This window comes from Bos mutus, chromosome 3, assembly GCF_027580195.1.
Source record: "Bos mutus isolate GX-2022 chromosome 3, NWIPB_WYAK_1.1, whole genome shotgun sequence".
Classification (NCBI taxonomy): Eukaryota; Metazoa; Chordata; class Mammalia; order Artiodactyla; family Bovidae; genus Bos; species Bos mutus.
In genome coordinates this window covers 12,686,410-12,758,498 of record NC_091619.1, presented here as the reverse complement: position 1 = coordinate 12,758,498, position 72,089 = coordinate 12,686,410, and the positions used below count along the sequence as shown (strand labels likewise).

Below are 72,089 nucleotides of genomic sequence, written 5' to 3'. Positions count from 1 at the left end.
ATTCTGTTCATTGACACTGGAGAAAAAAAAGAAAATTCTTTTATTGTTGTTGGTCTGAAATTAGCTTCCTGCGGCTTTTAAAAGTTAATTCATTTAAAATTAAATTTCTGTCCTCAGGACACAGAAAAAAGGTCAGTGTTTCTTTCATATTTTAGCCTTGAAATATTTGAAGACAGTGGTAAGAGTCTCCTTTTGTTTTCCCTCCGTGTTCCAGATGTCTTCAGGCCTTTGGTTGGTTTATCAGATGCTCTAGCTCCCACATTACACCTCACTGTTTACTACTTCACATTGTAGGTGCCTGTGTAATTATTGCTAGCTTCTGGGAATCATTGACTCGTCTGCAATGAGATGCTGTCAAGAACATAATGTTTGTTTCTGAAACAAAATGAAAATGGGAGTTAATTCTTTCTGTTTACATCAACTACTAATGCAACTGCATTGAATGCCATGATTATAATATTGAAACTGAGTCCATTTCATTCCCATTGTCGACACCGTTTTACAACCACACTCTCTTCATTACTACATACTTGTCCTGTGGGCATAGAACTCTATTTCAACTCTATTCAGCAATCGGTTTAGTTCAGTTCAGTTCAGTCACTCAGTCATGTCCGACTCTTTGCGACCCCATGAATTCCAGCACGCCAGGCCTCCCTGTCCATCACCAACTCCCGGAGTTCACCCAGACTCACGTCCATCGAGTCAGTGATGCCATCCAGCCATCTCATCCTCTGTCATCCCCTTCTCCTCCTGCCCCCAATCCCTCCCAGCATCAGTACTAATCCTAATTGCATTCTTTACACGATTTAGATTCTCTGGTCCTCTGATCATATCTCATACTTTTTGTTGTTGTTCAGTCTCACAGTCATGTAAGACTCTTTGCAACCCCATGTCCTGCAGCATGCCAGGCTTCTCTGTCCCTCGCCATCTCCCAAAGTTTGCCCTGCATAAACTCTACTTCTAATTGAAAACAATTTGAACATTCAAATTCCTACCTTGGTTCAGACTGTCTTCTCTGCTTAAAATGTCTTTTGTTTTTCTTTCTTATCCCTTCAATCTATCTTAACACTATAGTTTGACTCAAAGTTCAAAGTCCTATTGTGATTTTATTGATCAGGAAATATCTTGGTCATTATTCAAGTATCTCAACATGTGAAGAACACTCTTAATATGCTTGACAAAAGCTTAATGAAAAATAAATAAGCAAAACACAAAAATATGCACAGTGGCAATGCAGAAAAGTGTAGTATTTTTTAAAGCAAATTATTATTTCTCTCACTACATTATAATTATACCATAACAATCCCATTGTTGAACTTCCCAGGTGGCGCTAGTGGTAAACAACCCAACTGTCAATCCAAGAGAGACAGGTTTGATCCCTGGGCTGGGAAGTTTCCCTGGAGGAGAGCACTGCAACCCACTCCAGAGTTCTGCCTGGAGAATCCCATGGACAGAGGAGCCTGGCGGGCTTCAGTCCATACCCTCTCACAGAGTCAGACACCACTAAAGTGACTTAACACACATGCACCCAGTCACTTTATCATAAGCCATAATTGAGAACAAGCTTAAGTCTCTGCATTGCCACTCAGAGGACATCTGCCTACTGATCTGGAAATAATTTTAGACTTTGAACAATCAATAAATGCCTTCTATTGCATAGGTTGACAAGGTGTGATCTGCAAACCAAATCTGTCCTACTGTCTTTTATAAATAAAATTTTATTGGAACAGAGTCATGCCTATTGATTTATATATTGCCTACAGGTGAATCCATGCTGCGAGATACAAAAGTGCATAGCTGAAATTGAGACTATGTGGCCCACAAAGGCTAAAGTATTTACTGTACAGCTTTTTCCAGAAAAAAGTGCTGCTCCCTGTTCTATTAAACTGTTACTGGAGTTGAGATGTTTATATGTTAAGATATGGCAGCTTCTTAAATAATAAATATACTATACTTCCCATAAACCTAGACTATAAACTGAAAAATAGAATACCAGTTTTTTTTTTTGCAATTTCAATAATAAATGTAAGAATAAAAAAGAATTGTGCTCATATTTGTAATAGTAATGCAAGTTGTATTATCTTAAGAAAACCAATGGTTTTTACAGAAAATGAAACTCACAACACAATGTTAAAGAAAGGGTAAAAAACACTATAATATGATTCATATTGTATAAGTTTTACATCCAAACACATCAATATGTCCCTCAGATACAGAGAAAGTGAAAGTCGCTCAGTTGTGTCAGACTTGTGGACTGTACAGTCCATGGACTTCTTTGGACCCCTTTCCCTTCTCCATGGCCTGTACAGTCCAAGGTCTTCCAGAGTGGACCATGGACTCCAGGCCAGAATAATGGAGTGGGTAGCCTTTCCTCCTGGAAATTCAAAACAAAATCAAACCCAGGTCTCTCTTCCCAAGTTGATTTTGCTCTTGTTTTTTTCTTTTTATTTTGATTACTATAGTGCCCTCATGCCTCAAAGATCAATGGACTAGAGTCCAAATCAAATTGTTCTTCCAAACTGCAGGTCTAAGAGCTATATCATGGTTCATTCAAGAGCTGAGCCACAAGGGAAGCCCAAGAATACTGAAGTGGGTAGCCTATCCCTTCTCCAGGGGATCTGCCTGACCAGGAATTGAACCGGGGTGTCCTGAATTGCAAGAGGATTCTTTACCAACTGAGCTATGAGGGAAGCCCACAGATACAGGGGGACAACCAGAAATTCAACAAAAATTAAGAATCTTTGGATTGTTACCCAATAGTTGATTTTGCTTTTGTATATTTCTGCATTTTGCAAGTATTTAAAGACAAAAATATAGTGTCTAGTTCAACATTTTTAAAAGATCAATGGACTAGAGTGCATGATGAAATTGTTCCCCAAACTTTGGGAAAAAATGCATATGCAACCAAAGTATCACAAGGACATTATTTCATCTAATTGCCCCATTTGTGGTCTCAAGGCAATAGCTAAATAATATTCTCTAAGGTTAACCTCCTTAGGGTTTTGGTGGCATATATATGTTACAGTTTGATGTTAGGGTTCAGCTTTTTTGGTTTCCTTTTTTGGTGTCCTTTTCTCAGTCCTTTTCAAGTCTGAATATATTTTTAATACATTATAAGAGAAATTCATTTTCTGAAATATTCATTGCAATATACTCTAGATTCCTGTTAACTATTTTTCAGACTTATTACTATATTAAAAAAAATGACTTCTCAGCATAAATTTTCCTGGAATCCATTGAACTTAGAAAAGAAGCTTTATTAAATGAGCCAGTCAAATTCTTCTACACTCAGGTGAGTTGATTTTTATTTCACTTTAAAAGGAATATAATATGTTCCTAATATACTCCATTAATCTTTGCAGGAGGCAAACAAGCACGTGTATATATCTAACTGCCAGGTTACCTGTTTAGTTGACTAGAAGTCTTTGATTATTTATCTTTCACCACATTTATTATTGTTCACCACACTACATCACAAGGAAATTTTTTTGTTTTTTTCTGGATCACAATATTTTCATTCCCTTTATACATATAAACTTTAATAATAAACAAGAACTATAAGTTGTCATTTGTGCTTATATAGATTATATCCTGGAATAATGCTCTAAGAAACAAATTGAGGCTGAGATTTTATAATTTTATAGTTTTTAAAATGCCTGTTACAGGACTGAGTACATAGTAGGTCTGCAATGGGAAAATTATTCCAGGGTAATTGCATAGAAAAGAAGATAAATACTATGCACAGCACCTGTACTCACAGCTGAGCATGGCTGACACTTCTTGGGCTACAAGGGTGATTGGGAACATTGGCCCCAAGCCTGTTGACAAGTACAGAGTGTGGGAGGTGGAGTGAAAAGCTACAGGTGTGGAGAAGCAGTGTGGGGAAGAAGGAACCAGTGTGCATCAGAAATTGTATCCATCTTTGGTGAAGATTTCCCTTTCAACCCTGGACTATTCAAACTTTGTTACCACAGACATAGGGAACAAATCCTGACTTTTTTAAAAAGTGTTTTCAGTTAGAGAATATGTGCTCTATGATTTGTATGTTAAATTGAAACATACTTTCAGGGAATCAGGAATTAATCACATGTTTAAGAATGTAAAGGAATAACTGAAGAAAAAGAGTGGGGGAATATGTGAATGACATAGTTATACATGTACAGGAAATCTTGAAGTGTTATATGTGTTCTTGGAGTATAAATTTATAAAACCTGAGTGAAAATAACAGAGTGTTTAATTTCAACTCCTAATGAGATATAGAATTTTTAGAGAATTCTATGTGGAATGAACTTCCCTTTATACTGAGTGCCATTTCAGGTTTTGGTAAGAATTTAGGAAGTAGCTTTGAAAAGAATGAATTTTAATGTCAGAAAAAGACAGTAGAGGCATTTTGGAGGGAAAGAGGCTAATTAAAAAATAATAATAATTCAATGCACTCTTTTTCCCCATAAGTACTCTCATTCTATGCCTAGGTCAGGAAGATCCCCTGGAGGAGGGCATGACAACCCTTCCAGTGTTCTTGCCCAGAGAATCTCATGGACAGAGGAACCTGGCAGGCTACAGTCCATGGAGTCACAAAAATGTCCGACAATACTGAGGGAATAACATTACATTTCATTCAAATTTTGCTTCAGATTTCTCTGAATCAACTTTTATATTTTGTCCACAGGAACCAAGAAAACCAGAGTGCTGAAGTCACTTTCATTCTCTTGGGCTTCTCAGAATATCCCGAACTCCAGATACCCCTTGTCCTGTTATTCTTAACCATCTACTCCATCACTGTGCTGGGGAACCTGGGCATGATCCTAATTATCAAGATAAATCCCAAACTCCACACCCCTGTGTACTACTTCCTCAGACATTTGTCCTTTGTTGATCTCTGTTACTCAACAGTAGTTACACCCAAGCTACTAGAAAACTTGATTGTGGAAGACAGAACCATCTCCTTCACAGGATGCATCATGCAATTCTTCTTTGCCTGCATATTTGTGGTGACAGAGACATTCCTGTTGGCAGTGATGGCATATGACCGATTTGTGGCCATTTGCAACCCTCTTCTCTATACAGTTGTCATGTCCCAGAAGCTTTGTTCCTTATTGGTGGGTGCATCATACTCTTGGGGTACAGTCTGTTCCCTGACTCTTACCCACTTTTTATCTGAATTGTCCTTTAGAGGAAATAATATCATAAATAACTTTGTCTGTGAGCACGCGGCCATTGTTGCTGTTTCCTGCTCTGACCCCTACATTAGCCAGGAGATCATTTTAGTCTCTGCCACGTTTAATGAAATAAGCAGCCTGATGATTATTCTCACCTCCTATGTTTTCATTTTTATCACTGTCCTGAAGATGCCTTCAACTGGGGGGCGCCACAAAGCCTTCTCCACCTGTGCCTCCCACCTGACCACCATTACCGTCTTCCACGGGACCATCCTTTTCCTCTACTGTGTTCCTAACTCCAGGAGTTCATGGCTCATGGTCAAGGTGGCCTCTGTCTTTTACACAGTGGTCATCCCCATGCTGAACCCAGTGATCTACAGCCTCGGGAACAAAGATGTGAAAGAGACTGCTAGGAAGCTAGTCAATACCAAATTATTATGTCAATGAATGTAAAATGGCTTAGGTTTGCTTTTTCATTTACAAGAGCACTGTGGAGAACTGTCCAAGTTTTGTAGCATTTTTAATAGCATTTCAAATTCCAATTTTTAGGAAGGAAAACAGTGCACACATTTAATATAATTCCCTTGTTGATACATCGTTCAACCACTTTAGTAAACTGTAGAGACTTAGCAATAAAATAATAAATAACACCTGATTAAAGCCTAGACTATTTAAGTCTGTAGTTAAAGTGTTTGTCATGTAAAGATTTCTGAGTAAAGACACACTACCATTTGGCTGTTCAGGTGAGTCTTCTTTTTTTCTTTTCTTTAAGTCATTATAAGTCATCAAAGAATGGATTTGAGTTGTCACGAAAGTTTATAGTTAACCATGAGGGAGTTACATGAGTTGAATCTCAGTAACTAAGAGTTATTCAACACTAAGACACTAAAGTTAAAAGACATTCCTGTGCTTAGTTGCTCAGTTATGTCTGACTGTTTACAATTCTATGGGCTTTAGCCTGCCAGGTTCCTGTGTCCATGGAAAGAATACTGGAGGGGGTAGCCATTCTCTTCTCCAGGGGATCTGCATGACCAGTAATCAAACGTATGTCTCCTGCATTGCAGGCAGATTCTTTACCATCTAAGGTACCAGGGAAGCCTAAATTTAAAGGATATATTTATTTAACACCACATAGAAAGAATTTGTGGAGAAGGCAATGGCACCCCACTCCAGTACTCTTGCCTGGTAAATCCCAAGGATGGAGGAGCCTGGAGGGCTGCAGTCCATGGGGTCGCTAAGAGTCGGACACGACTCAGTGACTTCACTTTCACTTTTCACTTTCATGCATTGGAGAAGGAAATGGCAACCCACTCCAGTGTTCTTGCCTGGAGAATCCCAGGGACAGGGAAGCCTGGTGGGCTGCTGTCTATGGGGTTGCACAGAGTCGGACACGACTAAAGCAACTTAGCAGCAGTAGCAGCAGCAGCAAGGTACCAGGGAAGCCTGAATTTAAAGGATATGTTTATTTAACACCATATAGAAAGAATCGGTACATTATAAGTGCAAAGTAGTCATGTCTCTGCCCCCCACGAAGTCCTGAATATGATTTGGTAAAATTCTACTTGTTAATATAAAATTTATTTGTTCTTTGTACATAAATCATCAAAATAAAATTAAGAAATACACACTTCAGAAATAGTTCCAGCTAAATCTAAAATCGTCTTTCATATCAGTCAGTCAAATTACATATAAAATAGCTATTGATGTACAATGATAACAGAGAATTTCATTGGTAAGTAAAATTAATGGTGGATTGAATGGGGGCCCTGCTAATATCAATTAGAGCATCTGGGTTAACCTGATTTAATTTTGCCCAACTAACAAACTCATATACTTCCCTGGTGGCTCAGATGATAAAGAATCTGCTTGCAATGCAGGAGACCTTGGTTCTATCCCCGGGTGGGGAAGATTCCCTGGAGAAAGGGAGGGCAACCCATTCCAGTATCCTTGCCTGGAGAATCCCATGACAGAGGAGCCTGGCGGGCTTCAGTCCATGGAGTTACAAAGATTCAGACACGACTGAGCAACTAACACACTTCACAGTAAACTCACATCCAGTCTAAGGAGTGAATTCTATGTGCTGTGGTGCTTCCCAGGTGGCACTAGTGGTAAAGAACCTGACTACCAGTGCAGGAGATGTAGGAGACATGGGTTCAGTCCCTGAGTTGGGAGGATCCTCTGGAGGAGGGCATGGCAACCCATTCCAGTATTCTTGCCTGGAGAATTCCATAGACAGTGAAGCCTGGTGGGCTACAGTCCATAGAGTGGCAAGGAATCAAACACCACTGAAGCGACTTAGCATGCACACACCTTGATATCAGGTGTACCCAGACCCTCCTCCCTAAATAGACTCTACTATCACGTAAGATATATATTATCTGCCAGAAATTGGGGGGAAAGCCTAACACCTCTATGTGAAAAACTATTTTTTTCCCTGCTAAGCATTTTGTCTAATAGTAATTCTATGTTCATCCTTGTGAGAAGAACCACCAAACTTATTCTACAGTGTCTGTAGATATTTTAGATTTTTCTTGTAATAATATATAACTCTTCTGGTTGGAAGATATCCTTGCTAATCATTGCTATTATATACTTTTATTATAGCAAATCCAGTGGATATAAATTGATATCTCATCATGACATTGATTTGCATTTTCCTAATAACTAAATATGTTGAGAATATTTTCACATGCTTGTTGGACATTTGTAAATTTTGTGTTGTATCTGATTTGACTTTTTGTCTTTATTGTTTCTTTTCTGTACCTTTTCTTTTCACTTTATTGATAATGTTTTTAATATACAAATATTTTAAATTTTGAGGAAGTTCAATTTAGCAATTTATTTATTTATTTATTGTCACTTATGTTTTTGTTTCCCTATAAGAATCTACTGCCAAATTCAAGGGCATGAAATGTAAGGCCTGTGTTTTTCTTGTAAGAGTTTTATAGTTTATGCTCTTTCATTCAGGACCTTGTTCACTTTCTGAGTTAATTGTTGTATATAATATGAGGCAAGTGTCCAATCCCATAATTTTACTTGTGAACACCCAGTTGTCCTGGCATCACTTATTTGAAGAAGAATCTATTCTTTCTCCAATGAATATTAAGAGAATCATAACCTCAAAAGCACCATGATGATGGTGAGGTACAAGTTGAGAGAAATCAGAGCCCGTATAGGGCACAGCTGCCCAGTCAAAATGTATTTTGAATCTTCCACTAGTGAGAAATAAGCTTGTTGTTATTGTTGTTCAGTCACTAAGTTGTGCCCGAGTCTTTGCCGCCCCAGGGACTGCAGCACGCCAGGCTTCCCTGCCCTTCACTGTCTCCTGGAGTTTGCTCACACTCATGTCCATTGAGTCGGTGATGCCGTCTGACCATCTCATCCTCTGCTGCCCTCCTCTCCACTAGCCTTCAGTCATTCCCAGCATCAGGGTCTTTTCCCGTGAGTCAGCTCTTCATGTCAGGCGGCCAAAGCACTGGACCTTCAGCTTCAGCATCAGTCCTTCCAGTGAATATTCAGGGTTGATTTCCTTCAGGATTGACTGGTTGGATTTTGCTGTCCGAAGGACTCTCAGGAGTCTTCCCCAGCACCACAATTTGAAAGAACAATTCTTCGGCACTTTGTCTTCTTTATGGTCCAGCTCTCACATCCCCCCTGACTACTGGGAACACCATGGCTTTGACTATATGGACTTCTGTTAGCAAAGTGATGTCTCTGGTTTTGAATATGCTGCCTAGTTTTGTCATAACTTTCTTTCCATGGACCAAGTGCATTTTAATTTCATGGGTGTTGAGTTTTAAGCCAACATTTTCACTCTCCTCTTTCACCTTCATCAAGAGGCTTTTGAGTTCCTCTTCACTTTCTGCCATAAGGGTGGTGTCATCTGCATATCTGAGGTTATTGATATTTCTCCCAGCAGTCTTGATTCCAGCTTGTACTTCTTCCAGCCCAGCGTTTCTCAGGATGTACTCTGCATAGAAGTTAAATAAGCAGGGTGACAGTATACAGCCTTGACATACTCCTTTTCCTATTTGGAACCAGTCTGTTTTTCCATGTCCAGTTCTAACTCTTGCTTCCTGACCTATATACAAGTTTCTCAAGAGGCAGGTCAAGTGGTCTGGTATTCCCATCTCTTTCAGAATTTTCCACAGTTTATTGTGATCCACACAGTCAAAGGCTTTGGCATAGTCAATAAAGCAGAAATAGATGTTTTTCTGGAACTCTCTTGATTTTTCGATGATCCAGTGGATATTGGCAATTTGGTCTTTGGTTCCTCTGCCTTTTCTAAAACCAGCTTGAACATTTGGAAGTTCACGGTTCATGTATTGCTGAAGCCTGGCTTGGAGAATTTTGAGCATTACTTTACTAGTGTGTGAGATGAGTGCAATTGTGCAGTAGTTTGAGCATTCTTTGGCATTGCCTTTCTTTGGGATTGGAATAAAAACTGACCTTCTCCAGTCCTGTGGCCACTGCTGAGTTTTCCAAATGTGCTATAATATTGAGTGCAGCACTTTCACAGCATCATCTTTCAGCATTTGAAATAGCTCAACTGGAATTCCATCACCTCCACTAGCTTTATTCATAGTGATGCTTTCTAAGGCCCACTGGACTTCACATTCCAGGATGTCTGGCTCTAGGTGAGTGATTACACCATCGTGATTATCTGGGTCATGAAGATCTTTTTTGTACAGTTCTTCTGTGTATTCTTGCCATCTCTTCTTAATATCTTCTGCTTCTGTTAGGTCCATACCATTTCTGTCCTTTATCAAGCCCATCTTTGCATGAAATGTTCCCTTGGTATCTCTAATTTTCTTGAACAGATCTCTAGTCTTTCCCATTCTGTTGTTTTCCTCTGTTTCTTTGCATTGATCGCTGAGGAAGGCTTTCTTATCTCTTCTTGCTGTTCTTTGGAACTCTGCATTCAGATGCTTATATCTTTCCTTTTCTCCTTTGCTTTTCGCTTCTCTTTTTTTCACAACTATTTGTAAGGCCTCCCCAAATAGCCATTTTGCTTTTTTGCATTTCTTTTCCATGGGAATGGTCTTGATCCCTGTCTCCTGTGCAATGTCACGAACCTCTGTCCATAGTTCATCAGGCACTCTATCTACCAGATCTAGGCCCTTAAATCTAGTTCTCACTTCCACTGTATATCATAAGGGATTTGATTTAGGTCATACCTGAATTGTCTAGTGGTTTTCCTACTTTCTTCAATTTAAGTCTGAATTTGGCAATAAGGAGTTCATGATCTGAGCCACAATCAGCTCCTGGTCTTGTTTTTGTTGACTGTATAGAGCTTCTCCATCTTTCACTGCAAAGAATATAATCAATCTGATCTTGATGTTGACCATCTGGTGATGTCCTTGTGTAGAGTCTTTGCTTGTGTTGTTGGAAGAGGGTGTTTGCTACGACCAGTACATTTTCTTGGCAAAACTCTTTGCCCTGCTTCATTCCGTCTTCCAAGGCCAAATTTGCCTGTTACTCCAGGTGTTTCTTGGTTTCCTACTTTTGCATTCCAGTCCCCTATAGTGAAAAGGACATCTTTTTTGTGTGTTAGTTCTAAAAGGTCTTGTAGGTCTTCATAGAACCGTTCAACTTCAGCTTCTTCAGCGTTACTTGAGGCATAGACTTGGATTACTGTGATATTGAATTTTTTTTTCAGTATGAAAAATAAGAGACAAGAACTCCTGAAATGGTACTCAGTTCAATGAAGCCAAAAACAAGGAATAATGCCAACTCATTGACCTATATATCAGAGCAGGAAAGGAGGAAAAGTGGAGGTAAATCATAGAAGAAATGGTTAATCTCCTTTGACCCATAGAAACATAAGCAGAATGCTAATGTCGTGTGTATCAGTGCATCTGCTATCCCCACCAGGTAAACCCCAGCCATGAGCAGGGGGCACACCCCACTGGACATGCTGACCACATAGAGCAAGGGGCTGCTGATGGCCTTGTACTGGTCATAGACCATATTGCTAGCAGGAGACACTCAGAATCTGCAAAGATACAGAACACCAAGAATTGCAGAGCACAGCCATGGAGAGAGATTGACTTGTTCTTGGCAAATAGGCCCACCAGCATCTTAGGGCTGATGGCTGTCGAATAGCAGAGGTCACAGAAGGAGAGGCGGCTGAGGAAAAAGCACATGGGTGTGTGCAGCTGGGGATCCATCCTAATCAGGGTTATCATTCCAAGGTTTCAGAAGACTGATGGGATAAACAAGGAGAAACATGGTAAATAGGATCGCTTTGTTCTCAGTGTTCTCAGTAATTCCCAAGAAAATGAATTCAGTCATGGAGGAGTAATTGTCTCTGTTCATCCTTCTTTGTTCTTGTCTGTAGTCTTAGAAAAATATTTAAAAAATAAATAACAAAGAAACATGGATAGGTAACACTTCAGCACATCTTCAAAATATCATAAAGCAGAACACATTTCTTTCTATAACTGTGTTTTTGTGTTCAGAAAAGCATCCAGTCATGTGCCCACTCTTTAAAGAGGCAAAGCTATCTATTGGGGCTTCTCTGTTGGTTCAGACAATAAAGAATCTGCCTGCAACATGGGAGACCCAGGTTTGATCCCAAAGTCAGGAAGATCTCTTGGAGAAGGGAATCACTACTCACTCTAGTATTCTTGCCTGAAGAATTCCATGGACAGAGGAGCCTGATGGGCTACAGTCCTTGGGGTCACAAAGAGTCCAGCATGACTGAGTGACTAACACTTCTTCAGCTATTTATTACCCAATAACAAAAATCACCTAGAATAGACTGCTGAGAAACTGAACTGTCATTTATGAGGCATGTTAATCCTACAAGGTTATGTCGAAGTCTGACTTTTTTTATCTCAATGGATGCATTTGAATTAATTTACCTCTCTTTTCCTCTTCAAAATAATATGAACAAGACTCTAATGTATTAGAGATGTTGAGCTGTAGACAGGGTTAAGGATTCTCTACACCTGAAAGTATTTACATGGAAACAAAATGGGATTACAGCTTTAATGCTTCTCACTACATGATTGTTTTAAGAATATTTGTATTAATTCCTGAAATAATGACCATGTCACTGACTAATAATAATGATCACTATTTTGTTACTGGTTTTATGTTGTGTTTAATAGTTAGTGAGACATGTAAGTATTATCAACCTTTATTCCTAGTAATTTGTTATTGATTTGTCACAATACTCATTACGCCTTTGCAGAGATAGTTGTCAAAAATCAAGTCGCTTGATGAGTGAAAGAAAAGGTCTAAAAGGAATTGAAAACAATAGAACACATTTACATCTGTTTGAATTTTAAATGGGCTCTAATATTATAAAATGGAAATGAGATGAGAGACAATAAGTTCTTCTGAGAGACACATACCCTCTCTTATGTATGTGTCTTTGTGTGTGTGTCGTGTTTGCTATGCCTATTGTTTTTTTTTAATTGGAGTAAAATTGCTTTACAGTGTTGTGTTGGTTTCTGCCATGCAGTAAAGCAACTCAGCCACAATTATAAATATTTTACCTCCCTCTTGACTTATATATGTTTTTGATGTATATGAGAATAGAATGCATTTAATGAACTTCTTCCTTAAGCCTAAATATGACATTTTTTCACATGAGAATTAATTTGCAAGTTTTTATTTTTACTGTAGTAGTTGTATTATTTTTTAAACAAAATGAAACAAACCTTCAATTCATGTATACAATTATCCAATGAAAAAGGAGTAAAAGATTTTTGTGAGCCAACAAGAAAATAAAATCATTAAGAAGTTATACTGTGGTTATTAACAAGTTCAGGAAGATAGTTCCCAATCAGAGAAATCAATATCGTTTCTGGCAAATAAATGCAGAGTTAATTTAATTGAGTAAGTAGGCATAAACGTTTCACTTACAAATACATTTTTTCTTTCTCAAAAAGTTATTTCCTCTTATATTCTTTAAGATAGGACCTGGAAACCTACCTGAAATGAGCAGGTCTTGGGTAGCTAAATGATAATAAGCAGATGGTCTTTTATTTTACTGGGTATATGGAGACTTAAATCCCTGAGTTACTGCCCCTAGGTTTTGATGTTAGCACACATTTCATTAATTATGTTTCTGCTTCTGTGTATTCAGAAACAACTTTGCAAAGGCTGAGTTTTGAAGCTTCACTATTGCTGCCAAATTGATCTATGGTAGAAGAAAGTAGGAATTTGTTTGTATGGAGTGTTTTGCAGTTACCCTGAAACTATCTCCTCCTTGCCCAGTCAAAGAGGAAACCTAATGAAACTCAAAAAGATCCTCCCTCCATCATTTTCAGCTCCTTTGGATTGGTCATTGTGTCTTTGAAACAGTCTCCTTCACTACATTATTTAGGAATATTGCTACATTTTAACCATATTTTCTTTTTTTATTGAAATATGAGACATACACCATAAAATTGATCTTTCTTATGTAAGTATGCAGTTCTTGTTTTTATTGTTTTTTTTATTGTTCTTTCAAGATTGTACAATTATCTCCAGTATCTAAATCCAGAACATTTTCATCACTTCAATAAGAAGCCCTCACCTGCTACCTGTCAGTTCTCCTTCCTTAGCCCTTAGCAACCACTAATTCTATGTGGTTTCCTATTATGGATGTCTCATACAAACAGAATCATGTGGTACCTTTTTTTTCTAATATGTTTTGTTCATTTGTTTATTTTATTTTCCTTTCAGCCTTCTTTCCTCGAAGATAATGTTTTCAAGTTGCACCCATGTTGCTCCACTTATCAGTATTTTGTTTCATCATTTTGGGACAATAATATTTCATTTTAAAGATACAATACACTTTGTAGATCCCCTCTTCAGTTAAGTGACTATCAGGTTTTTTCTACTTTTTATCTATTATAAATAATGATGCTATAACATTAGTAACAATGCTACCTTTCAAGGTAGCTTTCATCACCACACATTGTCTTATTCTCATCCTACCACATTTTTTACAGGCATTTCATTGACTTTATGATTCCCTCACATTTCCTAAATAATGTCCTTTTTTTCTTTCTGAATTATATTTTATTTATATAAGAATATTCATATTACATTTAAGACCTCAGGAATAAAATCAATGATTTTTTTCATTTCCTGAAATTTCTAGTGCAAGAATTTGAAAAGGTAATACTATCTAAATATTTATTTACTACTAAGTATAGTACTAATACTTCTGTCTATTAAGGTGGAGGCAGAGGAACAAAAAATAAGAAGGTAACTGTGTTTAGAATTTTCTACTGATAAAGTTCATATATGCAAAGATGACTCATTTAAAATTTTTTACATGAATGATTTTTCAAAATAAATAGAGTTCATAATTTTTATTAAAAGTTATTTGTTTGCTACTATCCACATTCATTCTATGAGACAGAAGTCTCAATATTACATCCTCCCAAATTCTCCCTTTTAGACAGCAACAGAACTCTTTCAGTCAGTCATTTCAGTCACTCAATCATGTCTGACTCTATGCTACCCCATGGACTGCAGCATGCCAAGCTACCCTGTCCATCACCAACTCCGGGAGTTTACTCAAACTCATGTCCATTGAGTCAGTGACTTTGGTGCCCAAGAAAATAAAGCCTGTCACTGTTTCCATTGATTCCCCATCTATTTGCCATAATGTGATGGGACCGGATGATGTCATCTACTCAATGGACATGAGTTTGAGTAAGCTTTGGGAGTTTGAGATGGGCAGGGAAGCCTGGCATCATGCAGTCCATGGGGCTACAACGAGTCAGACATGACTAAGCATCTGAACTGAACTGAACTGACTTGGTGATGCCATCCAACCATCTCATTCTCTGTCATCCCCTTCTCCTCTGGCTTTCAATCATTCCCAGCATCAGCGTCTTTTCCAATGACAATCATAGTCACTGGACACTCATTTTCCAATGAGTCATAGTCCTGGTATCTTTGGAAGTAGCCCAATCATACCAGATAAGAAGATTTTAGAGCAAATTTTGAGTATAAAGTCGCTTGGGCTGCAATGAGAGCAAAGCAGTCAATCCTAAAGGAAATCACTCCTGAATATTCATCGGAAGGACTGATGCTGAAGATGAAACTCCAATACTTTGGCCACCTGAGGCAAAGACCTGGCTCTTTAGAAAAAAACCCTGATGCTGAGAAAGGTTGAATGCAGGATGAGAAGGGGTGACAGAGAATGAGATGGTTGGATGGTGACCCAATGGACATGAGTTTGTGCAAGCTCTGAGACATAGTGAAGAACAAGGAGGCCTGGCATGCTGCAGTCCATGGGGTCGCAAAGAGTTGGACATGACTAAGGGACTGAACAACAACAAATCCTCCATTGTAAACATGTACTGCATCTTCTTTATCCATTCATCTGTTAACAGACATTTCAGTTCAGTACAGTTCAGTCGCTCAGCCATGTCCTACTCTTTGTGACCCCATGAATTGCAGCACACCAGGCCTTCCTGTCCATCACCAACTCCCAGAGTTCACCCAAACTCATGTCCATCGAGCCGGTGATACCATCCGGCCATCTCATCCTCTGTCGTCCCCTTCTCCACCTGCGCCCAATCCCTCCCAGTATCAGAGTCTCTTCCAATGAGTCAACTCTTAGCATGAGGTGGCCAAAGTACTGGAGTTTCAGCTTTAGCATCAGTCCTTCCAAAGAACACCCAGGACTGATCTCCTTTAGAATGGACTGGTTGGATCTCCTTGCAGGCCAAGGGACTCTCAAGAGTCTTCTCCAAACCACAGTTCAAAAGCACCAATTCTTCGGCACTCAGCTTTCTTCACAGTCCAAATTTCAAATCCATACATGACCACTGGAAAAACCATAGCTTTGACTAGATGGACCTTTGTTGGCAAAGTAATGTCTCTGCTTTTGAATATGTTATCGAGGTTGGTCATAACTTTCCTTCCAAGGAGTAAGCATCTTTTAATTTCATGGCTGCAATCACCATCTGCAGTGAACTTGGAGCCCCAAAAAATAAAGTCTGACACTGTTTCCACTGTTTCCCTATCTATTTCCTATGAAGTGATGGGACCAGATGCCATGATCTTTGCTTTCTGAATGTTGAGCTTTAAGCCAACTTTTTCACTCTCCTCTTTCACTTTCATCAAGAGGCATTTTAGTTCCTCTTCACTTTCTGCCATTAGGGTGGTGTCATCTGCATGTCTGAGGTTATTGATATTTCTCCCAGAATCTTGATTACAGCTTGTGCTTCTTCCAGCCCAGCATTTCTCATGATGTACTCTGCATAGAAGTTAAATAAGCAGGGTGACAATATACAGCCTTGATGTACTCCTTTTCCTATTTGGAAGCAGTCTGTTGTTCCATGTCCAGTTCTAACTGTTGCTTCCTGACCTGCATATAGATTTCTCAAGAGGCAGGTCAGGTGGTCTGGTATTCCCATCTCTTTCAGAATTTTCCACAGTTTATTGTGATCCACACAGTCAAAGGCTTTGGCATAGTAATTTAGGTTACTTCTATGTCTTGGCTATTGTAAACAGCACTGCAGTGAACATTGGGGTACACATATTCTTTCAATCTACAGTTTTCTCTGGATATATTCCCTGTATTGGGATGGTTGGATCATGTGCTATAACTCCATTTTTAAGTTTTTAAGAGACCTTCATTCGTACTCTCCTTCATAGTGGCTGTACCAATTTACATTCCTACAACAGTGTCGGAGGTTTTTCTATTTTCCACGCCCTCTCCTGACCTGCCTCTTGCGAAATCTGTATGCAGGTCAAGAAGCAACTGGACATGGAACAACATACTGGTTCCAATTAGGAAAAAGAGCATGTCAAAGCTGTATATTGTCACCGTGCTTATTCAACGTATATGCAGAGTATATCATGCAAAATGCTGGGATGGATGAAACACAGGCGGGAGTCAAGATTTCCGGGAAAAATAATAATAACCTCAGATATGCAGATGACACCACCTTTATAGCAGAAAGTGAAGAACAACTAAAAAGCCTCTTGATGAAAGTGAAAGAGGAGAGTGAAAAAGTTGGCTTAAAGCTCAACATTCAGGAAACAAAGATCATGGCATCCAGTCCCATCACTTCATGGCAAATAGATGGAGTAACAGTGGAAACAGTGGCTGACTTTATTTTTTTAGGCTCCAAAATCACTGCAGATGGTGACTGCAGCCATGAAATTAAGAGACTTACTCCTTGGAAGAAAACTTATGACCAACGTAGACAACGTATTAAAAAGCAGAGACATTACTTTGCCAACAAAGGTCTGTCAAGGCTATGTTTTTTCCAGTAGTCATGTATGGATTTGAGAGTTGGACTAGAAAGAAAGATGGAAGAATTGATGCTCTTGAACTGTGGTGTTGGAGAAGACTCTTGAGAGTCCCTTGGACTGCAAGGAGATCCAATCAGTCCATCCTAAAGGAGATCAGTCCTGGGTGTTCATTGGAAGGACTGATACCAAAGCTGAAACTCCAATACTATGGACACCTGATGTGAAGAGCTGACTCATTTTAAAAGACACTCATGCTGGGAAAGATTGAAGGCCGGAGGAGAAGGGGATGACAATGAGAAAGGATAGGATGGTTGGATGGCATCACTGACTCAATGGACACGAGTTTGAGTAAGCTCTGGGAGTTGGTGATGGACACGGAGGCCGGGGTGCTGCAGTCCATGGAGTCACAAAGAGTTGGACATGACTAAGTGACTGAACTGAAATGAACTGACACCCTCTCCAGCATTTATTGTTTGTAGGCTTTTTGATGATGGCCATTTTAACCAGTATGAGATAATATCTCTTTGTGGTTTTAATTTGCTTTTCTTTAATGATTCACATGTTGAGAATCTTATCATGTGCCTCTTGGCCATCTGTATGTTTTGTTTGGAGAAATGTCTATTCAGATTTTCTGTACATGTTTTTGTTTGGGTTGTTTGTTTTGTATACTGAGCTACATTGCTGCTGCTGCTGCTGCTAAGTCGCTTCAGTCGTGTCCGACTCTGTGCGACCCCAAAGACGGCAGCCCACCAGGCTTCCCGTCCCTGGGATTCTCCAGGCAAGAACACTGGAGTGGGTTGCCATTTCCTTCTCCAATGCATGAAAGTGAAAAGTGAAAGTGAAGTCGCTCGGTCGTGTCTGACTCTAGCGACCCCATCGACTGCAGCCTACCAGGCTCCTCCGTCCATGGGATTTTCCAGGCAAAAGTACTGGAGTCGGGTGCCATTTGCTCACTTCGTTTACAAATATTGTCTCCCATTCTATGGGTTGTCCTTTCATTGTGTTTATGGTATCCTTTGCTGTGCAGAAGTTTTTGGGGTTTTTTTTGTTTAATTAAGTCCATTGGTTTATTTTTGTTTTTATTTCTGTTGCCTTAGGAGGTGGACACACACACAAAAAAAATACTGCTGCGATGAATGTCAAAGACTGTTATGTTTATGTTTTCCTCTAAGAGTTTTGTAATACCTCATCTTATATTTATGTCTTTAATCCATTTTGCATTTATTTTTGTATACAGTGTTAGAGAATATTCTAATTTCATTCATTTACATGAGCTGTACTATTTTCCCAGCACCACTTACTGAAGAGACTGCTTTTTCTCTTTTGATAATCTTGCTTCCGCTGGATGTATAGTCTTCAATTTTTACTTCAGAGTGATTTTGAGGCTTGTTAGGAATTACTTGACTGTGTAGTTAATTAATGCTTGCTATAAGCTCTAGCTTATAGTTAATAATATACAAAATGCAGTGTGTATCATAGAATATAAAGGACCTAAATTCTCAAAGGTCTCTCAGTACATATACGATAAATCTTAGTGTAATTGAAATAATATTTGAATGAAAGAATTAATCATAATATTTGACAAAATTGCAAAATTCTGGAAGTATTCAGCAAAGAGGAAGTGCTATATATTAGTTGTATATACACAATGAAACATGCTGTGTTTTGAAACAGTAGTATTTTAAAGATTACACTTTATTACAAATATGTATTTATTCCTTTAAAGTATTTTAAACAATTTCATTTCCCTTGGATCATGAATATAATTTTACAAAAACAACAGACATATGTATGTGTGTCTATATATTTATAGTACACCCTTTAAAGTCACCTTTCATTTTCCAGTTTTTCAGGGCCTGTTTCACATCTTTGTTCTGTAGGCTATATAACAGAGGATTTAACATAGGAATCACAAGGGTGTAGAACAATTAGGTCATTTTGTCTTGATCTGGAGAGTAGGAAGTGTTTGGCCTGAAATACAAGAAACGTACAGTTCCCTAGAAAATTGTCACAACATTTAAATGAGAGGTGCAGGTGGAGAAAGCTTTGAACTTACCCTCAGTAGAGTGGATCTTCAAGATTCATAGGATGCTATAACAATAAGAGAAAATGACTCCTGAAATGGTACTCAGCTCAATAAAACCAAAAATAGTGAATAACGCCAATTCATTTATCTGTATATCAGAGCAGGAAAGGATGAAAAGTGGAGGTAAGTCACAGAAGAAATGGTTAGTCTCATTTGACCCACAGAAACATAGCAGAATGCTAATGTCGTGTGTGCGGGGCTTCCCTTGTGGCTCAGCTGGTAAAGAATCCATCTGCAATGCAGGAGACCTGGGTTCGATCCCTGAGTTGGGAAGATCCCTGGAGAAGGGAAAGGTTACCCACTCCAGTATTCTGGCCTGGAGAATTCCGTGGACTAGTCCGTGGGTCACAAAGAGTCGGACACGACTGAGCGACTTTCACTTTCACAATGTCGTGTGTATCAGAGCATCTGTCATCCCCACCAGGTAAACCCCAGCCACAAGCAGGGAGCACACCCTGCTGGACATGCTGACCACATAGAGCAAGGGGCTGCTGATGGCCTTGTACCAATCATAGGCCATCACGGCCAGCAGGAGACACTCAGAGTCAGCAAAGGTACAGAAGACCAAGAATTGCATAGCAACAGCCATAGAAGGGGTTTGATTTTTTTCTTGGCAAAAAGGTTCAGGAGCATCTTGGGGTGAATTGCAGTGGAATAGCAGAGGACACAGAAGGAGAGGTGACTGAGGAAAAAGTACACGGGTAGTGAAGCTGCAGATCCATCTTAATCAGGAATATCATCCCAAGATTTGCCAAGTGGCCAATGAGATAAACAATTAGAACCATGATAAATATGGTCACTTTGTCCTCAGTGTTATCAATAATTCCCAAGAAAATGAATCCAGTCACGGAGGATCAATTCCCTCCATCCATTTTTCTTTGTTCTTGTCTAAGCTTTTAGAAAATGATCAAGAAAAGAACACATGGATGTGTAACACTTCTGCACATCTGCAATATATCATAATTGCAGATAGAACACAATTCTATCTGCAATTGTCTTTATATTCAGAAAATTATACATTCACACACCCACTCTTTAAAAAGGCATAACTGTTATTACTCAATAAAAACAAATACCTGGTATAGAACGTTGTGAAACTGAACCAAATCTAAATGTAATTTGTGAGGCATGTTACTTTCTACAAGCTTGTCTCTGAGCCTTCCTTTCTTTACTTCAGAAAATACATTTGATGAATTTATCTGTCTTCTCCTCTTCAAAATAATGCGGGTGAGACTCTAATGTTAGAGATACCTGACTGTAAGAGTTAGGACTAAGCATTTTCTGTGAATATTCATGTGGATACAAACCAAGATAACAATTTTAATATTTCTCAAAACCATGACTGTTTTAAGAGTATCTGTGTCAGTTCCAGAAATAATGAGCATATCATAGATTGATCATAATAAAATAATTATGTTTCTGGTTTTGGTTTATGTTATGTTCAATCTTTGGTGAGACATTAAGCAAGTATTATGGAGAAGGCAATGGCACCCCACTCCAGTATTCTTGCCTGGAAAATCCCATGGATGGAGGAGCCTGGAATGCTGCAGTCCATGGGGTCACTAAGAGTCAGACACAACTGAGTGACTTCACTTTAAGCAAGTACCCAGCTGTGGATGTGACTGGTGATAGAAGTAAGATCTGATGCTGTAAAGAGCAATATTGCATAGGAACCTGGACTGTCAGGTCCATGAATCAAGGCAAATTGGAAGTGGTCAAACAAGAGATGGCAAGAGTGAATGTCGACATTCTAGGAATCAGTGAACTGAAATGGACTGGTATGGGTGAATTTAACTCAGATGACCATTATATCTACTACTGCGGGCAGGAATCCCTCAGAAGAAATGGAGTGGCCATCATGGTCAACAAAAGAGTCTGAAATGCAGTATTTGAATGCAATCTCAAAAATGACAGAATGATCTCTGGTCGTTTCCAAGGCAAACCATTCAATATCACAGTAATCCAAGTCTATGCTCCAATCAGTAATGCTGAAGAAGCTGAAGTTGAACAGTTCTATGAAGACCTACAAGACCTTTTAGAACTAATACCCAAAAAAGATGTCCTTTTCATTATAGGGGACTGGAATGCAAAAGTAGGAAGTCAAGAAACACCTGGAGTAACAGGCAAATTTGGCCTTGGAATATGGAATGAAGCAGGGCAAAGACTAATAGAGTTTTGCCAAGAAAATGCACTGGTCATAACAAACACCCTCTTCCAACAACACAAGAGAAAACTCTATACATGGACATCACCAGATGGTCAACACCGAAATCAGATTGATTATATTATTTGCAGCAAAGATGGAGAAGCTCTATACAGTCAGCAAAAACAAGACCAGGAGCTGACTGTGGCTCAGATCATGAACTCCTTATTGCCAAATCCAGACTTAAATTGAAGAAAGTAGGGAAAACAACGAGACCATTCAGGTATGACCTAAATCAAATCCCTTATGATTATACAGTGGAAGTGAGAACTAGATTTAAGGGCCTAGATCTGATAGATAGAGTGCCTGATGAACTAAGGAATGAGGTTTGTGACATTGTACAGGAGACAGGGATCAAGACCATCCCCATGGAAAAGAAATACAAAAAAGCAAAATGGCTGTTTGAAGAGGCCTTAGCTGTGAAAAGAGAAGCGAAAAGCAAAGGAGAAAAGGAAAGATATAAGCATCTGAATGCAGAGTTCCAAAGAATACTAAGAAGAGATAAGAAAGCCTTCTTCAGCAATCAATGCAAAGAAATAGAGAACAACAGAATGGGAAAGACTAGAGATCTCTTCAAGAAAATTAGAGATACCAAGGGAATATTTCATGCAAAGATGGACTCGATAAAGGACAGAAATGGTATGGACCTAACAGAAGCAGAAGATATTAAGAAGAGATGGCAAGAATACACAGAAGAACTGTACAAAAAAGATCTTCATGACCCAGATAATTACGATGGTGTGATCACTGACCTAGAGTCAGACATCCTGGAATGTGAAGTCAAGTGGGCCTTAGAAAGCATCACTATGAGTAAAGCTAGTGGAGGTGATGGAATTCCAGTTGAGCTATTTCAAATCCTGAAAGACGATGCTGTTAAAGTGCTGCACTCAATATGCCAGCAAATTTGGAAAACTCAGCAGTGGCCACAGGACTGGAAAAGGTCAGTTTTCATTCCAATCCCAAAGAAAGGCAATGTCAAAGAATGCTCAAACTACCGCACAATTGCACTCATCTCACACACTAGTAAAGTAATGCTCAAAATTCTCCAAGCCAGGCTTCAGCAATACGTGAACCATGAACTTCCTGATGTTCAAGCTGGTTTTAGAAAAGGCAGAGGAACCAGAGATCAAAATGCCAACATCTGCTGGATCATGGAAAAAGCAAGAGAGTTCCAGAAAAACATCTATTTCTGCTTTATTTACTATGCCAAAGCCTTTGACTGTGTGGATCACAATAAACTGTGGAAAATTCTGAAAGAGATAAGAATACAAGACCACCTGATCTGCCTCTTGAGAAATGTGTATGCAGGTCAGGAAGCAACAGTTAGAACTGGACATGGAACAACAGACTGGTTCCAATTAGGAAAAGGAGTACATCAAGGCTGTATATTGTCACCCTGCTTATTTAACTTATATGCAGAGTACATCATGAGAAACATTGGGCTGGAAGAAGCACAGGCTGGAATCAAGATTGCCGGGAGAAATATCAATAACCTCAGATATGCAGATGACACCACCTTTATTGCAGAAAGTAAAGAGGAACTAAAAAGCCTCTTGGTGAAAGTGAAAGTGGAGAGTGAAAAAATTGGTTTAAAGCTCAACATTCAGAAAACAAAGATCATGGCATCCAGTCCCATCACTTCATGGGAAACACATGGGGAAACAGTGGAAACAGTGTCAGACTTTTTTGGGGGGGGCTCCAAAATCACTGCAGATGGTGACTGCAGCCATGAAATTAATACACTTACTCTTTGGAAGGAAAGTTATGACCAACCTAGATAGCATATTCAAAAGCAGAGACATTACTTTGCCAACAAAGGTCCATCTAGTCAAGACTATGGTTTTTCCAGTAGTCATGTATGGATGTGAGAGCTGGACTGTGAAGAAAGCTGAGCATGGAAGAATTGATGCTTTTGAACGTGGTGTTGGAGAAGACTCTTGAGACCCCCTTGGACTGCAAGGAGATCTAACCAGTCCATTCTAAAGGAGATCAGTCTTGGGTGTTCACTGGAAGGACTGATGCTAATTCTGAAACTCCAATACTTTGGCCACCTCATGTGAAGAGTTGACTCATTGGAAAAGACTGGTGCTGGGAAGGATTAGGGGCAGAGGGGACGATAGAAGATGAGATGGCTGGAGGGCATCACCAACTCAATGTACATGAGTTTGAGTGAACTCCGGGAATTAGTGATGGACAGGGAGGCCTGGCGTGCTGTGATTCATGGGGTCGCAAAGAGTCGGATATGACTGAGCAACTGAACTGAACTGAACTGATGATGGTATTAATCTTTTTTACATGCAACAAATGAAAAAGGCTATAACTATGGCCCACATTCGCCTTTTACTAAAGAGCTTCTAAATGTTCTGGCATCTTCTATTGGAAACTTTATTCTCTATGATTGGCGAGTTTTAACAAAACTCGCTTTAAACCAGGAGAATATCTTCAATGGACAATGTGGTTTCATGATATAACCAGAGTTTATGCTAACAAGAATGCTCGAGCTGGCACTCCCCAAAACCAAATTACTTTTGAAATGTTAACTGACGCCAGACAATTTGATACCATAGAAGCTCAAATACAATGCCCTCCCTTGTTGCATGAACAATTAAAAACAGTGGCCCTTGAACCTTGGGATCGAATTACCCCTCAAGAAGAGCCTACAGGTAGCTACACTAAAATATTACAAAGACCTAATGAAAATTATGCTGATTTTTTAGCTGGATTAGAAACTGCTATTTCCCATACTGTAATCTGAGAAGAAACCAAAAAACAGCTAGAGAAATTACTTGCTTATGAAAGTGCAAATCAAGAATGTCAAAAAGCTATTGCTCCAATTCATGAGACTGGGACTATTATTGATTATTTGAAGGCTTGTGGCAATCTAGGATCAGAAACTCAAAAGATGCAAATGCTAGCTGAGACAATGACTGCTGTCTTCAGAAAGGGAAATAAAGGATGCTTTACATGTGGAGATAAAAACCATTTAAAAAGGGACTGCGCTAAGAAGGCTAATAAAAAACCTACAAAAATCTACCCTCACTGCCATAGAGGAATGCATTGGGCCAAAGATGTAAATCTAAATTTGGTATTTAAAGAAAACCTATTCCAGAAAACTCCAAGCCGGGGAGCCCCCAGGTCCCCTTCAACAAAAACCAGGGGCAAATTCCATCTTTTCCCTCAAATCCTCAACATCCGGCAGTGCTGCCATCGATATACCAGCCCTAATGACTTTTTCCTTTACCCTCAAGCAGTCCCTTCTAGAATACCTACCGGACTTTTTGGGCCCCTGCCACCACAAACCATTGGTCTTTTACTCCGCCGATCTAATTTGACTTCTAAAGAAATTGCTATTCACTCTGAAGTAATTAATTCAGATTATAAAGGAAAAATTCAAATCATGATGTCATCTCAGATTGTATGGCAATTCAGAAAGGGGGACAAAATTGCTCAAATTACTTCTTTTGCCTTACATTTCTATTAACTCCTCTAATGATGTACGGACAGACAGATTCAACAGTACAGATCAAAAACAATCCTCATGGACATCATTGGTATCTAAATAAGCCCGACCAAATATCAATATCAAAATTAATGGTAAAAGATTTTCTGGTCTCCTTGACACTAGATCTGATGTTACTATTATTTCCAAAAACTTATGGCCCAAATCCTAGCCTATACAAAAAATCTCTTGCCAAATTGCAGGAATTTCTCATACCAAAGTACAAGAAACTTATCAAAATGTTCAAATCTACCCATGCTACTGCTAAGTCGCTTCAGTCATGTCCGACCCTGTGTGACCCCATAGAGGGCAGCCCACCAGGCTCCCCTGTCCCTGGGATTTTCCAGGCATGAACACTGGAGTGGGTTGCCATTTCCTTCCCCAATGCATGAAAGTGAAAAGTGAAAGTGAAGTCACTCAGTCGTATCTGACTCTTTGCAACCCCATGGACCGTAGCCTACCAGGCTCCTCTGTTCATGGGATTTCCCAGGCAAGAGTACTGGAGTGGGGTGCCATTGCCTTCTCCAAAATCTACCCATATGAAGGACCAAAAGGCCAGCCTGCAACATTAAGACCTTATGTGATAGATGCACCCCTTAATCTAATAGGAAAGGATCTGTTTATGCTATGGCAAACTCAGATATACTTTCCACATTTTTCCTAAAGGCCACTGCTCATTTAACAAACAAAGCAATTATTAAAATAACTTGGAAGAATGATAAGCCTATTTGGACAGAGCAATAGCCCCTTACGAAAGAAAAATTACAGGCTGCTAAAGAACTTACAGACACACAATTAGAATTAAAACTATTGAGGAATCTTGCTCTCCTTGGAACTCACCTATTTTTGTTATACAAAAAAAAAAAAAAAAACTAACAAATGGCATCTCTTAACAGACCTTATAAAAGTTAATGAATCTATGAAACCTATGAGTGCATTACAACCAGGGATCCCATCACCTACTACTATTCTTCAAAATTGGCACATTGTTATTACTGATTTACAAGATTGCTTTTTAAATATACCTTTACACTCTTTAGACCGAGAGAGATTCACTTTCTCTCTCCCTTTTCCTAATCATATCAGGCCTCATAAAAGATTTCAATAGACTGTGTTACCTCAAGGTATGCTTAACAGTCCTACTATTTGTCAAAATTTTGTAGTCAAGACTTTACATCCAATGTGACAGCAATTCCCTCATGCGTATATCATTAATAATATACTGTAACTACAAAAAGGAGAAGTGATATTTTTGACACTGAACGGCCATGATATTCTTTAGACTCCAGAGAAAACTGATTAAAATAAAATATTTTTTGAAATTGCAAACCAGTTCTTCTTACATGTGCAGTTAGGAAAAGGTTAACTTGTTAAAATACTTTTTTGGAGCTCCATTTCTGCCTGGGAAACAAAAACAGGCCTAAGAAAAAACCTAAAGTTAATCCTTATCATGTCCTTGGGATACACCACCCACTCTATCTGGGACTCCAACCATAAACAAATTGGTGGAACTCAGAAGAAAAAAAAAAGATACTTTAAATTTCAAGCAGAAAACTATGTCTGAATATCTAAAATTATCTATGTCTCAATGTATGTCTCTGTTTTTGGAAAATATGAAGTTAATGAGCTTTATTTAAATTCAAGTTCACACGCACTAAAAAACTTCAATATTAAATATAATGTTTCTTTAAATACAATTGTTTGCTAATCTAATTAAGATGTGTCTTAAATCATCAACATTATATAATACTTTTATTGTGTGTAGATTTAAGGAAAACTAAATTTGTCAACAAAAAACTAACTCTTTATATATATATAAATATATAAATGAGATGAAAACTTTTAGATAAACTCTATTAAAAATAATTGTATTTTAATATAATAATCTATTATCATCTTTTATTATAATCTAAAATAATCTATTATTATAATCTGAAATAATCTCTTAGGATTGTGGTAACTTAATTTTCAAGAGTTGTACTAAACTAAACAATAAAAGTTTATTAAATAGCTAGGTCATTTCCAAATAAAAGAAGATTTTAAAACATTAATTACTGGACACTAACTTCCTCTTAAAAAACTTTTTCTTACAGAAAAACTAAAGAGATTTTAGATTGTTAATAAATATATATATAAATGTATATTTATATAAAATAAATATATATTACAATATATAATATACTAAATATATTCACCAATCTATAAAATGCTAATATACAAGACACTTCATAGTTGCTAAAGAAAAGTAAGATGTATATTTTAATAAAAAGATATAAGAAATAGCAAATAAAATGATGAATACAAAAATATAAAAAAGGTTTATGACAAATGAAAGAGAATTTTATGGCAAATGGATGTAACTCATTGCCCTGAACTTTCTTCCTCTTCCTTTTTACATGTCTTGATCAATACAAATTCTTCTTTTATATGGGCCACACCTCTCTGAGGTGAAACTACATGACATATTATAACCCAGCTGTTAACTTACTTTGCAATAATGACACCTAATTCTATAAAAAGAGACAATGGCCCTGCCTATATTTCTAACCAATTCAAACAATTTTTAAATTCATTCTCTATTAAACAGATTACAGTCCTTATAATCCACAAACACAAGACATAATTAAACACCTTAACACCCTGTAACTACAAATAAAAAATTAAATAAGGGGGAATACACAGGAACACTTTATCTTCCTTATCCAGAGCAAACTTTACTAGATTCCAACACAATATATTATTTAAGCCTATAACTATTGTTAATGTAGTTTTATTTGTTTTAAATTTTTTTTAATTTACCTCAAGGAGATATTTTGACAAAAGCAGAAAAACATTTCGAGACATTGAAGGACACCTCCCTTCCTTTGCCCATTTGGTATCAAGACAGATTAACTAATCAATGGAAAGCTAAGAAACTAATCTTACAGGGAAAGGGGTATGCTTCTATTTCTCCAGATGGATCCAAGGAGCTCACATGGCTTCCTCTTCAGAAGATTTGACCTAAGGGGGCCCCCAACATTCAAACTAGAGATGAAACAACAAAAACCCCAAGAGGAAGAAATTCCAATACAAGCCATGGCAGCTTTAAAAATTTCCAAAAAGCGCTGCACTCGATGTCATCGACCTTATCATCTTCCTACTTGAAGACAGATAAAAACCCTTACTAATCAAGCTGAAAATCTGATTTCTCAACAGGGAATGCCTCGGAATCCTGAAAATATTTTTGTCACTGTGCTTGCTTTGCTTGCTTTTGCTTCCCCCTCTCAGGCTGACTTGATTGATCACACTTATTGGGCTTATATACCTAACCCCTCCCCCTTTTATTGTAGGTTATAGAATGGACAGATATAGGGCCAATCGTATCCACTAATGACTCAACACATATGCTCCCTCCTTGGAGCTTGGAGGGGCCCTCTCATCCTGAGGAAGAAGGAAAACTAATTAACATTTCTCTAGGCTATGAAATCCTTCCTTTATGCATGGGCCCAACAAAATTATGTATTAATACTAATCAACAAACATGGGCTTTCATCCTGCCTCCAAAAAGGAACTTTCACACATTGCTTGGACTGTTTACTGCCCTGCAGTTTTATAAAAACCATGTCAATGCTACCAAAACTCTAGGAAAAAGACAAAAGTTAAAATGTAAGGGGTTTACTTATGAAGACTTTAAATATACTCCTGTTTATTGAGATAAATGTCAAGCTAAATCAGGGAAATTAATGTTTATAGCCAATTACACCATTGTTGATTGGGGACCCCATGGTATGTGGGTATCTAACTGCTCAGATGGTATTAATAGCACTTTGTATGACTATGCTACTCAAGTAGCATAGAAGGTTACTAACACTACAATGGAACATTACCATGACAAAGGACTTCTTGGGTGGCTTGACAATGGAATGCCTCCCCCACCCAATCCTTGAATCGTCCTTGATAAACAGATTGAGCCTGAACAATGGAACATCTGGAAACTTGCTGTGAGCACCAAAGAACTTGAGATTTGGACCGGACATTTCACAGGGACCAATTATAGTCATAGAAACTATTTCTTTCGTTATAATCAATCACATTTCATACAAGCTTGTGTTCCCCTTCCTTTTGTTCTAGCTACAGGAAGTTTATAATTCAATAAGACTGTATGCTCTGTAACTTGCATAAATTGCAAATTATATACTTGTCTTAACTCTTCTGTTTCCTTAAGAAATGAATCCCTTTTGATTCTTTGATCTCGACGTGGTCCATGGTTACCAATAAATCTCCAGCAGCCCTAGTAAGAAGGTCCCATGGCTAGACTTGCTTCCCGGTTACCTAATAAACTGCTCCGGGGACCTAAACAATTCATTGGATGGCTGATTCTTGACATTTTGGGATTAATAGCTATTTGCACCACTGCTGCCATCACTGGTGTTGCTTTGCAAACCTCAATTCAAACACACAATTTTATCCAAAATTGGACTAAAGATGTTCATACTATGTGGGCCACTCAGGCTCAGACAGCTGAAGATATTCAAGATGAAATACAGGAACTAAAACCAGCCATCAAATGGGTTAGAGATCAAGTAATAGATGTACAAAAACAGGTGATGCTAAAATGTGATTTAAATTCTACTCAATTTTGTGTTACTTCTGTTCAATTCAATAATAGTGCCTACAACTGGGAACAAATCAAATTTCATTTACAAAACATACATGATAATTCCTCTCTGAAAGTACAATTATTACAAAAAGAAGTCTTTGAAACCTTTTCTAAAAATCTGCCCTCTTCCACTAATTTGAAAACTTTAGCTGAACAACTAGCTGATCAATTATCTGGGCTAGAACCACACGAATGGTTTCAAAGCATTACTCGCAGTATCGGGTCTGGAACTGTAATTTTGGTGATTGTCTTGACAATTATATTTGTCGTTTACTGTTGCCTTCATGCAAAAATTGTTAAAACTAAACAAACTCAGTCATAACCCTTTTTACAAATATTATAAATAAATAAGGGGGAATTATCAGGGAATGTTTAACAAGAGGATTCCTATATGCTGTTTCTCATAAATTCTCTGTTCCTTATCAGTTCCTATTCTGAGAGCGAGTAGACCTGCATGCAGCTCTCAGGACTGAGATCATGAGAAACGGTATCTGCTTGGATTCCTTTCAGTAACTCCCTTCAGTAACTCTTTTCAGCATCAGCGACCTTGTATGTATTAGACTATCCATATTGTGGCTATTGATAAAATTTCATCCTGTGTAATAGCTGAGTAACCATCTTACTAAAGATATATAAGCCTGCATTTCTGCTAATAAAATACCTTTGCTCCATCAGAGCTTGGGTCCCCGTGTCTTTCTTTCTTTTTTTCTCTCTCTCTCTCTCCCTCTCTCCAGATCTCTCTCTCTTTCACTTTCTTATCATCGACTCTGGATGACTAGGTTCTGGTCCATTAAAGAACCCCAACACCTGACCATGTATCTATGGTTACCTGTCCACAGTCATAGGGTGACCCCACCTCATGACACCTTTTTATCTCAGGTCGCACATCCACAGTCTCCAAGGTGAGCCTCTCCCCCCAGACCCTGCTTTTGGGGTACACATACATAGTCTCCAGGATGACACCAGCCAGACCCTTACTAGGGTTCACACGTCCACAGTCTCCAGGTTGACCCCACCACACCAAACCATGCAACTAGGGTCACATGTCTACAGTTTCCAGGGTGACACCCTCCCAGAGGCTGTAACTAGTGTCACATATCTACAGTCCCCTGGGTGACTCATCCAAAACTGTACCTGGGGTCATACGACCACAGTCTCCATGGTGACCTCTACCAAACCTGCACCTGAGGTCACATGTCCACACTCTCCATGGTGACATTCCCCAGACCCTGCACCTGGGGTAATATATCCACAGTCTCCTGGGTTACCCCACTTTCCTTAAGATACACCTGGGGTCACACTTCCACAGTCTCCAGAGTGATCCCCCTCCAAAACCCTGTACCTGGTACCACAAGTCCACAGCCTCTAGGATGGCCCCACCTTCAAGACCATGAACCTGTGGTCACAAGTCCACTGTCTCCAGGGTGAGTTCAGTTCCCAGACCCTGCACTTTGGGTCACATGTCCAGAGTCTCCAGGGTGACCCCACCTCCCAGCTGTGCCTAGGGTGAAATGTCCACAGTCTTCAGGATGACCCCAACTCCTAGAACCTGTACCTGGGGTCACACTTCCATAGTCTCCGGGTGACCCGACCTCCCAGACACTGCACCTAGTGTCTTACATCCCAGGTCGCCAGGTTTACCCTTTCCAAAACCCTGTAATGGGGGTCACATGTCCACAGTTTCCTATGTGTCACCACTTCCCAGACCCTGCACCTGGGTCACACATATTCAGGCTCCATGGTGAAACCCTCGCAGACCCTGCACCTGGAGTCACATATCCACATTGTCCTGGGTGACCGCTCCCTAACCTGTACCTAGGGTCATATTTCCACACTTTCCACGGTGACCATCCCCCAGACCCTGTACCTGGGGTCATATATACACAGTCTCTTGGTTTACCCCACTTCCCATACCATGCACCTAGGATCACGCCTCCAAAGTCTCCAGAGCTTCTTCCAAAGATCTCCAGAGCTTCTGCCAGAGCTAGCTTTGCTCCGCATTTTGACATTTTGCAGGCCAGCGGCTGGCCCACCACTCGGTGCCAGGTGCTCTCAGCCAGGTGACCCCAGCATGGCACCCAGCCCCCTCAGACACACTCCCGCAGCCTCCTTCCCCACAGGTAGGACCGAGCTGACCTAGGAATGTGTTTGCAAGGCTTTGAGAGTGCAGGGAGACACATGGCCCTGAATCAGGAATTGAGGCCCTCGGAGCAGGCCCCGAGGTCTGGCGTCTGAGGAGCCACACACTTGCTGCCAGGTAGAGGCCTGAAAATCCACTCTCTGGGGCTGCCATTCCTGCCTCCAAGGAGGATTGCGTTCCCAGCCGCCTGAAGGCTGCGGGTCAGACCCAGATGGGAAGCTCTGGCTGGGAGGTCACTTCTCAGTGGCAATGGCCCCTGAGGCCCTGCACCTAGAGAGGGCTCCCACACTCGCAGGGAATGTCAAAGCAACCTCCACATGACTGTTCAGTCACGTTTGCCCTGCAGGAGAGAGCTCGTAAGCCTAAGTCTGTCTGCACCATGCTCAGATCCTGCGGGGAGAACACCCTGGGCACCCACCTGGTTCCCGGGCCTAGGGGCTGAAATTCGCATGTTTCTCCCGGGGAGCCCTAATGCGGGGTGGCTCAGCAACTGCTTGCAAAGGCATCCCGTTGCTGCTTGGTTCCTTCTGCCATAGCTAGCTTTCCTCCCTGCTTTGGCATTTGGCAAGCCAGGGAGCAGACAGACACTCCTCCCCAGGGGCCCATGGGAGGTGCCAGGTGCCCTCAGCCAGGTGACCCCAGCATGGCACCTTGCCCCCTCAGACACACTCCCATAGCCTCCTTCCCCATGGGCAGGACTGCGCCGATCTAGGAAACTGCAAGGCTTGGAGAGTGCAGGCAGACACATGGCCCTGACTCGGGAATTGAGGCCCTCGGATAGGCCTGGAGGTCTGGCATCCGAGGAGCCACACACCCTTGCTGCCAGAGAGAGTCCTGAAAACCCACTCTCTATGGCTACTGTTCCTGCCTCCAAGGAAAAGAGCTTCCCCAGCCGCCTACAGGCAGAGGGTCAGACGCGGATGGGAAGTGCTGGCTGGGAGGTCACTTCTCAGTGGCAATGGCCCCTGAGGCCCTGCACCCAGGGAGGGCTCCCACACTCCCAGGGAACGTCAAGGAAATCTCCACGCTGCTCTTTCGTCATGTTTGTTCTGCAGGAGAGAGCTCATGAGCCTAGGTGTGTCTGGAATGTTCTTGGATCCTGCGGGGAGAACACCCTGGGCACCCCCCTGGATCTCGGGTCTGGGGGCCCAAACTGGCACTTGTCTCCTGGGGAGCCCTAATGCGGGGCGGCCCAGCAACTGCTAGCAAAGGCATCCAGTTGCTGTTTGCTTCCTTTTGACGGAGCTAACTTGGCTCCCCACTTTGGGATTTCTGAAGAAAGGGGGAGGCCCGCAACGTTCAGCTGGGGACCATTGAAGGTGCAAGATGCCCTCGAACCGGTGACACCAGTATGGCACCTGGCCTCCTCAGACACATTCTCACACCCTGATTCCTCATGGGCAGGACCGCTCTGAACTAAGATATGTTTGCAAGGCTTGTAATGTGCAGGGAGACACACGGCTCTGACTCTAGATTTGAGACCCTCGGAGCTGACCTGGGGGTCTGACTTCTGAGAAGAGAAACTCTTGCTGCAAGTTTGAAGCCTAAAACACAGTCTCTCTGGATGCCTTTCCTTCCTCCAATGAAGATAGTCTTGCCAGCCACCCACATACTGAGAGTCACACACAGCTTTAAAGGGCCTGCTTGTAGTTATTTTTCAGTAACAAATGCCTCTGAGTCTCTGCACTTAGGGAGGGCTCCCACACTCCCAGGGAACGTCAAAGCACCCTCCTAACATCTGTTCCTTCATGTTTCCTGTGCAGGAGAGAGCTAATGAGCCTAAGTGTGTCTAGAATGTTCTCAGATCCTACAGGGAAACACCCTGTGCATCCACCTGGATGCTGGGCGTGGGGGCCAAAATTCATCTTTTTCTCCTGAGGAGCCCTTGCAGGGTGCGGCCTAGCAAGTGCTTGAAAATCCATCCAGTTGCTGTTTGCTTCCTTCTGACAGATCTAGCTTAGCTCCGGCTTTGGAATTTCTGAAGCAAGGGGAAGACCAGCAACTCCTGAACTGGGGCCTGTTGTAGATGCAAGGTGCCCTCGACCAGGTGACGCCAGTATGGCAACCAGTCTCCTCAGACACACTCCTGCATCCTGATTCCTCATAGGCAGTACTGTTCTGACCTAGGAATGTGTTTGCAATGGTCAGAAAGTACAGGGAGAAACATGTCCCTGACTCTGGAAGTGAGGCCTTCAGACCAGGTCTGGGGGTCTGACATCTGGCAAAACACTTGCTGCCAGAAGCATGAAACATGCTTAGAAGCATGAAAACACAATCTCTGTGGATGCCTTCCCTTTTTCCAAGGAAGATAGCTTTGTCAGCCTGCAGCATACTGAGTCATACACGGCTGGAAAGGGCCTGTTTGGAGGACATTTTTCCGTGGCAAAGGCCTCTGAGGCTCTGGGCATAGAGATGGCTCCCACACTCCCAGGAAAGTCAAAGCAACCTCCAAACGTCTGTTCCTTCATGTTTCCTGTGCAGGAGAGAGCTAGTGAGCCTAAGTGTGTCTGGAATGTTCTTGGATCCTGCATGGAAAACACCCTGTGCCTCCACCTGGATGCTGGGCCTAGGGGCCAAAATTAGCCTTTTTCTCCTGGGGAGCCCTAGCGGGGTGCAGCCTAGCAAGTGCTTGAAAATCCATCCAGTTGCTGTTTGCTTCCTTCTGCCAGAGCTAGCTTGGATCCCCACTTTGGAATTTCTGAAGCAAGGAGGAGACCAGCAACTCCTGAGCTGGGGCCTGTTGGAGGCGCAAGGTGACCTCGGCCAGGTGACCCCAATATGGCACCCAGCCTCCTCAGACACACTCTTGCAGCCTGATTCTTCATTAACAGTATCACTCTGACCTAGGAATGTGTTTGCAAGGCTCGAAACATGCCGGGAGACACACAGCCCTGACTCTGGAATTGAGGCCCTCAGAGCAGGCCTGCAGGTTGATATCGGAGAAGCGAAACACTTGCTGCCAGTTAGAAGCCTAAAAACACAGTGTCTCTGGATGCCTTTCCTTCCTCCAAGGAAGATAGCTTTGCCAGCTTCCTGCATACTGAGACTCATGTATGGCTGAAAAGTGCCTGCTTGGAGGTCATTTTTCAGTGGCATAGGTTTCTGAGTCTCTGCACCTAGGGAGAGCTCCCACACTCCCAGGGAATGTCAAAGCAACCTCCAAATGTCTGTTCCTTCATGTTTCCTGTGCAGGAGAGAGCTAGTGAGCCTAGGGGTGTCTGGAACGTTCTTAGATCCTGCAGGGAAACACCCTATGCATCCACCTGGTTGCCGGGCCTTGGGGCCAAAATTCGCCTTTTTCTCCTGGGGAGCCCTAGTGAGGTGTGGCCTAGCAAGTGCTGGAAAATCCATCCAGTTGCTGTTTGCTTCCTTCTGACAGAGCTAGCTTGGCTCCCCGCTTTGGGATTTCTGAAGCAAGGGGGAGGCCCCCAACTCCTCACCTGGGGCCCATTGGAGGTGCAATGTGCCCTCAACTGGGTGACCCCAGTATGGCACCCAGCCTTCCCAGACACACTCCCGCAGCCTGATTCCTCATGGGTAGTACCGCTATGACCTAGGAATGTGTTTACAAGGCTCAGAATGTGCACGGAGACACACGGCCCTGACTCTGGAATTGAGGCCCTTGGAGTAGGCCAGGAGCTCTGACATATGAGAAGCGTAATGCTTGGTGCAAGTTAGAAGCCTGAAAACACTGTCTCTGGGGATGCCTCTCCTTCCTCCAAGGAGATATCATTGCTAGCCTCATGTGTATGGAGAGTCACACACAGTTGGAAAGCACCTGCTGTCATTTTTCAGTGGCATAGGCTTCTGAGTCTCTGCACTTAGGGAGGGCTCCCACACTCCAAGGGAACATCAAAGCAACCTCCAAACATCTGTTCCTTCATGTTTCCTGTGCAGGAGAGAGCTAATGAGCCTAAGTGTGTCTGAAACCTCTTGGATCCTGCAGGAAAACACCCTGTGCCTTAACCTGGATACAGGGCCTAGTGGCAAAAATTCACCTTTTTCTCCCAGGGCAATCTAACAAGGTGCAGCTGAGCAACTGCTTGAAAATCCATCCAGTTGCTGTTTGCTTCCTTCTGACAGAGCTAGCTTGGCTCCCCTCTATGGGATTTCTGAAGCAAGGGGGAGGCCTGCAACTCCTCAGCTGGAGCCCAAAACACAATCTGAGTGGATGCCTTTCATTCCTCCAAGGAAGATAGCTTTGCCATCCTCCTGCATACTGAGAGTCACATAAGGCTGCAAAGCACCTGCTTGGAGGTCATTTTTCAGGGGCAAAGGCCTCTGAGGCCATGCACCTAGGGAGGGCTCCCACACTCCCTGGGAACCTCAAAGCAACCTCCATACGTCTGTTCCTTGATGTTCCTGTGCCAGAGAGAGCTAGTGAGCTTAGGTGTGTCTGGAATGTTCTTAGATCCTGCGTGGAAAACACCCCGTAAGTCCACCTAAATGCCAGGCCTAGAGGCCAAAATTCGCCTTTATCTTCTGAGGAGCCCTAACGGGGTGTGGTCTAGCAACTGCTTGAAAATCTATCCAGTTGCTGTTTGCTTCCTTCTGACAGAGCTAGCTTGGCTCCCCGCTTTGGGATTTCTGAAGCAAGGGGGAGGCCCACAACTCCTCAGCTGGGGCCCATCAGCGTTGCAAGGTGCCCTCGACCAGGTGACCCCAGTATGGCACCTGGTACCCTCAGATACACTCCCGCAGCCTGATTCCTCCTGGGCAATACTGCTCTGACCTAGGAATATGTTTGCAAGTCTCGGAAAGTACAGGGAGACATACAGCCCTGACTGTGGAATTGAGACCCTCAGTCCAGGACTGGAGGTCTGACATCTGAGAAGCGAAACACTTGCTGCAAATAGAGGCCTGAAAACAAAATCTCTGTGGATGCCTTTCCTTCTTCCAAGGAAGATAGTTTTGCCAGGCTCCTGCATACTGAGAGTCATGCACAGCTGGAAAGCGCTTGCTTGGAGGTCATTTTTCAGTGGCAATGGCCCCTGAGGCCCTGCTCCCAGGGAGGGCTCCCACACTCCCAGGGAATGTCAAAGCAAACTCCAAACATCTGTTCTGTCACGTTTCCTCTGCAGGAGAGAGCTAGTGAGCCTAGGTCTGTCTGGGATGTTCTTGGATCTTGTGGGGAAAACACCCTGTGTGTCCACGTGGATACTGGGCCTAGGGGTAAAAATTCGTATCCAAGTCTTTGGAGTATCTTTACTATCATTATTTTGAATTATCCTTCAGGTCGATTGCTTGTTTCCTTTTTGTTTATTTGGTTTGTGAGCTTCTCCCTTGTTCTTCCATGTGTGCTGTATTTCTGTCTTTTCACTTTTTTTCTTGCTCTGCTTGAGGGCTCCTTTTCCCAGGCCTTAGGGTGTATTCCTTCTTTTTGGTTTTTGCCTTTGGAGGGAAATGTTGGTTGAGTGGTTTGTGTTGGTTTTCTTGTTAGGGATGACTTGTGCCTATTTTCTAGTTGGAGGAGATCAAGAAGGTCATTAGAGAAATAGTAGGACATATACACACACTTTCACATAGAGTTATAACCAAAGTATTCTGAAGAAAAGAGTACAGGAGATTATCTTGGTGAACAAGGGAAACCAAAAGGGATATTAACCAATTAAAAGAAGAGCTAGCTAGTATTCAACCTGGAAAACTAAGCCTGAGCAGGCTGCCAACTGGGGAATATAGCAAAGAGAGCTCAACAATTTAACTTACAAAAAAGAAAGAGTGAAAGCAAAAGGGAAGAGAAAGAGAAAAAAAGAGAAGCGAGAGCAAAGAGAAAGGGAAGGGGTGGAAAAGGTTAACAAAGAGAGTGAAAAAAGGAAAAATAGAAAAGCAAAGATAAATAGCTCTATGTGAAAAAGATTCTTATATAGTCGGGAATAGCAGCAGCCAATAAAGAACTACAAGAAAACAGTCAAATATACCAAAAACAAAATCAGAAAAAAATCACACACACACACAAAAAAATGGTGACAAAGGAAAAAAAACCTTTAAAAAAATTTAACAAGAAAAAGAGGGAAACTCTACAGCGCTGCAAAGGGCTAATGTGAAGGTGGAAATATGTAGGGGGAAAACATAGTGTGCTATGTAAGAAAAACTTTAAAATAGTTATCAAGATCATAGTTCTTGGTTGTAGAGTCTGCCCCCATAGATGGGGCTGGGTTAGTGTCCTGTGATGTTTTCCTCGTTGGGGGAACTTGTGCCTGCGTTCTGATTGATGGAGCTGGATCTCGTCTCTCTGAAGGACAGTGCAGTGTACAGTAGTAGGTTTGGGGATGTCTATGGATTCAGTATGGCTTTGGGCGGTCCTTCTGGCTTTGGCAGTGTTAAACATGTCTGTTTCCATAGCCACTATCAAAGTGGCCCTCTCAGCATATCTTTCACTGCTGCCAGCCCCCTTACTTGTCCCTGGAATCTTTGCTGGTTCTTCTGTTCCCCAGTCCTTCTCTGCATTGCAGGCCAAAACTTGCTAGTTAGGGGCTTGAGTGGATCTTTTCTCAGCTCCCCAACCCTGCCCTCTGTGTCACTGACAGTTGTGTGGGATTCCCTCAGCCTGCTGAGCTTGCCCTCTTTATCATGGGGCTTGTGTGCACTTGTCTCAGCTTCCTGGGCCTGCCTTCTGCATTGCAGGACTTGTGTACACTTGTCTTGACTCACTGGACCCACCCTTTACTTCACGGAACTTGTGTGTTCTTTCAGTCCCTGGGACCCACTGTCTGTGCCACTGGCTTTGTGTGTGCTGGAGAGGTTTGTACGCCACACCTCTCTTGGTGCCCCAGGCTCGCCCTTTGTGCTGAGGGGCTTCTGTGGGCTTCTCTCGGTTCCCCAAGCCTGACATCTGGTTGGGGCCAAGTCTGTGAGTTGTTATGGGCTGAGAAGTGCAGTTTTCTCTGTTTCGTGCCTTCTAATCCTGTGCTTTGCCCTGTTTTCTGAGATTCCACAGCTCCTCTTTGGGCTCTGTAAGGGAGCTTCCCAGTGCATGGGAACTCTTCCTGCTTCATGACTCTCTCCCTCCCTCAAGGCATAAGCTCCCATCAGGAAGTTCTCCTGTCTTTTCCCCTTTTTTGTCTCCATTCTCTCTCCTACCTCATTCCAGGGAGCTTAGCCTGCCCCGCTGGAGGCCTGCGGTCTTCTGCTGTCACCTAGAGGTTGCTTTGTAGGAGTTGTTCCATATTTTGATGAATTTTTGATGTTATTTGTGGGGAGGCTGACAATCTCCCTGTCTTACTGATCCACCATCTTCTTCTGCTCCCAAGCCATACATATATACATACACTTACACAGTCTTTGACTGTGTGGATCACAACAAACTGTGGGAAATTCTTAGAGAGATGGGAACACTCTGCCACCTTACCTGTCTCCTGATTAACCTGTACACATGTCAAGAAGCAAGTTCGAACAAGACATGGAACAATGAACTGGTTCCAAATTGGGAAAGGAGTATGTCAAAGTTGTATATTGTCATCCTGCTTTTTTTACTTATATGCAGAGTGTATCATGCAAAATGCCTAGCTGATGACTCACAAGCTGGAATGAAGATTGCCAGGAGAAATAACAACAACCTCAGATATGCAGATGATATCACCGTAATGGCAACAAGTTAAGAGGAACTATGGAGCCTCTTGATGAAGGTCAAAGAGGAGTGTGAAAAGCTGGCTTAAAACTCAACATTCAAAAAACTAAGATCATGGGATCCTGTCCCATCACCTCATGACAAACAGAAAGGGAAAAAATGAAAACAGTGGCAGATTTCATTTTCTTGGCCTCCAAAATCACTGTGAATTTTGACTGCAGCCACGAAATTAAAAGATGCTTGCTCCTTGGAAGAAAAGTTTTGACATACCTAGGCAGCAGAAACATACCTAAAAAGCAGAGACATTACTTTGCCAACAAAGATCTGTATAGTCCAAGCTATCATGTTTCCAGTAGTCATACATGTATGTGAGAGTTGGCCATAAAGAAGGCTGAGCATGGAAGAACTGATGCTTTCAAACTGTGGTGTTGGAGAAGACTCTTGAGTCCCTTGGACTGGAAGGAGATCAAACTAGTCTATCCTAAAGGAAATCAACCCTGAATATTCATAGAAAGGACTGATGCTGAAGCTCCAATACTTTGGCCACCTAATGCAAAGAGCCAACTGATTAGAAAAGACCCTGATGCTCGGAAAGATTGAAGGCTGTAGAAGAAGCAGTCGACAGAGGATGAGGTGGTTGGATGGCATCACCAAGTCAATGGACATGAGTCTGTGCAAACTCTCAGAGATGGTGAAAGATAGGGAAGCCTGGCATGCTGCAGTCCATGGGATTGCAAAGAGTCGAGCATGACTGAGCAACTCAACAAGAACAATTATACCACTCATGATAATGCAGTATCAGTGGGAGCCTTGGGGTTGTTTTCCTGCAACTAGACAGTCTCATCTGGGTGTGATGTGAGACAATAACACCTGAAGTTTGTTGTTCGTATCCAATCTACTCCATAATCTTGTTTTGGTTGCTGTCACTGCAGAAGATAAGATGCTGCAAATGGAAGCAGACTTTTCAGTGCTTTTGTGGCAATCTCAGGACTTTGACTTTAATCCAGAATGTATGGAGATTTGAAGTTGCTTCAAACCTACTTTCAAAGCCACCATCATTTGCGATCTCAAGCAGTTGATCCTCTTGTAGCACAGACAAAGTAGATTCACCTGGCTTATTCACAGATGGGTCATGGATCCATTCCTTCCCAGTTCAGGGGTCTTTTGTGGTTGGGAAGTAATGCTCAAACTCTTTTGAAAGCTGAGATAGGTGACCATGCAGCAGCTGTGAGGTAAAACCCTAGTTCAGTCCCTTTGAAAATCTCTCCTAATATGTGAAATCTGTCAAAAATATGAAAGATCACTCATCACTCCCCATAATTCCAGTTTGGCTTTGAATGCAGCTACTTTATTTGCTGACTTGAACACAGTTGTTCTCTCCTGAAGTGACAGATAGAGTTCGTTGAGCAGGTTGAATATGTTAAACAATTAAGGAAGTTTTGTGACCCATTCTTTATTTTGCTAGTGGTGAATGTTTTTCTAAAATAAATCTCTGGAGCAGTTATAACTCAAAAACTCTGGCCAGTCGTCTACCTTTAGAAAGCCATCTCACTTCGTGTATAAAAGAAGATGTGTGTGCTCTGCATTCATCTCCACAAAGCTGCATGAACAGATGTGACTTAAGGTTATGTACTTTAACGTGGTTGATAATTTTAATCACAGCCCACAAAACATTGTTAATACAGGTAATTTTTCTTGGCTAGTCAGCATTTCTCTATAGATGATATAGGCTGTGTTCTATGGTCAGAAGCTACTTTTTTGTCCCAAGTAGTGAAATCAGAAACAGTTCAGTTTTCCTGATATGTAATCATTCAAAGACTTGAATAATTCTGCAGCTGTGATGTTAGTGACAAAAGTGCACATAACATACGCACACTTTCCTGGAAAATATACTGAAAAGGAAGTGCAGACATACTTGATGAAGTGCTGGCCTTCAATAATTCCTTCTGTTCTTTGTGTTTATGTTTTTTCTTTTGAAAACCTCCAAAGATTTTTTTCACTTTTTAAAAGTTTTAATTGGAGGATAATTGCTTTACAATATATTGTTAGTTTCTGCCATACAAAAACATGAATCAGCTATACATATGGCACTTCCCTCTTGAACCTCCCTCCCATCTCCTACCCCATCCCATCCTTCTGTGTTGTCACAGAGCACCAGATTTGAGCTCTCTGCATCATACACTGATTATCGATTTTAGGTGGTAATGTATATGTTTCTGGAGAAGGAAATGGCAACCCACTCCAGTACTCGTGCCGGAAAAATCCCGTGGACGGAGGAGCCTGGGAGGCTGCAATCCATGGGGGTTGCAAAGAGCCAGACCGACTGAGCGACTTCACTTTCACGCATTGGAGAAGGCAATGGCAACCCACTCCAGTGTTCTTGCCTGGAGAATCCCAGAGACGGCAGAGCCTGGTGGGCTGCCGTCTATGGGGTCACACAGAGTCGGACACGACGGAAGCGACTTAGCAGCAGCAGCAGCAGCAGCAGCAGTATATGTTTCAATGTTACTGTTTCAATTCATCCCACCCTCTCCTTCCTCCACTGCATCCACAAGTCTGTTCTCTATGTTTGCATCTCCACTGCTGCAAAAGATTGTCTTTTAATGCAGGGTGCTTAGTCTCCATGTGGCAAAGAAGTTTTGAAGGTTTCATGGCTTCATCGGTTAGCCAGTCACCACATATTATACAAAGTGGGCTTAGAGAATGTGGCTCACCTGTGCAATGAACCCATAGTTTAGGACTCTTAGTGTTCTTTAAAATTCAGCTTTCTTTTTGTTGACAGTCTTAGAGTCTTCTGCTATCTCATCATTGGGTCTTTCCCCCTGTTCAAAGAAGCTCTCCAGAGACATTTGTTTTTTACTCATTTTGGCTAGGTTAGCTTGTAGGCTTATCAAAACTGTGACTGAGACAAGTGCAGTGCATGAAATAGTCATGGATAGAAGTGATAAATAAAATAATATGTGAGCTATGCATGCACTAAAATAAGTGTCAGATTTTGATTTAAAGTCTGCCACCAGATGCAGCTTAATTGTCACTTGCCATTCACTGATAGGGTTTTGATATGAGTCTGTAAACAACTGATTTATTATGGTATCTGTGCAGCCAAACCTCTTTGCTAATGATGATCTCCATTTGTGGCCACTTCCCTGTGCTAGCTTCACCACCTCAGTTCTACCTCAGATCATCAGGCATTAAATTCTCATAAAGAGTGCTCAACCTAGATCCCTTGCATGCACAATTGACGGTAGGGCTCACCCTTCCATAAGAATCTAATGCCTTTGCTGATCTGACAGGAAGTGGAGCTCAGAGTGTAATGTGAACAATGGGGAATAGCTGTAAATACAGATGAAGCTTTGCTCACCTACCTGTCACTCACCTCCTGCTGTGCAGCCCAGTTCCTAACGGGCCATGGACTGATAGTGGTCCATAACCTGGGGGTTGAGGACCCCTGTTCAAGTATGTTTCACTTGATATTATACAATTATGATTTATCATATAGCTTAATTTATATAATAATACTTCGCTTAGAATATCTTCACCTTTGCTTATGAAAAACATGGCCTATACTTTGTTTTCTAATGTCCTGGTAGAATTATGGTGTCAGTGTAATGGTGGCCTCACAAAAGAAACTGAAAAATATTTTATTTTTCTCCACAAATGGCAAATGCAGATTATTTATGAGTTAAAATTTTTTTAATTATTTGGGTATTTTATAATTGCAGACCTATAGTTTTGTCTGTGGAAAGTTTTTGTTGCTTCTGTGGTTAGTTGGTCTGGCTTTTTAATTATGTTTTTTTCTTTTTTAAAGATTTATTTATTTTTTAATTGAAGGATAATTGCTTTACAGAATTTTGTTGTTTCCTGTCAAACATCAACATAAATCAGTCATAGGTATACATATGTCCCCTTCCTCTTAAATTTCCCTCCCATCTCCCTCCCCATCCTACCCCTCTAGGCTGATACAGAAATCCTGTTTGAGTCCCCTGAGTCATACAGCAAACTCCCTTTGGCTATCTATTTTACTTATGGTAATGTAAGTTTCCATGTTACTCTCTCCTACATCTTGCCCTCTCCTCCCCTCTCACCATGTCCATATGTCTGTTCTCTATGTCTGTTTCTCCACTGCTGCCTTGCAAATAAATTCATCAGTACCATCTTTCTAGATTCTATATACATGTGTTAGTATACAACATTTATCTCTCTTTTTCTTACTTCACTCTGTATAGTTGTCTCTGCTGATGCTGCTGCTAAGTCGCTTCAGTCATGTCTAACTCTGTGCGACCCCATAGATGGCAGCCCACCAGGCTCCCCTGTCGCTGGGATTCTCCTCTAGGCAAGAACACTGGAGTGGGTTTCCATTTCCTTCTCCAATGCATGAAAGTGAAAAGTGAAAGTGAAAGTGAAGTTGTGTCCAATTTTTCACGACCCCATGGACTGTAGCCTACCAGGCTCCTGCGTCCATGGGATTTTCCAGGCAAGAGTACTGGCGTGGGTTGCCATTTCCTTCTCCACGTAAAAGTCTCTAGGTTCATCCATCTCATTAGAACTGACTCAAATGTGTTCCTTTTTATAGCTAATTATTAATTAATTGGCTATGATTTATTTAGTAGATATATACATTTTTCTTATTTTATTCTATTTTTATGTGTCAATTTTGATACATTGGTTTTTATAACATACTGAATTTTGACCTCTGTTGTTTAATTATTAGTCCTAAATATTTCACAAAGTTCTCTAAGTACCTTGTCAAGGTCTAGTTTAGTTCAGTTCAGTCATGCAGTCTTGTCCGACTCTTTGTGACCCCATGAATCGCAGCATGCCAGGCCTCCCTGTCCATCACCAACTCCCAGAGTTCACTCAGACTCACGTCCGTCCAGTCAGTGATGCCATCCAACCATCTCATCCTCTGTCGTCCCCTTCTCCTCCCGCCCCCAATCTCTCCCAGCATCAGAGTCTTTTCCAATGAGTCAACTCTTCGCATGAGGTGGCCAAAGTACTGGAGTTTCAGCTTTAGCATCGTTCCTTCCAAAGAAATCCCAGGGCTGATCTCCTTTAGAATGGACTGGTTGGATCTCCTTGTAGTCCAAGGGACTCTCAAGAGTCTTCTCCAACACCACAGTTCAAAAGCATCAATTCTTCAGTGCTCAGCTTTCTTCACAGTCCAACTCTCACATCCATACATGACCACAGGAAAAACCATAGCCTTGACTAGACGGACCATTGTTGGCAAAGTAATGTCTCTGCTTTTCAATATGTTATCTAGGTTGGTCATAACTTTCCTTCCAAGGAGTAAGCACCTTTTAATTTCATGACTGCAATCAACATCTGCAGTGATTTTGGACCCCAAAAAAATAAAGTCTGACACTGTTTCCCCATCTATTTCCCATGAAGTGATGGGACAAGATGCCATGATCTTCATTTTCTGAATGTTGAGCTTTAAGCCAACTTTTTCACTCTCCTCTTTCACTTTCATCAAGAGGTTTTTTTAGTTCCTTTTCACTTTATGCCATAAGGATGGTGTCATCTGCATATCTGAGGTTATTGATATTTCTCCCGGAAATTTTGATTCTAGCTTGTACTTCTTCCAGCCCAGCATTTCTCATGATGTACTCTGCATGTAAGTTAAATAAGCAGGGTGGCAATATACAACCTTGACGTATTCCTTTTCCTATTTGGAACCAGTCTGTTGTTCCATGTCCAGTTCTAACTATTGCTTCCTGACCTGCATACAGGTTTCTCAAGAGGTAGGTCAGGTGGTCTGGTATTCCCATCTCTTTCAGAATTTTCCACAGTTTATTGTGATCCACACAGTCATAGGCTTTGGCATAGTCAATAAAGCAGAAATAGTTGTTTTTCTGGAATTCTCTTGCTTTTTCGATGATCCACTGGATGTTGGCAATTTGATCTCTGGTTCCTCTGCCTTTTCTAAAACCAGCTTGAACATCTGGAAGTTCACGGTTCACGTATTACTGAAGCCTGGCTTGGAGAATTTTGAGCATTACTTTACTAGTGTGTGAGATGAGTGCAATTGTGCAGTAGTTTGAGCATTCTTTGGCATTGCCTTTCTTTGGGATTGGAATGAAAACTGACCTTTTCCAATCCTGTGGCCACTGCTGAGTTTTCCCAATTTGCTGGCATATTGAGTTCAGCACTTTCACAGCATCATCTAAGTGCTGTATAAAGAATTCTTCTTAATTGATTTCTGATACTGGATATTTGTGGTTTCTTCCTTGTTGTTTAGTTTTACTAGTAGTTTATTAACTCGGAGAATAACTATTAATTTTAGAAATATTTGGAAATTTAGAAAACTATTAATTTTAGTAACAGTTATTAAGCCTGCAGAATCCACGTGGACAGAGGAGCCTGGCAGGGTACAATCCATGGGATTGCAAAGAGTCAAACATGACTGAGTGACTAAGCACAGCACAGCACGGTGACTGTATGCTTAGCTTCACAAGAATCTGGCAAGATTTCTTCCCAAGCAGCTTTACCATTTGGAGTCCCATCAGCAATGAAGTTTTTCTGTTGTCTTACATCTTCACCAGCTATTGGTAATCTCGGTTTTTATTTCTTAGCCATTTTAATAGATGGATAAGCATATCATTGTTGTTTTCCTTTGCTTTCTCATTTAAAATGCATGATGCATTTTATTTTCCATAATTCCCCAATGTTGAGCACTTCATATATGCTTTGGTAAGATGTCTATTTATATATTTGTCTACTTGTTTCAATTCAGGGATTTTTCTCTTACTGTGAAGTTTTACTGGTTTTTTGTTTGTTTGTTTGTTTTTTGTTTTTAGTATTTTTAATGAAAGTCTTTCCTCACATAATGTGTTTTGCAAATATATTCTAGAGACTTACCTTTCCATTCTTTGAATATTTTCTGTGTTCCACAGAGTGTATATTTTAGATTTAATAAAGTCTATATTACTGATTTTTCCTTCATGGATCATGCTTCTCATGTTGTATATAAAAACTAAACATCAAACTAGCTTATGTAAATTTTCTCATGTAAAGTTTCCCACTATAACTTTTATAGTTTTGTATTTAAGTTGATGTTGAGAGAATTTATGTCTAAGGTCCAAAGTTTGTGTCTATTTCTTTTATTATGACTATCCATTTGTACCATCACCATTTGTGGTTGATGATTAAAGACTAATGGACAAGAGATTAAAAACTAAAGGGTTTCCAGATGGCTAAGTGGGTAAAGAATTTGCTTGCAATGAAGGAGACATGAGTTCAATCCCTGGATCAGGAAGATCCCCAGGAGAAGGAAATGGCAACCCACTGCAGTATTCTTGCCTATGAAATCCCATGGACAGAGAAGCTTGGTGAGTTACAGTGCCTTGGGTCCAAAAGTCAGACACAACTTACACCTGAAACTAATATAATATTGAAAGTCAACTATACTTCTATTTTTAAAAGATATGCATTTATTAGAGTTACACTGTCCTTACTTATCTTCACAATTTTATACTTAGAAATGAGTTTTTAAGCTCATTTTATTTTTTATTAAAGTATAGTTGGTTTACAAAGTTGTGTTAATTTTAGGTATACTGTATATATAATTCATGTATATATATTTGAATTTTTCAGATTCTTTTCCCCTAGAGGTTATTACAAGACTAGTTCCCTGTGCTAAACTAAAGGTCCTTGTTGATTATCTATTTTACATACACAAGTGTATATACATGTTAATTCAAAACTCCTAATATATCCCTCCCCCATTTCCCCTTTGGTATTCATAAGTTTGTTTTCCATGTCTATGGGTCTATTTCTATTTTGCAAAGAAGTTTGTGTCTTCTTTTTACATTCCAACATATAACCAATATCATATGATATTTGTCTTTCTCTGACTTACTTCATTTCATATGATAATCTGTAGGTCCATCTATGTTTCTAGAAGTGACATTATTTCATTCTTTTTTAATGTCTTTGTAATAGTCCATTCTTGGTTATTGCAAATAGTGCTGCTATGAACATTGGGGTGCATGTATCTTTTCTTTTTAGAAGTTCTAAGAATGTGTTGGGACAGAGAGTATTAAAAGAGCACAGTGTATACAGCAGAAACTAATACAAAGTTGTAAAGCAACTATATTTCAATAAGATATGAATTTATATGTGAATATAAATTTATATAGACATATTTATCCATATATATAAGTAAACACAATATTCCATTAAAAATACTTACAACTTACTGTGATACATGGAATACACTATTTAAAGTCATATGTATAAAAGGCATTTATAGTCATAAAGTCTAATTCTGTTTTGTAAATAAGTTCATTTGCATCATTGTTTAGATTCCTAATATAAGTGAAGAATCAGGTAAACATGACACCAGCAAAGGAAACTAATAAGATGCCAATATCCCACCCTGAATAATAGGAGATCAATGAATTGTCTGACAAAGAATTTAGAATTATCCTCTTAAAGGCATTTAGAGACCTATAAACACACACATAGCTACTTGAAATTAAGGCACAATGCATAAACAAAATGAGAAGTTCAACAAATAAATGAAAACTACCCCCACCCACACACACACACATAAAACTAGAAATTCTAAAGCAGGAAAATGGAATAGTTGAATAGAAAAAACTATTGTGCCCTTGAACAGCAGCTCACAAACTCTACCAAACAGAAAAATGAATCCATGAACTCAGCTGATTGTTTGAAATTACCCAGTCAGAGGAAAAAATAGACAAAAATGAAAAAGAATGAAGAAAACCTAAAGCAATTAAGGGACACCAGTAAGAGAAACAATTTATTGCAAGTCCTAAAAGGAGAGCAGAAAGAGAAAGGGACAGAGAGTCTATATAATGGCTGAAAACTTCCAAAACATGGAGAGAGAAATATAGAGAGAGACCTATGAGACCCACAGAACCCCAAAATAAGTTGAACTTGAAAAGGGCTACCCCAAGAGATGTTATAATTAAATTGTCAAGCTGCTCCTGCTGCTGCTGCTAAGTCGCTTCAGTCATGTCTGACTCTTCACGACCCCATGGACTGTAGCCTACCAGGCTCCTCCATCCATGGGATTTTCCCGACAAAAGTACTGGAGTGGGTTGCCATTTCTTTCTTAAATTGTCGAGTCAAAGGCAAAGAGAGAATTTTGAAAGAAAAGGAAAACAACACACCATATACAAGGGGAGCCTCCATAAGGCAAGAAGCAGATTTCTCAGCATAAACTACAAGCCAGGAGAGAGTGAAATGATGCATTCAAAATATTGAAAAAACAAATCATACTAGGCAAAACTGCCCTTCATAAAATAAAGACTTTCCATGAAAAAAAAAAAAAAAAAAGCTGAGGCTTTCCATCACCACTAGACCTACCTTACCAGAAATGCAAAAGGTTGTACTTCAAACTGAAATGAAAGGATGCTAATTAACATCATAAAAACACAAATATAAGAAAACTCACTGAGAAATTTAAGTACATAGTCAAAGTCAGATTGTCTGATGTTGTAATGGTCGTGTGTAGATAATTTACACCTATCAGAAAGTTAAAAGTGAATATTGAAAGTAACCATAACTCTAATAATTTTATATTGGATACACAATAAGAAAAACAAATTATATCAGTAACCTGAAATGTAAGGTGAAGGCATAAAACTGTAAACTTTCTGTATGCTATTAAATTATCAATTAAAACAGGATATTATATTTTATGCATCATAGTAACTACAAAGGAAAAGCCTGAAGTCCATAAACAAAATATTATAAAGAGTAATCATCCCATCATAAAAGTTATAAAATCACCATAAAGAGTTATTAAATCATGCAAGACATCAAAAGACAAGAAGAGAGGAGGAAAGGAGAAAATGGATTTGCAAAAGATTCGGAAAACAATTTTCAAATGGTGACGCGAAGGAGGCAGTCCTAAGACGGTGGAGGAATAGGACGGGGAGACCACTTTCTCCTCCACAAATTCATCAAAAGAACATTTAAACGCTGAGTAAATTCCACAAAACAACTTCTGAATGCCAACAGAGGACATCCAACACCCAAAAAAGAAGCCCATTGTCTTCGAAAGAAGGTAGGAAAATATATAAGAGACAAAAGAGGTAGGGACAGAGCTCCGTCCAGGGAAGGGAGTCTTAAAAAGAGAGAAGTTTCCAAACACCAGGAAACACTCTCACTGCCGAGTCTATGGCGAGCCTTGGAAGCACAGAGGACAACATAACAGAGAGGAAAAATAAATAAATAATTAAAACCCACAGATTATGAGCCCAACGGTAACTCCCCCAGCAGAGAAGCAGCGCAGACACCTGCACCTGCCACTAGCAAGCAGGGGCTGGGCAGGGAGGCGTGGACTGCATTGCTTAGAGTAAGGATGGGCCTGAATGCCCTGAGAGCAATCTGAGCAAACTAACTTGGGTTAGCAAACCCAAGTGGGATAGCTACCACACAAACAGCCCTAAGACACCACCAGGCCTGCGCACAGAACAAAGGACTGAACAAAACTAGCCAGCTGCAGACCATCCCCCTCCGGTGACAGGCAGCCAGAGCCAGAAGGAGGCAATCGCAGCCTCAGAGAGACATTATCTACCAAACTGCAAGCAGGCTTCTTTGCTAACTAAGACTTCTTGGGGTTCTGGACAGTCAACATCTGCCTGAGAAGGTGCACCGGTTGTACACCCAGAAAACCGAGCATCAGGGACTGGGGAGGCGATAAGTCGCAGCGACCGCACTCGCCAAACACCTCATCACCTGAGCTGCTCGGACCTGGGAAGGACACAAAACGCAGGCCCAACCGAGTCTGCACCTCTGAGGACTACCCAAGTGCCTGAACCTGAGTGGCTTAGACCTGGGAGGTGCATGCAGCCCAGGGCCGGCCTTGGACGTTTCCCGGCAGAGCAACCTAGAGCCTGAGCACTGTGGGCAGGGAAGGCACAAGTGCGTGAGGGGGGCAGGCCCAGTGTGGCTGAGACACTGCGAGCACACGCCAGTGTTATTTCTTTGCAGGGTCCCTCCCTCCCCACAGCGCAACTGAACAAGTGAGCCTAAAAAAAGTGTCCACCACCACCCGCTTTGTGTCAGAGTGGAAATCAGACACTGAAGAGACCAGCAAACAGAAGAAGCTAAAATAAAGGGAACCACCTTGGAAGTGACAGGTGCAATAGATTAACACCCTGTCATTAGTACCGACTACATAGGAAGGGGCCTATAGATCTTGAGAAATATAAGATGGACCAAGGAACTATCTGAAAATGAACTGACCCCACATTGCCCACAACAACACCAGAGAAAGTCCTAGATATATTTTTACTATTTTTACTATAATTCTTTTTTTTTTTTTTTGAATTTTTAAGCCCTCTATTACTCCTTTTTCACTTTTATAACCTACTGCTGCTGCTGCTGCTGCTGCTAAGTCTCTTCAGTCGTGTCCGACTCTGTGCAACCCCATAACCTACTACTCCTTTGCATAAAAAAGACCCTATTTTTTAAAGCAAACTTTATATATATATTTTTTTTGTAATTTTTGTGACTTTTCTTTTTTTTTTCTTTCTTTTCTTTTCTTCTTTTCTTTAATATTGTATTTTTGAAATTCCAAACTCTAGATTTTTAATCTTTGCCTTTTGGTGTTTGTTATCAATTTTGTACCTTTAAGAACCCCACTCTTGAGTACCCATTTTTACTTGGGAGCGAGATTACTGGCTTGACTGCTGTCTCCCCCTTTGGGCTCTCCTTTTTCTCCACCAGGTCGCCTCTGTCTCCTCCCTACCCCCTGTCTTCTCTACCCAATTCTGTGAATCTCTGTGTGTTCCAGATGGTAGAGAACACTTAGGGAACTGATTACTGGCTGGATCTGTCTCTCTCCTTTTCATTCCCCCCCTTTTATCCTCCTGGCCACCTCTGTTTCCTTCCTTCCTCTTCTCTTCTCTGTATAACTCCATGAACATCTCTGAGCAGTCCAGTTGTGGAGTGCACATAAGGAAGTGATTACTGGCTAGCTTGCTCTCTCCTCTATTGATTCCACCTCATCTCATTTGGGTCACTTCTAACTCCCTCCTCCTTCTTCTCTTCTCCATGTAACTCTGTGAACCTCTCTGGGTGTCCCTCACTGGAGAAACTTTTCATCTTTAACGTAGATGTTTTATCAATGGTGCTGTATAGAAGGAGAAGTCCTGAGACTACTGTAAAAAGAAGACTGAAAACCAGAAGCAGGAGGCTTAAGTCCAAATCCTGAGAACACCAGAGAACTCCTGACTCCCGGGAACATTAATTGACAGGAGCTCATCAACGCCTCCACACTTTCACTGAAACCAAGCACCACCAAGGGCCAACAAGTTCCAGAGCAAGATATACCACGCAAATTCTCCAGCAACACAGGAACACAGCTCTGATCTCCAATATACAGGCTGCCCAAAGTTACTCCAAAACCATTGACATCTCATAACTCATTACTGGACACTCCATTGCACTCCAGAGAGAAGAAATCCAGCTCCACCCACCAGAACACTGACACAAGCTTCCCTAACCAAGAAACCTTGACAAGCAAACTGTACAACCCCACCTACAGTGAGGAAACTCCACAAACTGCCAGAATACAGAAAGGCCATCCCAAACTCAGAAATATAAACAAGATGAAGAGACAGAGGAATACCCAGCAGGTAAAGGAACAGGATAAATGCCCACCAAACCAAACAAAAGAGGAAGAGATAGGAAATCCACCTGATAAAGAATTCTGAATAATGATAGTGAAAATGATCCAAAATCTTGAAATCAAAATGGAATCACAGATAAATAGCCTGTAGGCAAGGATTGAGAAGATGCAAGAAAGGTTTAACAAGGACCTAGAAAAATTTTTTAAAGAGTCAATATATAATGAATAATGCAATAAATGAGATCAAAAACACTCTGGAGGCAACAAAGAGTAGAATAACAGAGGCAGAAGATAGGATTAGTGAAGTAGAAGATAGAATAGTAAAAATAAATGAATCAGAGAGGAAAAAGAAAAATGAATTTAAAGAAATGAGGACAATCTCGGAGACCTCCAGGACAGTGTTAAACACCCCAACATTGGAATCATAGGAGTCCCAGAAGAAGAAGACAAAAAGAAAGACCATGAGAAAATACTTGAGGAGATAATAGTTGAAAACTTCCCTAAAATGGGGAAGGAAATAATCACCCAAGTCCAAGAAACCCAGAGAGTCCCAAATAGGATAAACACAAGGTGAAACACTCCAAGAAACATATTAATCAAATTAACAAAGATCAAACACAAAGAACAAGTATTAAAAGCAGCAAGGGAAAAACAACAAATATCACACAAGGGAATTCCCATAAGGATAACAGCTGATCTTTCAATAGAAACTCTTCAGCCCAAGAGGGAATGGCAAGACATACTTAAAGTGATGAAAGAAAATAACCTACAGCCCAGATTACTGTACCCAGCAAGGATCTCATTAAAATATGAAAGAGAAATCAAAAGCTTTATAGACAAGCAAAAGGTGAGAGAATTCAGCACCACCAAACCAGCTCTCCAACAAATGCTAAAGGATCTTCTCTAGAAAGGAAACACAAAAAGGGTGTATAAACTTGAACCGAAAACAGTAAAGTAAATGGCAATGGGATCATACTTATCAATAATTACCTTAAACGTAAATGGGTTGAATGCCCCAACCAAAAGACAAAGACTGACTGAATGGATACAAAAACAAGACCCCTATTATTGTTGTCTACAAGAGACCCACCTCAAAACAGGGGACACATACAGACTGAAAGTGAAGGGCTGGAAAAAGATATTCCATGCAAATAGAGACCAAAAGAAAGCAGGAGTAGCAATACTCATATCAGATAAAACAGACTTTAAAACAAAGGCTGTGAAAGAGACAAAGAAGGACACTACATAATGATCAGAGGATCAATCCAAGAAGAAAATAGAACAATTATAAATATATATATGCACCCAACATAGGAGCACTGCAATATGTAAGACAAATGCTAACAAGTATGAAAGGGGAAATTAACAATAACTCAATAATAGTGGGAAACTTTAATACTCTATTCACACCTATGGATAGATCAACTAAACAGAAAATTAACAAGGAAACACAAACTTTAAACGATGTAATAGACCAGTTAGACCTAATTGATATCTATAGGACATTTCACCCCAAAACAATGAATTTCACCTTTTTCTCAAGCGCACACAGAACCTTCTCCAGGGCAGATCACATCCTGGGCCATAAATCTAGCCTTGGTAAATTCAAAAAAATTGAAAACATTCCAAGCATCTTTTCTGACCACAATGCAGTAAGATTAGATCTCAATTACAGGAGAAAAACTATTAAAAATTCCAACTTATGGAGGCTGAACAACACGCTGCTGAATAACCAACAAATCACAGAAGAAATCAAAAAAGAAATCAAAACATGCATAGAAATGAATGAAAATGAAAACACAACAATCCAAAACCCGTGGGACACTGTAAAAGCAGTGCTAAGGGGAAGGCTCATAGAAATACAGGCATACCTCAAGAAATAAGAAAAAAGTCAAATGAATACCCTAACTCTACACCTAAAGCAACTAGAAAAGGAAGAAATTAAGAACCCCAGGGTTAGTAGAAGGAAAGAAATCTTAAAAATTAGGGCAGAAACAAATGCAAAAGAAACAAAAGAGACCATAGCAAAAATCAACAAAGCCAAAAGCTGGTTCTTTGAAAGGATAAATAAAACTGACAAACCATTAGCCAGACTCATCAAGAAACAAAGGGAGAAAAATCAAATCAATAAAATTAGAAATGAAAATGGAGAGATCACAACAGACAACACAGAAATACAAAGGATCATGAGACTACTATCAGCAATTATATGCCAATAAAATGGAAAACTTGGAAGAAATGGACAAATTCTTAGAAAAGTACAACTTTCCAAAACTAAACCAGGAAGAAATAGAAAATCTTAACAGACCCATCACAAGCACGGAAATTGAAACTGTAATCAAAAATCTTCCAGCAAACAAAAGCCCAGGTCCAGACGGCTTCACAGCTGAATTTTACCAAAAATTTAGAGAAGAGCTAACACCTATCCTACTCAAATTCTTCCAGAAAATACAGAGGAAGGTAAACTTCCAAACTCATTCTATGAGGCCACCATTACCCTAAAACCAAAACCAGACAAAGATGCCACAAAAAAAGAAAACTACAGGCCAATATCACTGATGAACAGAGATGCAAAAGTCCTTAACAAATTCCTAGCAATCAGAATCCAACAACACATTAAAAAGATCATACACCATGACCAAGTGGGCTTTATCCCAGGGATGCATGGATTCTTCAATATCCACAAATCAATGTAATACACCACATTAACAAAATTGAAAAATAAAAGCCATATGATTATTTCAATAAATGCAGAGAAAGCCTTTGACAAAATTCAACACCCATTTATGATAAAAACTCTCCAGAAAGCAGGAATAGGAGGAACATACCTCAACATAATAAAAGCTATATATGACAAACCCACAGCAAACATTATCCTCAATGGTGAAAAATTGAAAGCATTTCCCCTAAAGCCAGGAACAAGACAAGGGTGCCCACTTTCACCACTACTATTCAACATAGTTTTGCAAGTTTTGGCCACAGCAATCAGAGCAGAAAAAGAAATAAAAGGAATCCAGATTGGAAAAGAGTAAGTAAAACTCTCACTCTTTGCAGATGACATGATCCTCTACATAGAAAACACTAAAGACTCCACCAGAAAATTACTAGAGCTAATCAATGAATATAGTAAAGTTGCAGGATATAAAATCAACACAGAGAAATCCCTTGCATTCCTATACACTAATCATGAGAAAATAGAGAAATTAAGGAAACAATTCCATTCACCATTGCAACGGAAAGAATAAAATACTTAGAAATATATCTACCTAAAGAAACTAAAGACCTATATATAGAAAACTATAAAACACTGTGAAAGAAATCAAAGAGGACACAAATAGATGGAGAAATATACCATGTTCATAGATCAGAAGAATTAATATAGTGAAAATGAGCATACTACCCAAAGCCATCTATAGATTCAATGAAATCCCTATCAAGCTACCAATGGTATTTTTCACAGAACTAGAACAAATAATTTCACAATTTGTATGGAAATACAAAAAAACCTCGAATAGCCAAAGCTATCTTGAGAAAGAAGAATGGAACTGGAGGAATCAACCTTCCTGACTTGAGGCTCTATTACAAAGCCACAGTTATCAAGACAGTATGGTACTGGCACAAAGACAGAAATATTGATCAATGGAACAAAATAGAAAGCCCAGAGATAAATCCACGCACATATGGACACCTTATCTTTGACAAACGTGGCAAGAATATACAATGGATTAAAGACAATCTCTTTAACAAGTGGTGCTGGGAAAACTGGTCAACCACTTGTAAAAGATTGAAACTAGAACACTTTCTAACACCACACACAAAAATAAACTCAAAATGGATTAAAGATCTAAATGTAAGACCAGCAACTATAAAACTCCTAGAGGAGAACATAGGCAAAACACTCTCCGACATACATCACAGCAGGATCCTCTATGACCCACCTCCCAGAATATTGGAAATAAAAGCAAAAATAAACAAATGGGACCTAATTAAAATTAAAAGCTTCTGCGCAATAAAGGAAATCATAAGCAAGGTGAAAAGACAGCCTTCGGAATGGGAGAAAATAATAGCAAAAGAAGCAACTGATAAACAACTAATCTCAGAAATATACAAGAAACTCTTGCAGCTCAATTCCAGAAAAATAAATGACCCAATCAAAAAATGGGCCAAAAAACTAAATAGACATTTCTCCAAAGAAGACTTACAGATGGCTAACAAACACATGAAAAGATGTTCAACATCACTCATTATCAGAGAAATGCAAATCAAAACCACAATGAAGTACCATTTCACACTAGTCAGAATGGCTGCAATCCAAAAGTCTACAAGCAATAAATGCTGGAGAGGGTGTGGAGAAAAGGGAACCCTCTTACACTGTTGGTGGGAATGCAAACTAGTACAGCCACTATGGAGAACAGTGTGGAGATTCCTTAAAAAACTGGAAATAGAACTGCCTTATGACCCAGCAATCCTACTGCTGGGCATACACACCAAGGAAACCAGAATTGAAAGAGACATATGTACCCCAATGTTCATCACAGCACTGTTTATAATAGCCAGGGCATGGAAGCAACGAATGGATAAGAAAGCTGTGGAACATATACACAGTGGAGTATTACTCAGCTGTTAAAAGGAATACATTTGAATAAGTTCTAATGAGGTGGATGAAACCGGAGCCTATTATACCGAGTGAAATAAGCCAGAAAGAAAAACATTAATACAGTATACTAATGCATATATATGGAATTTAGAAAGACGGTAATGATAACCCTGTATGCAAGAGAACAATTGAGACACAGATGTATAGAACAGTCTTTTGGACTCTGTGGGAGAGGGAGAGGGTGGGATGATTTGGGAGAATGGCATTAAAACATGTATAATATCATATAAGAAACGAATTGCCAGTCCAGGTTTGATACAGGATACAGGATGCTTGGGGCTGGTGCACTGGGATCAGCCAGAGAGATAGTATGGGGAGGGAGGTGGGAGGGGGGTTCAGGATGGGGAACACGTGTACACTCATGGCAGATTCATGTTGATGTATGGCAAAACTAATACAATATTGTAAAGTAATTAGCCTCCAATTAAAATAAATAAATTTAAATTTAAAAAACAAATAAAATAAAATGGTGATGCAAGTCCTTATATATCAATACTTACTTTAGTTGTAAATGGATTACATTTTATAATAAAAAGACAGAGAAAGACTGAATGGATAGGAAAATAATATCCAACAATATGTTACCTTCAAGAGATTCACTTTAGATTTAAGAACACATGAAGGCTGAGAGTGAGGAGATATAAAAAGATATTTCAAGCAAATGATAACCTAAAGATGATAAGGGTAGTTATAACTTTATCATACAAAATAGGCTTTAAGCTAACAATGATCATAAAGGACAAAGAATTTCATTATATGAAGATGCCAATTCATCTAGAGGAAATAATAAAGGTAAATGCTTATGCACGCAATGTCAGAGCACCTAACCATATAAATCAACACTAAAATAAAAGGATAAATAAACAGCAATATGATAATAGTTTCAGATATTATACCTCACTCTAAACAATGCATATATCACCCAGAGAATAAACTGTAAAAAAAAAAAAAAAAAACTTGAACATTATTACAAAATGAACCTAATATACATATATAGAACATTTCATCCAAAAGCAGCAGAATACGTTTCTCCCCAAGCATATATGAAATATTTTCTAGCATACATCACATATCACACCACAAAACAATTTTCAAAAAATTCAAGAAGATAGAAATTACATCAAGTATCTTTTCCTACCACAATGGAATGAAACTAGAAATCAATTAAAGAAAGATTATTAAAGATTTCATAATACATGAAAATTAAAGAATCTTCATCTTACTAGCCATTTTCTTAGCATATTCTCAATACTTTTTTAATAGTTCACATTTGCCAAGAGGCTGAAAATGGGATTTGAGAGTCAAGAGATTTACTGGTGGAGGGAGATTTTTACTGGCAAGCCTTCAGATTGTGGTGAAGGTCTGAAAACTGTGAAAGGTGACAGAGAAAGAACTGGCTAGGAAGAGTCTAGGACTGCAGCATTATTCTAAGAAAGTTTCAAACAGGTTGATAGTGAGTCCTTGAGCTAACATCACCTATTGGGAGTCCACCATCTTGCCAGAATGGTATTTGATAGTATTCCTTCTGTGGTCAGTCATTGGCTGGGAACATTCTGTGGGAAACATGGCCCTGACACACCAACACTGGAGTGAATTCAGAGGGCAACAATGGAGTTATCAATCATGCTGCCTGTAGCAGGAGATTTGAATTGTGCATTTTCATATCTATGGGATACACTTGCCCCGTTCCCCAGCAACTGATGCTCTCAAAGCATTTACTTTCCATTTTTATTTGATTTCACCCACATCCCTTTCCTTGTTTCCATCCTATTCTCCTATTTCAAAAATTTCCAGATCTTTCTATGATTTTTGATTACAATTCATTTCAGTTCTTCTCAAATAGTCCTTCTAAAAGTGTCCCTTCTTTTTCCTTATTCCATGCCTTCATAGAATGTGTTCTAAGCTAGGAAAAACCATACACTGCTCATTATTTGAGCTCAGGGCTCAGAGCTCAAACTTTTCTGAGTATAAAGATCTCATAGCCAAACTGAACTTAAAAAATGTTAATAAAATATCCAAAGTTTTCCTATCAGAAACATCCAGAGATATAACTATGGAAATAAAACTTATAGTCCCAGAGATAAAACTATGCTGGGGACAGGATCTACCAGAAATCAAAGAAAATTATTTTTAATAATTTTAATTCCATCTAGAAAAGAATATTCTGGCATGTTGAGTGGTTATGTAGAACAGGATTCTACCCAACCATACAGATAATCAATAAATACTTGTCAAATGAATGACTGTCTTATAATGGCAAATGAGATTATGAAGAAGTCATGTTTCCCTCCTGACCAATCTACTTCTGCCACATAGGAAGAAATGAATCTCTTGGATGTGCTATGAGCATCAATCAATCCTACCTACATGTTGTTGTTCCTAGAAGTCTGGTATTCTCACCCAAGGAACAAATTTTGGATGGTAGATCCTTTTGGATAGAAAACCAGTGAAGGGTTTGACAAGCCTACTTCTTCCACTAGTGGCTCTCTGGTACCAAAAGGATGTTACCGTCACTCTGCCTTTCAGCATGCTATTATTATTATTATTAATAATATTGAAAGGACCCAACAATGGGATGTCCTTGGCCAATTTCAAGACTTTAATTTTTTAAACTCTGTGTACTCTAACCTCCAGTATAACCACTCCAGAACTCCCAATGGCTTCTCTACATATTACTTAAACTTCACTTAACCCAGATGTTAATGTGCCTGACTATTATTCCAGAGGATGGAGTTGCTGTCACTAGCAATCTCACACATTTTACCTTCTTCCCAGACTTGTTAGATAATACTTGCTTATTTAGGATGCCGTTTACCAGTAGTCCCAGCAGAATATAGTCATCACAGTCATTGATCTGATCATTAAAATCATAGCCAAGTTCTATTTGTCCCTCTTTCAGCTGATTCTCACCTTTTAGGTCAGAGCCAGTCAACACTTGAACTCGGAACACTTTAGCAGGTGAGTCCAAAACCACAGTCAGATGGCTTCCAGCCTCAGCTGACTTGGCATAAAAGAAATTCTTATTCAAGCTATAGGCATTCATAGGAACAGAGTCATTGGTAGCCTTCAGGCTAGTGTAGATGGAGGCAGCAGGGTTGTTGGGAGAACGAATGTCATCCTCTTCAAACTCTTTATCTTTGAGATTATTGAATTTGCCTTCAAAGGAGAAGTAATTGCCCATGTGTTGGAAGAGGGAAGGGAGGAACTGGACTGGTGTTTGCTGCATGAGAAGATCATGAAAATGGGAGAGGAGGGAGTCACAGGGCATTTCTTGATAGAAGAGAAGAAGGAAATTAACAAAACAAGGGAGGTCTTTAGTACGAAAGAGTTTTCCAGTGAAGCCCAATGGAGAGAATTCCAGAGTCACCCAAGGTTTGTTTTCCCAGGCAGACACTGTAGTAGCTATCTGGGTGACAAATCCAGGGACACATTTCACATCATCTTCAATCGTCAAGAAATAGTCAGAGTGGTTGGTAGCAAAGTTCATGAGGAAGGCATAATCCATATTCCTCTTGGAACGGAAGGCTACATAGGCAGGAGTGTCATTAAAGTTTCTCTTAAGGCTCTTCAAGGGAAGATAGCTTTTAAGAGGCGTGTTAATCACTACTAGCTGGCTGGCCTGGATATATGGCTTAAAGATGGTTGAGATATTGGAGATCACTTGACCACGCCACATGGGATCAGGATCTGCCAAGTGTACCAGAACAATGAAGTGTTTCTGCTCAGATAAGGAGGAAGAATAAAAGAGAGATTCCAGGGTGTCCAAGAGGTAGCTCCTTTGGGGACGCTTCATTGAGGAAATTCCTATGGTCAGCAGTCCTAGGATTGAGGGGAAAAAAACAGAACTTGTATCAATGTAGGAAAGTGAAGGAAATAGTTGCTGTGGTTGAGGTTATAAGATTTTCTTATGTCTTTCTAATATGCCAACTCTCTGTATTACTATAGCTATTTTACATTTTCTCCCCCCTAGACCTGAGTATGGACTATGTTAGGAGTAATGCTTCATCACAAGTTGTGAGGGTTTTTTTAGTGTTACCTTTGAAACACTATTGTGGAAGAAATAAAGATGATAGACTAAAAACATTTGCACCTGTGTCTCCTTCTTCCCAAAATCACATTGAAAAACCAGAAAGTTTACCATGAGAGAATTTCAATATTTGATGAATTGCTGCAAGAATGACAGAATATGAAATAGGATTGGAGAAATCTAAGCATAAGAATTCATATTTCAAAAGACACACAGAGAAAATGACTGCACAGATACATCTTTATTCCAAAAGCCTCAGAAGAATTCTAAGTTTGAGCCACCAAATACAAAGGAAAGGGCCCTGGGATGGTCACCTGGATAATTAATCACAGAATTATTTCCAAAACTACTGAACCAGTGATCACCAAGTAGCTGGTGGGAGATCTGCCAGGGTGTGAGTCCTATGGCTGGAGAGAACTTAAGAATGGAAGCCAAGAACTCTAGACATAAGAGGGAAAAAGGAAATAACACAGCTGACTGGCATTTGTTTATATGGTAAAGTTCTACGTATGGTTCCCTGAAGAACATGAAGTAGGTATTCAGAACTATAGAGGTTGCCAGAGTTTATCTAAGCAGATAAGGGAGGAAATAGCACAGGTGACTTAGGGCTCTAATAGAAGAGACAAAGGGTTAGTTCACCCAAATCAGCTACCCACATTCCTTACTTTCTCCTTATGTCACTGCTTCCCTGCAATCTAATGAGGCAAGCTTTCTTAATCACAACCCACTGTAACAGGGTGGCAAACAGAGATGGCAATTAGCGAGAACAAATGAAAAATCTATCCATTCTAGATTCTTGAATATTAATTTGAAAGATGAATCATCAAACATTTGATTATAAAGCTTGAAACAAGAATAACCAATATAATGAAAGAAAAACAACTTAACCAAGAACAGAACTCTATAAATAGAAACTAACAGGAAACAGTGCATAGAAGAACATTTCAAATATATTAAATCCAGTCTCAAAGAGATTGGAGAGGAAATCAAATTCTTTGGCAAAAGAACAAACTTGTAGAGATCAGAGTTTGTAGAAAATATTGATATGAGTATTTGATCAAATTCAGGTTATATTTTCTGGCAATAATACTTTATGAGTTGGTGATGCATTCCTCTATCAGAAGGCACATAATGGCAGGTAATTTCTGTTTTTAGGATGTTAGCAGACTTTGAAGTTCGGTGTCTAGATTCATTAATACTCCAGAGGTTGCAATATGGTGATATTCTAAGGCTAACATTCCTTCTTCATTTGTTAACTGGAATGCTTCTATAAAAAGAAAATTCCTTTCATCTACTTCTTGGTTACCAAGTAGTATAGTTCACATAAGGAAAGTGAGATAAATATTTGATTCTTTCCCTTTATTTACTAGCTTTCAAAATAATGCTAGGAGCTGGTTCCCTCACATTCTCCATGGTGACAAAACTTTTGCTTTTTGGTGGTTGTTGTTGTTTTCTATGTATCTATGTACTCATGGTTTTCATACCATTGAAATTTTATCTTTATTGATGTTCAAATTGTCCTATCATTTGTAGGACAATTAATTATCAGATATAATCAGCCTCTTAAAATTGGGTCCTGAGCCCTTTTGATACAACTTTAGTTGTATTCAAAAGCTTCCTTTCTGTATGGAATAATTCCTGCCTGTGACCTGAGTCAGCCTTTTTCCAAGGAACTCCTTTTAGAGGAAGTTCTTTCTAGTGAAAAATTGGATTTATATAGTGAGTGCTCATTGTAGTAAGTCATTTCTAGGCTCTAGTGAACAGAGCTAAAACATTTTTAAGAGATAAAACACATTATGAGTTCAATACCAATATTTCAAAATGCATTCAACTCAAAAATGCACTTAAATGTAAAGGGGAAAAAAGTGTTTTCCTTATGAAGAGTATTAAAAGTCCTGATTTAAAATCTCTCATGTTCCCTAGCTAGCCATAGACTTCAGTAACAGATGCCAGCATGGTTATCAGGGACAAGAGAGAAAGGGATACTACTGCAGCAGAGGCCAGTGAGGACAACAGTTATACTTACCTCAAAATTATAGGCTGCTGCTATAGATGATACTTAAAACTGTGAGACTGGATGAGTTACCCAAGAAACTAAGCTTATAAGGTGTTGGGTATTGTAACCCATAATGGAATATAACCTATAAAAAAATCAAATCACAATGCTATACACATGAAACTAATACAGTATTGTAAATCAACTATATTTCAACTTTTAAAAAGTAAGTCTAGATAAGGACTGAGCTCTGGGGTATATTAACATTTAGATGCTGGAGACAGAAGATAAATCAGCATGAGAGTGAGGAACTATCAAGAAATTTAGAGGAAAATCATAAGAATCTAGGATCCTTGGAAGCAATTAAAGAATGTTGATAGAGAGTGATCTGTGTCAAATGCTGTCATAGGTCCCTTTTGCTTTACACCTGCCTTCTCTATATACCCTTACCTAACCTGCCCCTGCATCACATAGCTTCTTGAGCACACTCACTTTTTTTCAGAGGAGGAGCTCCAATCAAGATACAGGAGTTCACATTTTTGAGTGGTTCTGAGTTTTTCTGAATATCTTTGAAGGTTTCCAGGTGGTTTGTTCTACTAGGGCTGATCTGCATCCGGGCTCTCTGCCAAGCTACCATCTCCTTTTCCTGCTGAGAAAAGGGTAAGTCTCACCTATAATGTTCATGCCTTGTGAAAATGCCTGGATTCCCCTTTGTACAACATAATAATCTGTCTCCAGGACAGAGGGAAGCTTGCTCAGGGCTCATTTCAGTTTCTTACTTATCTTCTGAAAAAGTTTTACACCAGAGGTTCTTGTATAGGTTATGGGTCCTGGAGCAAAGGGAGAGGGTATTACTTTAGTTATCTTCCATTTTATGTAGGGAATGAGATAATGTCAGTCTATGATATTTTTCACCCACAATCACCTTTATGACTACAGTCTGACATGGGTCACTTAATCCCATGAAGGGCAAAATATGTTAGGTGTGAGAGATACAGGAGTGCTCAGTTGCTTAGTCATGTCCAACTCCTCTCTGTCCGTGAGATTTTTCCAGCAAGAGTACTGGAGTGGGTTTCCATTTCCTTCTCCAGGGGATATTGCTGGCCCGGGGATTGAACGCATGTCTCCTGCATCTCCTCCATTAGCAGGTGGATTCTTTACCACTGCACCACCTGGGAACCCCAAGAGATACAGGAGACAACCTTGTCTCCTTTAGAATGATGGGAGACAAGGTAATACTACCCCAATGCCCCAATCTAAACTCCTTCCCATTGGTGGCACTTCACCCTTCCAAATTCATTCACCACTCTCCCTTTGCTTCTTTGCTGTTACTGTTTTCTGGTGAAGTTTTCTTGAAAGTGAAAGTGTTAATCAGTTAGTCATGTCCGACTCTTTGCGACTCCATGGACTGTAGCCAGCCAGGCTTCTCTGTCCATGGAATTCTCTAGGCAAGAATACTGGAGTGGGTAGCCTGTCCCTTCTCCAGGGGCTCTTCCCCACGCAGGGATCAAACCTGCATCTCCTGCATGGCGGGCAGATTCTTTACCGTCTAAGCCACCAGGGAAGCCCAACTCCCTAGAATTTTTTTGGCTTGGGGAAATGACAACTTCCCTGAGGTTTGAGATCCTATTGTATAAAACTGGGGGGAAATGTATAACTTTGAAACCAACGGAAATTTTCTAATTTTTTTTAAACAAGGAAAATATTTTCTACCTTATCAATTGCTGTTAAACAAAGGAGGGGAGGACAGCTTTAAGTAAACATTAAACAGTGTTATTTCTTCCCAGCCCTGAATTCTCTCTTTTCAGAGTGCCACATCCCTTACTGTTTCCATCAAAGAAAAATGATATATTGAGTCCTTAAGATTTGTTATCTTTCTTTTTTGAGTGTCTGGGATTCCCTGGTGGCTCAGACGGTAAAGAGTCTGCCGGTAATGTGGGAGACCCAGGTTCGATCCCTGGGTCAGGAAGATCCCCTGGAGAAGGAAATGACAACCCACTCCAGTATTCTTGCCTGGAAAATCCCATGAACAGAGGAGCCTGGCCTACTACAGTCCATGGGGTTGCAAAGAGTCAGACACTCAGAAAGTGAGTGACTTCACTTTCACTTTCTTCAAGTGTCTACTATTTAGTGATAATTTCACACAAATAGACACTTAATGTCCTGCTTTTTTTCTAGTCCAGAGATTTCAACTTTACCCCATCCATACTTTCTGGTACTTACCAAAGACAGGAAACTTGCAGTATCAAAGGGGTTTTCTTTAATGAAAAGAAATATTGGGAACACCATCACTATTGCAATAACAATGAGTATCCATAGGACATCTTTCATGGTACCAACATGGGGAGCTTGTATAGCTGGCTCTCAATCTGTGATCCTTGGATGTATACTTATAATCTGCAATTTACACAGTATTGAGAAAATTTTTCATTTGATAATGATATTTTGCTAATTAATCAAGAAAATACAGCTTACTTGTGTAATTAACATTCTTTTTTAAAGATAATTTTTAGGGCAGTTTTAAGTCTACAGCAAAATTGAAAAAACAGAGATTTTCCATTTACCCCCTTGCCCTTACATATGCATCATCAACACCACTCCCCAGAGTGATACATTTGTTACAATTGATTAATCCACATTGACATGTCATTATTCCTCAAAGTCCACAGTTTACACTAAGGTTCATTCTCGGTGTTGTACATTCTATGGGTTTAGACAAATGTATAAATGACATGTATCTACCATTTTAATATCATTCAGAGTATTTTCACTGCCCTAGAAATCCTCTGTAATCTACCTATTCATTCTTATACCTACTACCCAATCCCCACTTATGTTTTAACTGTCTCCATAGTTTTTCCTTTTCCAGAAAGTTGGGATTACATGGTGTGTAGTCTTTTCATATTGACTTCTTTCAATTGGTAATATGTGTTTAAGGTACCTCCATTCCTTTTCATTACTTCATAGCTTATTTCTTTTTAGCACTGAATAATATTCCATTATCTGGATTACCACAGTCTATCCTCTCACCTGTTGAAGGACGTCTTGCTTGCTTCCAAGTTTCAGCAATTATGACTATGGCTGCTATAAAGATCTGTATGCAGGCTTTTGTGTGGACATGAATTTTCAACTCTTTTGGGCAAACACTAAGGAGTACAATTGCTGGATCATATGGTAAGAGTAAGTTTAGTTTCTGTTAGGTCCATACAATTTCTGTCCTTTATCGAGCCCATCTTTGCATGAAATATTCCCTTGGTATCTCTAATTTTCTTGAAGTGATCTCTAGTCTTTCCCATTCTGTTGTTTTCCTCTATTTCTTTGCATTGATAGCTGAGGAAGGCTTTCTTATCTCTTCTTGGTATTCTTTGGAACTCTGCATTCAGATGCTTATATCTTTCCTTTTCTCCTTTGCTTTTTGCTTCTCTTCTTTTCACAGCTATTTGTAAGGCCTCCCAGACAGCCATTTTGCTTTTTTGCATTTCTTTTCCATGGGGATGGTCCTGATCCCTGTCTCCTGTACAATGTCACAAACCTCATTCCATAGTTCATCAGGCACTCTATCTATCAGATCTAGGCCCTTAAATCTATTTCTCACTTCCACTGTATAATCATAAGGGATTTGATTAAGGTCATACCTGAATGGTCTAGTGGTTTTCCCTACTTTCTTCAATTTAAGTCTGAATTTGGTAATAACATTTCATGCAAAGATGGGCTCAATAAAGGACAGAAATGGTATGGACCTAACAGAAGCAGAAGATATTAAGAAGAGGTGGCAAGAATACACAGAAGAACTGTACAAAAAAAGATCTTCACGACCCAGATAATCACGATGGTGTGATCACTCACCTAGAGCCAGACATCCTGGAATGTGAAGTCAAGTGGGCCTTAGAAACCATCACTACGAACAAAGCTAGTGGAGGGAATGGAATACCAGTTGAGCTATTTCAAATCCTGAAAGATGATGCTGTGAAAGTGCTGCACTCAATATGCCAGCAAGTTGGAAAAACTCAGCAGTGGAGACACGACTGGAAAAGGTCAGTTTTCATTCCAATCCCAAAGAAAGGCAATGCCAAAGAATGCTCAAACTACCGCACAATTGCACTTATCTCACATGCTAGTAAAGTAATGCTCAAAATTATCCAAGCCAGGCTTCAGCAATATGTGAACCGTGAACTTCCTGATGTTCAAAGCTGGTTTTAGAAAAGGCAGAGGAACCAGGGATCAAATTGCCAACATCCGCTGGATCATGGAAAAAGCAAGAGAGTTCCAGAAAAGCATCTATTTCTGCTTTATTGACTATGCCAAAGCCTTTGACTGTGTGGATCACGATAAACTGTGAAAAATTCTGAAAGAGATGGGAATACCAGACCACCTGATCTGCCTCTTGAGAAATCTGTATGCAGGTCAGGAAGCAACAGCTAGAACTGGACATGGAACAACAGACTGGTTCCAAATAGGAAAAGGAGTACATCAAGGCTGTATATTATCACCCTGCTTATTTAACTTATATGCAGAGTACATCATGAGAAATGCTGGGCTGGATGAGGCACAAGCTGGAATCAAGATTGCTGGGAGAAATATCAATAACCTCAGATATGCAGATGACACCACCCTTATGGCAGAAAGCAAAGAAGAATCAAACAGCCTCTTGATGAAAGTGAAAAAGGAGAGTGAAAAAGTTGGTTTAAAGCTCAACATTCAGAAAACAAATATCATGGCATCCGGTCCCATCACTTCATGGCAAATAGATGGAGAAACAGTGGAAAAAGTGAGAGACTTTATTGTTTTGGGCTCCAAATCACTGCAGATGGTGACTGCAGCCATGAAATTAAAAGATGCTTACTCCTTGGAAGGAAAGTCATAACCAACCTAGAGAGCGTATTAAAAAGCAGAGATGTTACTTTGCCAATAAAGGTCTGTCTAGTCAAGGCTATGGTTTTTCCAGTAGTCATGTATGGATGTGAGAGTTGGACTATAAAGAAAGCTGAGAGCCAAAGAATTGGTGCTTTTGAACTGTGGTGTTGGAGAAAACTCTTGAGAGTCCCTTGGACTGCAGGGAGATGCAACTAGTTCATCCTAAAGGAAATCAGTCCTGAATATTCATTGGAAGGACTGATGTTGAAGCTGAAATTCCAATACTTTGGCCACCTGATGCAAAGAACTGACTCATTGGAAAATACCCTGATGCTGGGAAAGATTGAAGGCGGGAGGAGAAAGGGACAACAGAGGATGAGATAGTTGGATGGCATCACCAACTCAATGGACATGAGTTTGAGTAAACTCTGGGAGTTGGTGATGGACAGGGAGGCCTGGCATGCTGCAGTCCATGGGGTTGCAAAGAGTCAGACACTAGTGAGTAACTGAAGTGAACTGAGAGGAAAAAGCAAGGGAAGTACATCTCTTAGCACAGATCCTCTGTGACCCACTTCCTAGAATAATGGCAATAAAAACAAAAATAAACAAGTAGGACTAATTAAACTTAAATAATTTTGCACAATTAAGGAAATTATAAGCAATGTGAAAAGACAATCCTCAAAGTGGTAGAAAATAATAACAACGGAAACAACTGGCAAGGAATTAAATCTCCAAAATATATAAGCATCTCAATACCAGAAAAACAAACAACCCAATCAAAAAGTGGACAGAAAACCTAAAGAGACATTTCTCCAAAGAAGACATACAGATGGCTAATAAACACATGAAAAGATGCTTGACTTCACTCATTATTAGAGAAAGGCAAATCTAAAGTACATTTAGGTGTCACCTCATACCCATCATGAAAAAAAAAATGGCCATCATGAAAAAAATCTACAAACAATAAATGCTGGAGAGTGTGTGTAGAAAGTGAATCCTCTTGCACTGTTGATGGGAATGTAAATTGATACAGCCACTATGGAGAACAGTATGGAGATTACTTTAAAAACTAGGAATAAAACTACCAAATGACCCAACAATCCCACCACCAAACATGTACCTTGAGAAATCTATAATTTAAAAAGACACATGTACTAGAATGTTCATTGTAGCACTATTTGCAATAGCTGGGACATGGAAGCAACCTAGATGTCCATTGACTGATGAATGGATAAAGAAGTTATAGAACATATATACAACATATTTGAGTCAGTTCTAATGAGGTCGATGAACCTACAGCCTATTATAAAGACTGAAGTAAGAAAGAGAAAAACAAATGTCATGTATTTGCACATATATGTGAAATGTAGATAGATAGTACTGATGAACATACTTGTAGAGCAGCAATGGAGAGACAGAAGTGAGAACATATTTGTGGACACAGTGGGAGAATGAGAGAGAGGATGAATTAAAAGAGTAACATTGAAAAACATTGAAACATATGTATAGATAGTCAATGTGAATTTGCTGTGTGATGTAGGGAACTCAGACCTGGTGCTCTGTGACAACTTAGAGTCAGGGAATGAGGTGAAGGGGAGGTTCAAGAGAGAGGAGATATATGTATACCTATGGCTGATTCATGTTGATTTTTTTTTTTTTTTTTTGGGTGTTCCCCTCAAGGTACTGGTAGGTCTGTGTTCCTTTCTGGTGACTCTTGGGGGGAAGACTTTTTAAGACTGATGGAGCTCTCAGCTCACAACACTGACTGTCCATGTTGATGTATAGCAGAAACTAACACAATATTGTAAAGCAATTGTCCTCTAATTAAAATTTTTAAAAAAGAAAAAATGAAGTCTATTTTGTCTTATATTAGTGTGAAAGTGTACGATATTAGTGTGAAAGTCGCTTAGTCATGTCTGACTCTTTGCAACCCCACGGACTATACAGTCTCTAGGCCAGCATACTGGAGGGGTAGCCCTTCCCTTCACCAGGGGATTTTCCCAACCTGGAGATCGCACCCAGGTCTCCCACTTTGCAGGCAGATTCTTTACCAACTGAGCCACTAGGGAAGCCCAATATTAGTATATTAGATATTAGTATAGCTACCCTTATTCTCTTTGGTTTTCTATTTGCATGGAATATCTTTTTCCATCCTTTTACTCACAACCTTTTTTTTATCTTTGTATCTAAAATGAGTCTCCAACTACGAGACAGCACATAGTTGGAGCATATTTATTATCCATCCTACCAATATCTGTCTTTTAATCAGAGGGTCCAATCTATTTACATTTAAAGTAGTTACTCATTAGGAGATACTGTTGCCTTTCTTATTATGTGTTTTTTAAATACCTTATAGTTTTTTTGTCCCTCATCTCCTGATTTATGGCCACTTTTTCATTTCGTTGATTTTTTTAATAGTGACACATTTCAGTTATCTTATCATTTCCTCTTGTGTCCACCTTTGTGTCTAGCTATTTTCTTTGTAGCTACCATTTAACATTCTAAAGTTAAAACATTAAGTTGAATTTGTACAGGCTGAACTGTAATAACGTACAAAACTCTGCTTCTTTACAACTCCACTCCCACCCCTTTCAGTTGGTGATATCATAAAATTACACCTAATATATTGTGTACCCAAAAACATACACTAATAATGCCTTTAAGTGCATTAATCTCTTAAATTGTGTAGAATATAATGTTTGCAGTCACAAACCAAAGTTTAAAATAATGCTAGCCTTTTACACTAACAATTTTTCTTTAAATATGTTTGTTAAACCATGTTTAAAAAAAAAAACTGCAGTTACAAATCATTGTTAAAATATTATTAGCTTTTATAATTGCCCATATATTTACCTTTACTGAAAATCCTTATTTCTCCACATGTCTTTGAGTTACTGTCTAGTGTCCTTTCATTGCACTTTGGAGGACTCCCTTGAGCATTGTTTGCAGGGACGGTCTAGTGGCAAAAACTCCTTCAGCTTTTATCTTGTAGTGTCTTAATTTCTCCTTCACTTATGAAGGACAGTTTTGTTGGATAATGGATTATTGGATGACGGGGTGGGGGGGGGGGGGGCGGGGTTAGTACTTTGAATATATTAGCACACTGTCTTGCTACCTCCAAAACTTTTGATGAGAGATCTGTTGCTAATCTTATTGAGGATCACTTGTGTCTAATAATTCACTTCCCTCTTGCTGCTTTCAAGATTCTCTTTCTTTCTGACTTTTGAAAGTTTGATTATAATATATATCAGTGTGGGTCTTTTAGGAGTTTGTTGAGCCTCTTGGATGCTTAAATTCATCAAATTTGGGAAGATTTAAGCCATTATTCTTCAGATATTCTCTCTGCCTCTTTCTCTCCTCTTTCTTCTGGAGCTCCCATAATGTTTATGTTGATCTGCTCTCTGCTTAAGCTGGGAGATACATTTTCTTAGACACGGCACTTTTGACTCTCATTCCTTTGGATTTAGATTCCCCTTGTTCTTGGGCCTTCATGTTTTGCTAGAACCACATCACCAGCTTTCCTGGCCTTCTAGCTGAAGACAGGAAATTGTGAGTCTTAGCCTCTAAGCCTCTAACAAATTGTAGGACGTGAGCCAATCCCTCTTAATAAATCTACTTTTACATTATCTATGTCTCTATATTTATCCTATTAGTTTTGCTTTTCTGGAGAACCCTGACTAACATAGGCATTTATTAAGGATCTGAGATAAGCTATGAATGGGATCAAGTCAGAGATCTAAGAGATAATCACCCTTTCTAAGGCTTCCATTCTGAGGCTTCCATTCCCTGAAGGCTTCAGGGGAGACACTATGAAATTTACATACACATATTTGCTTCAGCCACAACACATGAACATCCTCACCTTAACTGGAGCTGTAGTTCCATCTGAGACTTTTTTCTGGGTGCACAGGCACTCAGTTCCATACCTCTTAAGTGTTCAGGACTTTCCCTAAAGTCAAGAAGAAGAAAATATAATGTTTAGGGGGTTGTGATGGGCAAGAGTATGCATGCTATGAGGTAAGACAAAGTTGGCCAGGCTCTCAGGTGACACCCCCCCTGACAACCATTGTTCTACCTGAATGAGCCCTGTTTACCATGCCAAGCACCAGCTCCTTGGTAAGGGTCCCCAGGGAAACTGTGAGAAAGTTCTGATATCAGCTTCTCCAGATTCTGACTTAGATTCAGAACTGTGGTCTCTATGTGGGCCACCTTTTTCTCCAAATAAAAGTTTTATTGGCATTTTCCCCAGTTAAGTATGATACATGTTCAATGTAAAACATTGAATTGATTACCAAGAAAAAAAAAAGAATAAAGATTACTCAATCTTAATGGTCAGAGATAACCTTTGGTTAACATCTGGTGAACATCTTGAATCAAAATGAAAAGAGTGGATTGGAATTTAGCTTTATGGCAACAAAAGTCAACCCACT

At 39.9% G+C, this 72,089-nt stretch overlaps 2 protein-coding genes across 2 annotated transcripts; one reads left to right on the top strand and one right to left on the bottom strand.

The window, feature by feature from the left end:
* Nucleotides 1-4,580: 4,580 nt before the first annotated feature.
* Nucleotides 4,581-5,814, top strand: LOC102273112 (olfactory receptor 5D13-like). The gene has a single exon (XM_014483581.2). The coding sequence runs from the start codon at nucleotides 4,581-4,583 to the stop codon at nucleotides 5,604-5,606; it is 1,026 nt and encodes a 341-aa protein (XP_014339067.2). The 3' UTR covers nucleotides 5,607-5,814.
* Nucleotides 5,815-33,122: 27,308 nt separating this feature from the next.
* LOC102278138 (alpha-1,6-mannosyl-glycoprotein 4-beta-N-acetylglucosaminyltransferase) lies at nucleotides 33,123-65,136 on the bottom strand. The gene is made up of 4 exons (XM_070368723.1): nucleotides 65,029-65,136; nucleotides 63,298-63,451; nucleotides 59,547-60,601; nucleotides 33,123-33,455 (listed from the first exon to the last, which is right to left on the bottom strand). The coding sequence occupies exons 1-4, from the start codon at nucleotides 65,134-65,136 to the stop codon at nucleotides 33,123-33,125; spliced, it is 1,650 nt and encodes a 549-aa protein (XP_070224824.1).
* Nucleotides 65,137-72,089: the final 6,953 nt, after the last annotated feature.

Excerpts from the sequence above, each read along its gene's own strand:
- LOC102273112 (XM_014483581.2), top strand. The coding sequence starts at position 4,581 with ATGTCCGACAATACTGAGGGAATAACATTACATTTCATTCAAATTTTG.
- LOC102278138 (XM_070368723.1), bottom strand. The coding sequence starts at position 65,136 with ATGAAAGATGTCCTATGGATACTCATTGTTATTGCAATAGTGATGGTG. Across the intron at positions 63,452-65,028 it reads CTGCAAGTTTCCTGTCTTTG|GAAAAGGAGATGGTAGCTTG; the intron begins GTAAGTACCAGA and ends TTTTCTCAGCAG. Across the intron at positions 60,602-63,297 it reads AGCTCCTCCTCTGAAAAAAA|GACTGCTGACCATAGGAATT; the intron begins GTGAGTGTGCTC and ends CCTCAATCCTAG.